The sequence below is a fragment of the Phyllostomus discolor genome, chromosome 12 (genome assembly GCF_004126475.2).
Source record: "Phyllostomus discolor isolate MPI-MPIP mPhyDis1 chromosome 12, mPhyDis1.pri.v3, whole genome shotgun sequence".
NCBI classification, from domain to species: domain Eukaryota; kingdom Metazoa; phylum Chordata; class Mammalia; order Chiroptera; family Phyllostomidae; genus Phyllostomus; species Phyllostomus discolor.
The window spans coordinates 15,495,286-15,557,328 of NC_040914.2; the positions used below are offsets into that span (position 1 = coordinate 15,495,286).

Here is a 62,043-nt window from a genome sequence, read left to right on the forward strand (position 1 = left end):
GACATCACTATTCTCATCTTACACACCTGGGTTGATCCCAGCTGGACCACTTGCCATCTGTACAATCTTGGGCAAGTGGCTTAACCTTTCTGAGTCTTGGATGCCCTGCCTGTAAAATGGGGATGATGCCAGGGCCAGCCCCGTAGGGGTCAGCCCAGCACCTTGAGCTCAGGGAGGCCTCTCTGCAAAGCTGCTATTATTACAACCTCCAGAAACTTGCCTATGCAGTGAAAACTGGCTTGGCTGCTCAAACTGGTGCTTGAAAAAAAAAAAAAAAAGACAAAAATCATTTTGAAGGCTGTCCATGGATCCCAGACCTCAGGGTCAACTTAATGCTAGCCCCCCATTTTACAGATGTGGAGGATGAGGCTCAGGGGTCCCAGGCAAGACAGTGGCAGAAACTCAGAATCTCTGGAGAGCCATCAGGATCTCTGGATATGTCCCCCTGCCAAATTTATCCCCTATTCTCTGCTCAAGGGTGCACATGGGGTGAGGGTGGGGGGCTTTTGTCTTATTCCCTCCCCCTCCTGAAGACTCAGTAACCAACGGTGTCTGTGCCTGGAATATTAATGTCCCAGGAGCTTTTGTTTCAGGGTTGGGGGTGGTGAGGCGGGACTTTCTGGTCAGAGAGGAGTTGAGCTTTTGGGACTAGGGCACTGGCCCTTTAAACTGTGTTGACAGCCTGGAGTCGTCATGGGGATGGTGCCTGGAAAAGGGACGGGAGGGAGTGAGAAAGAGTGGCTGAGCAGGTGACATGTAGAGACCCAGAATCCAGCCCCAACTGCCTCCTCTCCCAGGATCCAGGAGTCCAGGCTCCTAGCACCCTCTTCCTTCAGGACCCAAAAGTCTGGTTCTCAGCATCTTTCTCCCTCAAATCCAGAAGTCCTCAGGCCCAGCCTCTCCCCCCTCAAACTCAGAAGTCTAAGCCTTCAGCCCCCTCCTCCTTCAGAACCCAGGAGCCAGGGGTCCAGAGTACACAGCTGGCGGATGTTTCCACGGAAACTAAGTGGGGTGGGGGAGCACTTCCTGGGTCCTGAGTCAGCGAATACCCACGGGAGTCTCAAGGTCACGGTGCCAGGAAGGTCACAGCCACCCCCTCTGTATCCTCTCCCCAGGAGGCTCTGTGGCATCATGCCTCTATCCCCTGCTTCCTCCCCTAGGGAGGTGGTACATCCCTACGTCCTGACTGAACCCCCCCTCAGCCCCCCATCAATGGCGGAGTCCGAACATCCTTGCACAAAGCATCAATTCTTCCTCAGCTCAGCCTTCTGAAGGCGCCTGTATTCGCAGGACCTAGGCATCAGGGTCCCACCCCCTCCTCCTCAGAAACCTGGAGCGGGACCCCCAGCCCCTTCCTCTCTCAAGACTCAGGAGTCTAAACCCCCCACCCCTCCCTCCCTCAAGACCTAGGAATATGGAACCCAGGAGTCCAGGCCCACAGGCCCCTCCTTTTTCAGAACCAGAAGTACAAGACCCCAGCCCCTTCTTCCCTCTGACACACATATCCAGGACCCCTAGCCTCTCCTCCCCTTGACACATATGCCCAGGACCCCCAGTCTCTCCTCCCTTTGACACACATATCCAGGACCCCCAGCCTCTCCTCCCTTTGACACATATGCCCAGGACCCCCAGCCTCTCCTCCCTTGGACACATGTCCAGGACCCCTAGTTTCCTCCTTCCTCAAACCCAGGAGTCTAAGGCCCCAGCCCCTCCTCCCTCAGACCCAGGAGCTCAGGACTCCAGGCCCCTCATCTCTTGGAAACTTTTGACTCCAGGTGTGCAGTCCTTAACTCCCAGCAGCCCAGCACTGCCTTCCCCTAGCCCTGTCCCCCTCCTATTGGAGACCAAGCATCAGGTGGAGGCAGAGGGGTGAGTCAGCAGCCACACACACAAAGTGTCCCCTGTGGCCCCCACATTCCTGGGATATTCAGAACTCCCTGGATTCCGGGCTTTAGGCCCGGGCAGGGGGTGGGAGAGTCCTCTGGAGATTCCCTCGGGGTGGGGGGTCAGGGGAGGAACTCCTGCTCCGGGAAGGGGGCAAGCCTGCACTGAGTGCCCACTGTCCTCTCCTCCACCCCCAGTGCCCTCTATTCACCCACTTCCCAGAAGGGCCCTGCTCTGCTGCTGCCCTCTTGCCCTACTGGGTGCCAGTGGAGGAGCCTTGGTGCCTGGTTCTCAGAGGACCTAGCGGCCTGGGGTCTGCAGAGGCAGGAACCAGTGGGTGCTTGGGTCCTGGTGCCACAGGCCAGTGAGCGCTGGCAAGTCTGACTGTCTCCAAGTCCCCCCCGCCCCACCCAGAGAGAGAAAGCTGTCTTTGTGTTCCCCAAGACGGGGACAGGCCAGGCTCGTACGACATTAACCCACCCAGGCCCCAGCCCCGCTACATCTAAGGTCTTGGAATCCATCGCAGAATCTGACCCCAGCTATAGGAACTCAGACAAACTGGCTCATGGGTGGGTGGGGGTCAGTGACAGAAACCTCCCAAGACTTGTACTCGGGGCTGACTCGCATTGGAAGGGAGGCCCCTCTGTTCTCAGAGTGGCTGGTCAGAAGAACTTCAGCAGGGAAAAGTGAGTCACTTGAGAGGAAAACATTATTTGGGATCAACAAGCTCCCCCTTCACAAAGCCCCTCAACTCGAACCGCCTCTCTCTCTCTCTCTCCTTTGTGTTTGGATATGTTTCCTCAGCGCCTTTCTGGTCCAGGCTCTGGCCTGTGCCTGTCTGTCTGCCCGTGTGCATCTCTGGGCAAGCAACCCATCTCTTTCTCTCTCTCTCACTTCCTCTCGCCTGCCCACCTGGACCCTTCTTTCTTTTGGCATAAATCTCATCATCTTCTGCTATTCGTGGCAGCTGAGTGAGCCAAGAAAGAGAGAACACATTTTTGAAAGGACACAAATGGACGCCATCTCCCGTCCCCGCTCCTGCTGGCTGGGCAAGGTGAGGGAGGTAGGAGGGTAGCTGAGAGTGAAACGCAGGGACCATGCACACTCCTTGAAATCCAGTGGCCAAGGCCATTCCGAAACAGCCAATGAAAAGGAGAGCAGACAGGGCCCTCTGAGATCATGCACGCCAGCTCCCTGACCTCATGCTTTGCAGAAGGGGAAAGCGAGGCTCAGAGAGTGATGGAGGCTGATACAAAATTACACCTGAGAGGACTGGTTCCCTGGCTCCTAGACCAGAGTGCTTCCCTTGACTCCAGCTGTCCCCCAACTTTAAAGCCCCACGATTTAGAGAAAGTTACAGACGGGATTAGAGTACCAGGAAGGGGACAAACCGGTAAAGCTACCTCCCAGAAGTGCTGGATAAAAGATTCTGGAACTGAGTAGGTGGTCATCTTAGCCTATCCTCTCATTCTGAGACTCCAAAATCCCACCATTCTAGGCTGTCAAGATTCTAGATGTCAAAGATGTCAAAACTCAGGATCTCCCAGAGGCCAAGGTTTCAGAATTTGAAAGCTGTCAAGAGGCTAGAATGCTAATGCTATCAAGGCTCTGGAATTTTAAAGGCAGCAAGATTCTCAAGATTCTGGGATTCTAGAGTCCTAAAGATATCAACATTCAGAAATACCCTCAGGTTCTTTGTTTACTGGATTCGCTGGAGCTAGGATTCTGAGGCTGGATTTTAGGGTCTAAAAAACGAAGAAAGGAAAATAAAATTCAATGGAAATGTAGCTAAGGTACCAAAGCACTCGTCTGGGAAATTGTGGCTTGTCTGTCGCAAAGAAAGGAGGTAATGATGCAGATTCTGAAGCAGTGGCAGAGGAATACGGAAGAAAGCAAGGCAGAGAGGGTGAAAGGTCAGCTTTGCCCCTCACCTTGTCAGGGGTTCAAGCTGGAGTTCCTTCCCTTTCAGATCACTGAGTTCAACATCCATACTTTATAGAGAATGAAACTGAGCCCTGGAGAGAGGAGGGTGTTTGCCATCAGCTGCTGTGGCAAATGGCAAAGAGTGAGGATTTACACCCAGGCCCCCAGCCCTGTGCCCTCTGGTTACACTCCTCTCCCAAAGCTCCACAGAACCTCCAGGCCTCCCCACTCCTGCCCAGCCACCTCCCAATCCTCCATTCCTCCCAAGAGTGGCTTTCCCCACCAGGGAGGAGGTGGCCTGTGGCAGGTTGGAGGCACACAGTGTGAAAGTGTGAGTGACATTTCCTGACCTTGTCCCCACTCTCAGGTTCACCCTGTCTTGGAAGTCTCCAGCTTTTCTGAGTGTGTTAAAGGTATGTGGATGGCACCCTGGCATCCTGGAGGGGGCTTCTCTGTAAGTCATGGCCTGGGTGTGTGAATGGGTGGGGATGGGCGGCACAGGGGAGGCATCTGCTGAATCCACGTGTGTGCCCACATGCCAAGGTTCCCCACACAGTTCTAATCCCCCTGCCCCCCAACACACATTTCTCCAAGGCCCTTTAGGATGCCTGCCTGACTCAATTCCTCCTGGGGACACATAGTGATAGAGAGATGGATGGGTGTAGGATGGAGATGGGGATCCCAGGATGGAGGTTGTAAGGGTAGAGAGGGGAGGCACAGAGACAGGGGACAGGGAGACAGTGGGACAGATAGAAGGGGGTTGGGGGGGGAATGGGAGAGATAGGTGACAGAAGGAGCTGGAGAAAGAGAAATGACAGAAAGATAGGGGCAGAGCAATAAGAGGATGGGACAGATGAGGGACGGAGAAGAAGGAACCGAAAAACAAGGGTGACAACGAGACAGGGGCAGAGAGGGAGAGCAGAAATGCAGAGGGACAGAGAAGAGGGAATAAAGGGGATGATGGGGGACAGAGTGACCCATTAGGAAGGAACAGACACGGAGGGACAGAGGTGGGGGACAAAGACAGGATAGAGAGGTGGGGGAGAGGGACAGACAGAGGGAGGGACAGGACTTCGAGACTGAGGGACAGAGGACAAGGGTAGGGGGACAAGGAGAGAGACGGAGGGACTCAGAGACAGGCGGACAGAGGGACGCAGAGAGCGGACAGAAGGACAGCGGGACCGGCCCGGAGAAGGCGGGCTGGGAGGAGAAGGGGGGTCTCCGGCCCTTTGTCCCCGCTGGGATCGGGGCCTGTACGGGGTGGGGGAGCTGCGGCACCGCGGCCCGGGGCGCGCGCCCCCTCCCCCGCTCGCGGCTCCCCGCTCCCGGCCCGCGCTGCGCTTTGTCCCGGGGAGGGGGCCCGGCCCGGCCCCGCGCGCATTGTTCGGCCTCTGCGGCCCCGCCGCGGCCGGGCTGTCACCGCGGCGCGCCCCCCGCCCCGGCCCGGCCCCCGACCCTACCTGGCCCTGCCGCGGCCGCCCACAGCAGCAGCAGCGGCCACTGGAAGCGCCGGGCCCGGCCCATGGTGCCGCCGCCGCCGCCACCGCCTGCTCCCGGCCCGGCACCTGCACCTCCCGCGCCGCCCGCCCCGCCCCCGCCCCGCCCCCGCCCCGCCCCCTACCCGCCCGGAGGCGGGGCTCCAGGGCCGGGGCGGGGCCAGGGCGGGGCCGAGCCGGAGCGGAGGAGCCGAGGGGCAGATGACGAGACCAGGACCGGCCACAAGACCCTGGGGGAGAGAGGACACCGGCGGGGAGGCGGTGGGGCGTGCAGGGGAGTGTGTGAGCGGGACGCGGCTGGGGAAAGTGTGCGGTGCTGGGTGAGGGCAGGGGTGGTGGGTGTCGAGCCAAGAAGTCAGAGTGTGTAGGTGTGTGCGAGGGTAAGAGCATGGTGTGAAAGTGTTAGTGCGTGAGGGTGCGCGCGCGTGTGAAGGGGGAGGGTGTGAGGGTGTTGTTGGAGGGCTGTGCGAAGGGACGGGTGTCGTGTGGGGGTCAGGGCTGAGGGGCGGTAACTGTGGGAGGGTTAGGGTGTGTGAGCGGGTGTGTAGAGGGGAGACTTGTGTGAGGAGAGGGTGTGAGCACTGAGGGACGGAGCGTGTTTCCTGGGAGAGGTGAGTGTGAGAAGTGTTGTGTGGACAGGTGAGTGAAGGTGAAGGTGCCCCACGAAGGGCTGGGAGCGGAGCCACCTTGACAGGGAAGTCAGCCTCGTGTCAGGGCAGGTCCAGGACCTCCCTGGGCTGCGCGGGGCGCGGCTTGGGTCAGACCCCACCCTCCCTCCTGTCCTGACCCGAAAACCCGCGCTTCCGCATCACTACCGGGAGGGGCCCCCTCAAAGTGAACCAGCTGGAAGGAAGCCTGAGTCTCACCGAGGGAGAGGCTCCTGTGGATACTCCCAGGCCCTAGCGTCCAGCCACCCCACCCGCTTCCCTACTCTTCCTGCCCCAGCCTCTCTTTGTGTCCGTCTTTCTCCGTGCCCCTCCCACTTCTCTCCCCTCTTCGGTGCTGACTCACCGCTGCAGACTCGGGTCCCTTCTCCCTCCTGGGGAGTGTGTCTCCCTCAGCCCACTTCGCTGGGACCTTGTAGACCTGGTGCAGGATTATCGACCGTAGGACCCAAGACGAGTGAGAACTCACACAAGGAGGGGGACCTCAACCTCTTCCACGTCCTTTGACAATTAGGTAAACTGAGACATGCCAACTATGAAAATCTTTGATTGTCATCTCCATCACTACCAAAATATTCTATATCCAGGCCTACCAAGGGACTTCAACACCAGACACCCTTTCTGTCCTCAGCGCCCAGCTCCCAGCTTCCTCTCTGGTCTTTGGACCAAATTTCCCATCAACTTCTGTATTCCCAGGACCGCAACTCTGAGTGACTCCCTTCCTTTTTCATTCTCTGTTTACACTTCTGGAAAGTGGGAAAAGAGGTGGTCAGGTTAGACCATCTGTAATCCGTCCAGCACTGTATGCTAGGACAAGTGGGAGGGAGGTGTCTAACCTGCATTTGGTTAGGGGGCAGCTAATAGCTGTCTTTGTCCCCAAGAACCCACAGGTCTCCTAACCCATGGCTCTAACTAATGTCTCTTGCTCCAGCCACAGGGCACCCTGAGGGCTGTTGTTTTGGTTCCCATCTCTCTTCTTTGGGTCCCACCACTTCTTCCACCTCAGGACATCATGGGAGTGGTGGTCCTGTCCCCATCTTACTCCAGGATACTTTATCCATTGGGGTTTTCACACAGGTGACAGCAAATCCAACCCCACTGGCTTAAAGGAAAGAGAATTGTATAAAAACAGCCTTGGACATGGCCAGCTTAAGCACAGTCTGTCCATCTTTGTCCTTAAGATACATGTCTTTCCTCATGTTGCAGGATGGCTGGTGAATACCCCCGGGGCCACACTTTGTCTTCACATTTGGGAAGAGGCCGAGGTAGACTGAGATAGACTGAGAGAGCCTGAGGTGGGAAGAGAGAAAGGAAGAGAGGAGCCCCCTCAGGAGAGAGGGGAAGTATTTTTCCCCAGGTGGCCCTAGAAAAACCTTTCATTGTGCCTCATTGGTCCAGATGATGCCACCTGCCTGTCAGGGAACCAATATCAATGGCCAGGAGATGAGATTATGCTGATTGAGTCAGACATCAGCCAAAGACTCCCCCTACCCCAGGCCAGAGGTGAAATCAGCTTTCTCAAACAGAAATGACCTCAGGGAGATGGCTGCTGTGCCTGCTGTGTGGGGGGGTTGGGGGGGAAGGGAGTGAGCTGCACATTATGAGTTGACTGTTCCTGAGTTTTTGAAGCCTGGGATGGTGTCAGCTTTGTTAGTTGTTTATTCAGTGTCATTCTGTGAGAGAATAGAGATACGTATTTGGCCCTGGCCATGTGGCTTTGTTGAGCCAAAAGGTTGCTGATTTGATTCCCAGTCAGGGCCCATACCTACCTAGGCTGCAGGTTTGGTCCCTAGGTAAGGCACATACAGGAGGCAATCAATCCATGTTTCTCTTTCACATTCATGTTCCTCTCTGTCTCTCCCTCTAAAAGGCCATGGAAACATGTCCTTGGGTGGGGATTTTATACATACATACATACATACATACATACTTGGCCTTTGCCCTGGTTCCTGGCACAGAGCTCCCGAAATCCTTATAATTTCTTGGGTGACAAGAGTGTCTTTTGTTTTAACAAGGTGACTCTGGGCTTCTGGATGAGAGCTGGTCACCTGAAAGACCAAGTCTTGATTAGAAGCTTGGAATTTCCAGCTTTGTCCCCCATTCTCTTGAGAAGGAAACGGAGCTGAAGGATAGAGTTGGCCACCTATCATGCCTCTGTGAAAATCCCACAGGTATGCTGTCCTGAGAGCTCCTGGGTCAGTGAACACACACAGGTACCAGAGAGAGTGACGTGCCCAGAAAAGGTATGGAAGCCCCACACCCCTCCCTGCATGCTCTGCGCTCTGCGTCTCTCCATCCGGGTGCTCGTCTCTATCCTTCCTCATATCCCTTTATAATAAACCAGTACATGTAACTGTTTTCTGACTTCTGTGAGCCATTCTAGCAAGTTAATCCACCCTGAAGAGGACGTCACAGGAACTTCTAATTTACAGCCTATTGGTCAGGAGTACAGGGGACAACCTGGTCTTGCCATTGCCATCTGAAGTGGGGAGTGGTCTTGTGGGACTGGGCCCTTAACCTGTGGGGTCTCGTGTCATCACCAGGTTGATAGTGTCAGAATTGGGTTCAATCGTGGAACGTCCAGCTGGTGTCGTAGGGAATGTCTTAGTATGGAGAACCACTCCCCGCTCCCCCACAGGAGAAAGACACAGAAGGGAAGAACTGGGTTTTATCCTATGCAGGAGGAACACTGGGTGTTTTTCCCCCTAATACACATTCTCCCCCCTATGTTCCTTCTTTAAAAAAATCCTAATTTGGGTCATGCACCCACCTTTCTTTAATAGCCAGGTGATGTGAGGGAAGCCCTAGGAGTGGGGTCTGAATATAGTTTGCAGATGCTGTGGTTCCTTTTCTCCTTCTGGTGGTGGCCATAGATATGGGTATACATAGCAAGTCAGGCAAATAAAATGTGAGGGCAAGTTGAGCTGTAAATTTTGGGATAATATTTCTTTGTTTTAAAAAAAAGTGGCCCAAGTACAGATAGTCCTTTGTTGTTGTCTGCAAATGTGGGTGTGATGTTTGGAACCACAGCAGCCACACTGAGGCCAGGAGATGGGCAATCCTGAGTGGATCCTTTAGGAGAGAGTGGAAACGTTGAACTAATCAACCCAGGAACTGCCCTAACTCATGATCTCTTGTTCTCTGAGATCATGTTTCCTTTTTGTTTCGATCATTTTGAGTTGCGTGTCCTATTACATACAGCACTGGCCACCGTCTTGCCTGTGACTCACACAGAATTGATGGAGGCAGCCCTGCTTGCAGAAGAAAACATTCTAAGACAGAGTTTCCTTTTGCAGTTGCTCCCCCATCCTTGTGATAGCTCTCTTTCACAGAGGTTGTTTTCCCAGCTCTTGGAGAGCGAGCTGCCTATCGTGAGAACTGCAGGAGCTGTGTGTGCCTGTTTATGACCCGAACAACGGTACATAGTGGCTTTGATGTGAACTTCCCTGACCATTGTAGCAGAGGGGGTCATAGACAGGGCCCTGACCCAAACCAGATCCCACCAGAGTCTGTCTGCTGAAAGTTTAGAACCAGCATCCAGTGGTTCTTGGTACTTGACATTTCAAGGGCATCTTTGGCTACTATGTGTGAAGCAAAAGAAGGTAGTATGTGGAAAGATGGAAAAATAAAGTGAAATGTCCTGGCTGGTATAGCTTAGTGGACTGAGCTTGGGCCTGTGAACCAAAGAGTTGCCAGTTCAATTCCCAGTCAAGGCACATGCCTGGGTTGCAGGCCAGGTCTCCCCGTAGGGGGCACATGAGAGGCAACCACACATTGATGTTTCTCTTCCTTTCTTTCTTTTTCCCTTCCCATCTCTCTAAAAATAAATAAATAAAATGTTTTTTAGAAAATGAAAGCCCAAGAGGAAAGCTACACTTTTGAGAAAGAGAGACAGACAGATTTTGCAAAAGGGAGGCAACCTTAATTTCACAAGAAGATTTTCAGCTACATTTCCTGTTCCCAGTGAGGCCCAGAGACCTAGCTCTTGCCTGGATTCCAAACTTCTAATAACGTTGTCATTTTTGCTTAAGTCAGCTTAAATAGATTTTACTTCTTGCAGCCGAGATCCATGAACAAAATCTTGGGAGCCATTAACAATGAAGTCCTGATTACAAGCTGTGGTTTAGAACATTATGAGAAATTTATCCCTAGCCTCAACATCTGCTGTAGGGCATCACAGGAGATGTAATCCGAGCCTTCAATCTCTGCCGTTGGGTCTCATGGGAAATGCAGTCCTTGCCTCAATTCCTGCTAAAAGGCATCACGGGAAATGTGGTGCTAGCCTCCAATCTCTGGTAGGGCACCATGGTGGATGCAATTCTAGCCTCCAATTTCTGTCCTAGGGAATCACGGTGAAGGTGATACTATTCTCAATTTTCATTATGGAGCATCTCAGAGAATGTCATCTTGGCCTCATCTCTGCTGCAGGGCATCATGGGAGATAGATCCTAGCCCAGTGTTTGTTGTAAGAGACCACAGAAGATGTAGTCTTTCAACCCTTTGTTCCTTCCTTCTTTTCTTCACCCCCTGCCATGTCCCAGGCACTATTCTGGGTACAGGGAAGGCAGCAGCGAGCAAATGAAAGGCCTCGCTCTTTATGGGGTTATAATGTGAAGACAAACAAGTTAGCAAACAAACAAACAAACACATGACTGTTCCAGGTAACCATCACAGCATTACAAAATAACCCCAAACCCAGAGGTGGAGAACCACCACCTTTTTAGTTGGTGATTCTGTGGATCAGGAATTCCAGCAAGGTGTAGCAGGGTCAGTGTGTATCAGCTCCACAATGGACTGGGGCCAAAGTGGGCTGTCTGGAACAGCTGGAGGGGGCAGGGTAGCTTACAGGGGCCAGATATCTGAAACCTTGATTCTGGCTGTTAATGGGTTTGTGGGTCAAATTGTGTCCCCCTCAAAATATATGTTGAAGTCCTAACCCTCAGGATCTATGAATGTGAACTTATTCTAAAATAGCTAGGATGAGGTCATACTGGATTAGGCCGGGACCTCAAATCCATGACTGGTGACCTTCCAAGGAGAGAGAGATTTGGGGACCCACAGCCACACTCACAGAGAAGAAGGCCACGTGAGGACAGAGGCAGGGAGTGGAGCGATGTAGCTGTAAACCAAGGAAAGCCAAGGGTTGTCAGAAGCTAGGAAGAGACTTCTTCCTACAGACTTTTGGAGGATTCTTCCCCAGAGACTTCAGAAGGAGCATGGCTCAGCCAGCACCTCAGTTTTGGACTTCTAGCATCCAGAACTCCGAGAGAGTGCATCTGCGTCGTTTGAAGCCACCCAGTTTGCCAGTTTGTAGTAATTTATTCTAGCAGCCCTAGGAAATGAAAGCAGCTGGGTTTCCTGTTTCCCCTGCACATGGACATCTGCTGGGGTTACGATGTCCAAGGCAGCGCCTTCGCCCACTTGTCTGGTGCCTGGGCTGAGATGCTGGAACATGTGCAGCGCTCTCTCCATATGGCATCTGTGCAGGAGCAGCTTGGGTGTCCTCATAGCATGGCAGTCTCAGTGCAGGAGGACTTTGACGTGGCAGCTGGCTTCCCCAGAACCAGACAGTTCCTGACAGCCTGGGCCCAGAACGTGGCGTGGCGTAACTCCCACCACATTCTTTTATTGGTCAAAGCAGTCACAGAGCCACTCACGTTCTGGAGGTAGAGATACAGACCCCGTCACTTCCAGACACTGCAATGACAGGCAGTGATGTGTGTGTGGAGGAGCTCCTCAAAAGAAACCCTGCTCCTCACCTCACCCCAAATACCGTGGAGATTATCTTTTTCTTCGTTTGCCATCAGGCCCCCTGTAGTTTTGTCCCTGTGGGTTTGCTTCAGTGAACCCTGGAAAACGTGACCTCTTCACTATTGTGCTCCAAGAGAGCCACTGAAATGGTAGTGCTGTGTTTCTGTCGGTCAGTCTGAGGGTATCCTAGGAATTAGAGCCCAACCTTTAGCTCCTGGCCCCAGAGCATCAGGGGAAATGTAGTCCTGTCTTTGCTTCTCACTGCAGTGCATCAAGGGAGTTCGGGCAGGCAGGTCATCTCCCTACTTCTCCTGTCTCAGAGTCTGCAGGAAATGCGGGCATGTCTCCACAGAACAACAAAGTGGCCTTGACCTTTGGAGTGTGGGAGAAGATGCTGGAAGGCTAGTACTTAGGTGAGTCAGCTGGAAGGCATTGCATTTGGAGCTCAGAAATAGATGTGGGGGTGACTTAGGGTGGAAGCCCACACAGGACAGCTCCCAGTGGGGGCCTCAAATACCTGGGTCCTACCATGTGACCCCCCAATTCCTGGAGCCTGAAGTCAGGTACCCCCCCATGCATCCTTTGAAAGACAGACATTATGGACAAGGGCAGATCTGGCCCTGCTCATTGATATAAAAATGAACTTTATATAAGTATAAAATATTAAATAACACAAATATTAATTAATAATAACAACAATAGCGGCGGCAATATTAGTAATAATAAGAACTCTTCTGCTGGCCCGCAGCCTTCGTCCAGCTTTCCCCCTCTGGTTCTCTGGTTCTCTGTGAGACAGGTGGTTTCACGGCTGGGGAAACTGAGGCCTGGAGGAAACAGCACACTGGCCTGAAGTCACACAGCACATCCGCAGGACCAGGAGCAGAGAGAAGGGAGAAGGGGCCCCCTGGATCCAGCCAGGGCAGGCGGAGTGTGGGGTCAGGTCCAGAGAAGAGTGCCTCCCCACAGTCTCACGGTCATCAGGAGGGTGACGGTGAGGCTGAAGTGGGCAGGGCCAGGCCGGGGGGCGCCCCCCACACGGGGCTGCCTATCCTCATTTGGGTGATTGCAGCCATTTCCAGTACAGCACGTGACGTTGAGATGGGTCAGTCTGTAGGCTTCAGCCACATGGAGGCTCTGGCACCATGAGGGCGTTGCACAACCTCTCACTGTGTAGTGCGGGTTCCCCAGCTCTGAGGAGAGAGAAGATGGTGTGAGCTCCCAGCTCTTGGGCCTGAGCTTCTCACTGGGCAACAAGCCACCTTGTGGTGGGAAAAGCAGAAGTTCTAAGTGTGGTGCAGGGGATCTGGGAGGTCAAAATTATTCTCATGATAATGCCAAAACATCATTTGGCGTTTTTGCTCTCCTGAGTGTACAGTGGGGTTTTCCAGACTGCCGGGACATGTGGTCTTGCCACAGATTGCGTGCAGAAGCAGATAGGAAGATCCAGCTGTTTTCTATTAAGCCAGACAGTGAGGAGACTTATTTGCAGAACTATAGAACAATGCCAAACTTCTCATTAATTTTTTTCATTTTGGAAAATATAGTGTGTTTTTTTTAAATAAAAATATGTTCATGTGTGATGAGTTTTTAATTGTTATTTTATTTCTTTATTTTTGGGGGTGCACCATTCCTGGAAGTACTGCAATACCAGGTTGATGCATGGAGTGGGTGAAGCAAACACCTATTCCATCTCCTAATTCCAAAAATCCATTTAATATACTGTCCTTGGATAGAGAACATATCAGATATTAAACTGATAAGAACAGATACTACACTTGATCTTAGCCAAAAGGCCAAGAAGTGATAATTATTATTTTAGAATATATTAATAAATACATCTTATAAAAATGTCTGTTTTACTTTCTAATGCAGTAATAGCTATAGATATAGCTGACATACACAATTATTTTTAAGAGTGTGAAGGAATCTTGACATCAAAAAGTCTGAGAACTACTGGAACAGAGGCCTTTCCAGGATGTGCCAGGATGGAAGCCCGGGATGTCCACAGCAAGTCCCACCCCCAAAGAATTCCACGTTTCTGTGGCCGAAAGATCCATTTCCTAAAGGACAAGTCCTAATTCCTTACTAGAATTTACACCCAGCTGAAGGATAGGAACACCCACCTCAATGATGTCCAGCTAAGCTGGAAGCTGACCCCTTGTAGACACCCACCCCTTCCAACCTGCCAAATGGTCTCACCATCAGAGCCTGTGGCTTTCAGACATTGATTCATGGGGCCTCGGCAGGCGGTGAGGGAGGTCTCTTCGGAGGAGCATCCATGCGTGCTGTTCCCCTCACAGCTGTAACACTGGAGGCCATTCGATGGCAAGTTCTGAAGCTCCAGGACTTGGGAGAAGACAAGAGACCAATGAAATTAGCACAGGGTGGGGGTGTTGGGAAGGGTGTCCTTCCTTGCATTGACTCCCCGCTCTCAGCCCGAGACGTCACGAGGCCCCCTTGTGGTCGACATTGGAATGGCACTCTCTTGAGGGGTTCTCTGGGGCCTGCGGGAGAAATCCCAACTCTCAGGCCCCACTGAGTCCCTGTCGGCCCAGGCACCGGGTAAGCAGCTGGGTTAAGATGAAATAGTCCCTGCCCTCACAGAACTTACAGTTTAGAGCGACATTGTCCCATATGGTAGCCACTAGCCACATGTGGTTGTATCTACATTGAAATTAATTAATAATAAATAAAATTCAAAATTCCGTCCACACGTCAAGTGCTCCATAGCCACTTGTGGTAGTGGCGACCATATCGCACAGTAAAGAGGCAGAACGCTTCCATCACTGTGGAAAGTTCGGTGGGACAGTGTGTCATCGAGACAGTGTAATGCGATGGATCTGGATTATGCTGAAGGGGAGGGGCAGGGAAAGTTTCAATGAGGATGAGTCTTTAAGGCTGGGACCTAATGAACGAGAAATAGCCGGTCAGGTGAACTCTTCCTGGAGACGTGTTTGTAAGGGAGGGAACTGCCCGTGCAACGGCCATGAGGCAGTGCGGCGTTTGGCAATTGCAGAAACGAAATAAGACCGCGAGGCAGGTAGGTGACGAATTGCACAGGGCATGTAGTATGGCTTCTGGATTTTATTCTAAGAGCAAGGGGAAATCCTTGAAGTGCTTGAGGAAGGACGGTGGCCTGATCTCATTTACATCTTTAAAAATCTCTCTTCCTGCTGTGTGGAACATTGGCCCTGGGGCCTCGCGGAGGACCAGAGAGGAGGTTATCGCAACCATGTAAGTGAGAGGTCAAGGTGGCTCAGAGCTGGGTGCTGAGCAGTGGAAGGACTCAGGAGAATGATGTAAGCATCAAATGTGGGTCTTGGTGCAGGTTTGCTAGACTCATTGAATTCTCACAAAATCCTTCTTGGAGGAAGGGCTTGCTATGTCCATCTTTCAGAAGAGGAAATGGAGACCTAGATAAGAAGGGTTTACCTTCGAGAGCAGCAATGTCCCTGAGAGCACCTCCCCTCCTGGACCCCAGACCTCACGCTGGGGGCCCCTGCCCCTTACCTGGGCCCTGGTTGCATTTGGTGGTGTTGCAGCACCGCAAGAAATGGAAGGTGTGGTTGTTGTGGAAGCCGGTGGGGCCTGGGCAGCCGGGAAGGTTGCCACAGCCTCGGGAGTGGCGTTCATCCCTTGGACTCTCTGTGGGGGGCAGAGGAGAGAGGTCAGGTTGTTGATGGAGGGCTGGGACTGGATTTGCCCATCGTGGCAGCCATCTGTCATTCTCTGCTTCACTGTTTGTTGCAGGACCTCATTTTCTTTGGGGCAGTCATATATCTAGCCAAAAGTCACGTGCCTAAGTTCCGGCCAATGTGATATAAATAGCAAGGGTTTTATTATTATTTTTTTTAAGATTTGATTTCTTTATTTTTAGAGAGAGGAAGGGAGGGGAAAGAGAGGGACAGAAACATCTATGTGTGGCTGCCTTTCAAGCACCCCCTACTGGGAACCTGATCTGCAACCTAGGCATGTGCCCTGACTGGGAATCGAACAGGTGACCCTTTGGTTTGAAGGCCGGCACTCAGTCCACTGAGCCACACCAGCCAGGGCATTAAGAAGAAAGGCTTAAGGGAATTCTAGAAGAACTATTACAAAAGGAGAGGTGTCCCCATTTTATCCCTTCTTTTCACCTTCCTTCTTCCTGGAACTTGGACATGAGGTCTGGAACTCTGACAGCTATTTTGGACTATGAGGCCATCTTGAGAATGGAAGCAATATGTAAGAAATGAGAATGCAATCCTGGCCGGTGTGGCTCCGTTGGTTGGAGCGCAAACAAGTAGACCAAATGGTTGTGTGTTTGATCCCTGGTCTGGGCTTGTCTGAGAAAGCAACCAACCAATGTTTCCCTCTAGCATCAATGTGTGAGGATAAAAAAAAGTTTAATAAAATAAAAAAACAAACCAAAATAATGAGTCTCTTAAAAAAGAAAAAGAAATGAGAAAGCCTCTAGGTTCCTGGTGACCGTGGAACTGTCTTTGTGGCCCTGAACTTCCTATCACTGGACTTTCTGTACGTGAAAGAACCACCTTTCCACCTGGCTTAAGTCTCTGTTGTGGGGGATTTAAGTGCGGCCTGAGGGCGGGGTGAAGCAGGGAGGAGTTGCTGGCAGGTTAGAGCTCACCTTCCATGCTCCGGTGGGTCACCACGTCCAGGCACTGTTCTCCAGGGTAGCGGCACTGGAGGCTCTTGTCCCAGCCTCTCTCACAGCTCAGGTCTGAAGAGGCGCAGGAGACACATTCGAGGTACCGGCTTCGGGGAAAGGTGGGAGACCGGCCTGGTGGGGAGGGGCAGGGCGGTGAGTCCACAGGGAAACTCCTGGAGACCCAGCTCCCTCGAAGACTCGCCTCAACATCAATCGCTCCTATTTCACTCTTCAGACAATCACTAAGCCCTGGTCATTCTGAATCTTTCTAGAATGCTTTCCCCTCCTTTCTGGTCCCATGACCAGGCCTAGCTCAGACCTCCTTCAATACCAGCTTCCTCCCTGGCCTCCTGGTTTGCATTCTTGCCACTTCTACCCTTGCCCTAGCGCCTCCCCACATGGCTCTAGATTCCAGGTGGCAAACACAAGGCCTGCGGGCCGAATCTGGCCCTCCACCTTGTTTTGTCTGGCCTGGCACCTTGCTTCTACCCAGCAGCAGCGCCGAGCTCTCGATTAACTGTTAAGGAGCAGTTACATTTATACAGTCCTAAAGTTACATTCAACCCTTTGAAGACAACCAAGAGGCTGACGTGGCCTCTGGTGGAAATGAGTTTGACACCCCTGCCCTAGAAGGATATTTCTAATACTCAACTCTGAACTTGTCTCTCCTCTGCTCAAAACCCTTCCATGGCTCCCCAGTGCTCTCAGCATAAAATCCATGATTGTCAGCGTGACATTCAAAGCCCATCAAAGACTGGGTCCTGGCTACCTCTCTTGCCTCGTCTCCATCCACTAGCTCCTCGATCTCGATTCCACACAACTTCCCACGGTTCCCAAATACACATGCCGGTGCATCCAGCCTTTGCATCTGCTGTTGCCTTGCTCCCTATTTTCTCCATCTCCTACTCATTCTCCAGGCATCATCTTCTTCAACTTTACCTCGCCCAAGAAGCCCTCCTTGACCTTTTAGGCTGCATCGGGTGCCTCTCTGGGTTCTCCAATTCCAGCCCAGCTCGCTCTGGGTCATCCCTGTCTGGTGACAGGCTTGTTTCCCTCAGTGGACTCTGAGTCCCAGGAAAGCACAGCTAAGGCTATCTGGTCACTACTGTGCCCCAACACCACCCAGCAGAAGGCCCGAGCCAGAGAGAATATTGAATAACTATTCATTGAATGAATGAATGAATGATTACTTAAGACCCTTCTATGGTTCCCCGTGGTAGCTGGTCTCCAAGAGAGCCCTCAGTGATCCAGGCTGCCTGATAGTCCTGCCCTCATGTAGTCCCTTCCCATGAAGAGTAGGGCTGCCGGTGTAACCAAAAGGATGCTGAGGCAGTGACGGCGTGCAATTTCTGCGCTGGATTATAAGAGACATTGTGACTTTTCCCCAGCTCTTTCTTGGATCCCTTGCTCTGGGGGGAAGCCGCTGCCGTGTCATGAGGGCACTCAGGCAGCCCCACAGCACAGTCCTTGTGGCGGGAACTGAGGCCTTCTGCAGAGTGGAGTGAGCGGGTCACCCATGCGGGCGAAGCCCCCTGGGGACCCTCCAGGTGACTGCAGCTCAGCTGCCTCTGGACTGCAAACCACATGAAAGGTGCAGAGCCCTCTCACTAAGCCACTCCGGATTCTTGACCTTCAGAAACTTTTGCGAAAGAATGCACACTTATTTTTGTTTTAAGTTTTGGGGTAATGCAGCAATAGATGATTAATTCCCGACCCAAGTGTCTCAGGGATCAAAGCTGCACTTGATGGAACTGTAATAACTTGGCTTCTCACATGGACCTTTCCGGTCAGGCCGAGTGAAGGAGTTCCCTTTCCTTGGATTCTCCGGTCATTCCTCTGCCCAGGTCTTGGCTCACACCGTCCCCGAGCTTGGCATGCCCGCCCCTTCCTGACCCCAGATATCCAAAATGAGTCTGAGCCAAGTCTTAGAGAAACGAGAGGGCATCTCAGCCAAGGCTGGAAACTGGGGGAGCCAGCAGCTGTAATTAGGCAAATCAATTACATCAAAGGCCTAATCCCATCTACCCTCCCCCCACCCGCCAGAGAATAACTAAAAGGCCAACAAGAATCCAAGTCTTCTCACATGAAATTCCATGAAAATGAAAACACAAACTGCCATCACTGCCAAAGTAGCTGTCTCATACCACCCATAGGTCTCCTTTGGGGACTCTGCTTATGTTGCTTTTCTAACTGTGGGTGATCCTCAGGGTTCTGTCTGAGGCCCTTTACATTTCTCTCGGTGCACACTCTCTCCCATGGGGAGGTTACCTACTGGCGTGGCTTCATCTCTGCCTACCTGCTGAGGACTCATAAGTCTCTCTCCAGGCAGGACTACTCTCTGAGCTCCACACTGCACACCCAACGGCCTCCTGGAGGCCCCGGGCCATCCCTCAAACACCCGAATCTACATGCCGCACCTGGAACTCCCCATCTCCTCCCCAGACCTGCTCTTCTTCTGAATTCCACATGTCTGAGGTGGCCCCATCCTGTCCTCCAGGGCAGACACCTGGCAGACTCCTTACTCCTAGATATCAATCTGAACCTTCTACCGCCCTGTCCTCTAGTTCTTTAATCCTTGGGCTCTGCTATTTCTGATCGCTATGAAGCACATCTATTGAGTTCTTCATTTCTGTCACTGTCCTATACATCCTGTTTGATTTTTTTAAAAAACGGATTCCAGATCTCTGCTAAAACTCCTCCTTTCCTCCGTTTTCTCAAATATGTTCATCACAGGTATTATAAAGTTCCCTAATAACTCCAATATCTGAATCCTTATGAGCCTGTTTCTGTTGTTGGATTTTTCTTGTTTTCCGGTCAATCGGGTGTTTTCTTTGCTCCAGGCTACTTTGTAAGTTTTGATTAGATGCCAGACATTACAGATGAAAATTTGTAGACTCTGAACGATGTAGCCTCTTCCAAAGAGGGGTAGACTTTCTTCCTGCTGGAGATTGGAAGTTCGCATTGTTAGGGCTGGTGTATTTTAGTTTTGCCCCACCTCCGAGGGTGTGGCCTCAGAGAAAAGCCTGAGAGGGTTACTAAGGCCTCTCCCGCCAGCTTGGTAACTTGGGTCTCCCCAGCATCTTGCACCTGCTGGAATCCTTGCTCAGTTCTGCAGCTTCCAAGGTACTATTTGCTGCTGAGCTTCTTGGAGTCTCACCGTACGCACGTTCAGCTTGCCAATGACTGAAGGAAGTCATTTGCAGACGTGGGGACTCCCTTTTCTGTGGTTCCACGCACTCCAGGATTTGGCCTCTCATTTTCTAGACACTCTGGGAGCCCCAGGCGCCACCTCTGTCTTCTCGGTCTAGCGACGATCTCTTTCTACGTGGGTTCAATTTCTCCTCCACAGCGGCAAATTGGAAAGTGCACTCAAGGAAAACCCCAGCTTGTCTGTGGAACTTGGCTTCTGTGCGTGCACTGTTTCTCTTCATCAGCTGCTCTCCAGTGACTTTAAATAACTGTTTATAACTCATCCAGCTTTCTTAGCTGTCACTGGTGGGGGTTTTGCCTTATAGAATGGACTCCATCGTGACCAGGACTACAAACCACCGCCACATCTGATCTACCACTAAACCTTGCTCATCTGCTGGTAAACGGCCCCCCAAATTCATCCACTCCTCTACATCCACAGGGCTGACCATCTGACTCGACCGCCTTCATCTTTACCTGGACAACTCATCCACCTTCAAGTCGGTCCCCTCCCCTTTCCTGCCTTCCCTCCACCATGGCCCACTTCACCTCACCCCCTCATCACCTCACCCCCTCATCACCACATCCCTCCAATCTCCCTTTCACTCTGAGGTCAGAATAATATATTAAAAATATGAATCTGATTGGAACCCTCTGCTTAAAACCCCTTCATGACCTCCCACCACGCCCCTGATGAAGTCCGTGTTCCTCACGACAGCCTAGGAGGCCCCGTGTAACACGACCCTGACAATTTCACCGGCTGTCTAGCCCCATTTGCCCCTTTCTCCCACCACCTCTGGGCCTCTGTATCTGTAGCTCCCTTTCCCTGGGAAACCCTTTCACTGTCTTTTTAACCGTCTGACTCCTCCTGGTCCCTCAAGATCCACCTTAGCGGTTGCTTGCTGCAGGAAAGCTTCCCCGGCCAGAGTCGAGCATCTCCTCAAGGGCCCACAGCCCGGCTCTCACTCATCCCAGCCCCGATCGCTCTGGCCCCGTTCCCCCCCGCCCAAGTCCTGACAACTCTGGACTGGGCTTCTCCATGGCAGCACTGACCCCTCTGGTCTCCGTTTCCTCCACTGTGGTTCTGACGCCTCTTCCTGGGCTTCTCCCATCCCGGCTCTGACCGCTCTGGCGGTCTCTGTGTCCCCATGTGCCTGTCACACCCTCCCCCTTCCACTAGGCCTCGAGCTCCACAGGGGCAGGGCCCAGGGCTGTCCTGGTCACGTCTGTGCCCCCTATTACTAACGTACAGGATGTGGGGTTTAGCCAACTATTCCAGTCACCACAAGCAGGGTAAGATGGCATTAGAAATGTGCCTGAGAGAGACACGTCAGGTCTTAAATTACTGACTTGGCAGCTGCTGCCCCAAGCTCTCTGGTGGACCCCCAGCCACTCCCAACTCTAGAATCCTCATGTCTCCAGGACCCATCAGCTTGTAACACCAGGCCCAGCAGGGACCCTGCCGAGGTCTCTTCCAATTGACCGATGCCTTCTGCCCTGACCTGTATCATTAAATATTTTGAATATTATCCCTTGTGAGAAGCATTACTTAGACCCAATTATTAGTGCTTTCCTTAAGCACATCTAACCGAGAGAGGAAGCCAGTGTCCTCTCTCATGACTTCCTTGAAAGTGAACATCTGATTCAGTTCCCACTGACAGATAAAGTTTGAGGTCAGGATGAATGAAGAACGAGAGCGAACACAGGCTTCTGCTTCCTGACGGCATTGTGACGGGACCGGCCTTTGGCAATTTCCTTCCTCATTAGGGCCAGAAAGAGGAATCTCTGCTCGCCTCCAGCGGGGATGATGCCTTCCCCACCCTCTCTCTCCTGCGGGAACTGGAGGAATTGGAATCTTTTTCTTAAACTAACTAAAGCCACAAAACTCAGCACAAGGGCTTATGGAAGGGTTTCTTCACATTCTTTCTTTCTCACTGCCGAAGGCAAGGACCATCCTCTGTTAGGGAACTTCCTGAGCCCCCTGCAGTCTGGGATCCCCTCCTTTCTTTTTGACTTTCCTTATGAGTCTCTGGTATCTCTGGTCTTTGCATCCTGGTCCCTTAGCACCTACTGCCTGAACCATCTCCCGCCCCACAGAAAAAGTCACACATCATCAGTGAGATACCGCATCTAGCTCTTGAGTGGGTGGATGTGTGCGTAGCCTCTTCAGGGCAGGTGTTGCATCTTACACGTAACAACCATAAAGACAAACACGTATGGGATGGGATAGGGTTAAGGGATGGGGGTGAGTTTGTGGATGGCACTGGGAACCATTTGAGATGAGTCAGTTTAGGGGTGGGGTTAGAGACGTGTTTGGAATAAGGATGAGTTTGAGTCGGAGGGTGCTGGGGGTGACGTGAATCTGGGGATGGGATAGGAGGCATGGTTGAGTCAGAGTTGGACATGTGTTTGGGACAAGGAAGGGTTTGAGCTGGGGGTGGTCCTGGGGAACGGCGTGGTGCTGGGGTGGCATGGCGCCGAGGATAGGACAGGGAGGACGCCGGGGTTGAGTGCAGAAAGTGGAGGGTTGCGCAGGGCAGGGGCTGTCGTACTCACCGGAGTTGGGCCGGTTGCACAAATCGGACCCACATACGGCCTCTGTCAGGGTGATGACCTGCATGCCTGTGCGATAGCTCATGGTCCTGTTGGTCTTCTCTGGGTGCGCACAGCCCGTCTCCACCACCTCCAGCTCTTCACTGACTGTGAGGAACGTGTCTCTGTCACCCCAGAGGCACCCCCGGGCCCAGCCAGCCTCTACCACTGCTGGCCTTGTGGTAGCCTGCTCCTGAGGCTGAGTCCCGGCCTCTGCTCTTGCTGGGGTCCAACTCTGTCTTTTCTAGCGTTAACCCGCCCTCCCACAAACCCCACACAGGGAGCCCACTTTCTCTCAGTGACAGCACCATCCCTGGGACCTTCTGGATCCATCTACCTCTGTCCCCCCAGCTTAGTGACCTTAGCAGGGAGATACCTCTAATGGAAATTTTTAAAGGAAAATGCTTTAAGCTTACTCAAAAGTGTGAGACAATGATATAATAAAGACTGTGTATTCATTGCCTAACTTTATAAAGTATTTGCATTTTCCCTATATTTGTTTCAGACATTTTAAAAATAAGTGAACCTTAAAAGATGCAGTGAAAGCCCTCCGCCCCAGCACACTCCCCTCCGCCCCATCTGAAGCCAATGGCGGGTACAACAGGTGCTGTTGTTTGACACATTTTACACTTTATATTTAAAGGTATCACACTCTGCAACATGCTCTTTCCTCTCACCCTCACGTTTCTGAGATGTATCCATATTAATGCCCACAGGTCTACTTTCTTCATTTAAACTGCTGCGTGGTATTTCATTATGTGATCACGCCATAATTTTCTCCTCTGCTGCTGAGTGACTTGAGGGTGTTTCCCATTTTCCATTTCACAAACATTGCTGCTAAGAACATTGTTCTAATGCGTGTGTCCCTGGGCACGCGAGGCCAGGGTTCCTCAGTGTTTCTATGTTCCTAGGAGTTGAAATGCTGGCGGTAGGGGGTACTCTAATCTTCATCTATACTAGATATTACCAAATTGCTCTGTGGGGTGGATGCACCATTTGACTCCCAAAAGCAGGGTCTGCAGCTCCACATCCTCACCAACCCCAGTGTCGTCAGGTTTTTATGTGCTTGTCAGCCTGGCAGGGGTGAAATAGGGCATCTTGTCTTTTTGCTTGCATTTCCCTGATAGCTGGTGAAACAAGGTTTCTTGGTCCCTCGCGTTCCCTGTGGCGCTGGAGAGGGGGAGCTTACCTTCCCATATGCGCAGGACCGTGGTCCTGCAGAGAGCCTGGCCGGGGGCACACTCTTCCACCTGGCAATGCCCGTTTCTCTCACACTGCATGCACCGCAGGCCCCGGGTGGCTAGGGAGAGACGGAGGAGACAGTCAGAGAGTTTTATTATATAGCTCTGCGCCAGGATCCCCCCTCTCGTCCGTCCGCTGATGTCCCAATACCAGGACCACCAGGTCTCCCAGCCCTGTGCACTCAGGTTTGTGCTCCATGTTCTGCCAGCCCCCTGGGCTCCAACGCTGGGTTCAGGCCAGCGGCAGTTCTAGTCTACCTCTAGCTCAGTGTCTCGTCCCCGCATCTCTTTCCTAATGTTCTATCCCCGCCCATCAGCCCTTCGGAAATTTGAACCCCGACTACTTAGTAACTCGCACTGTGACCTCCCGAGCGCGTTCCTCTCCCCTCCCACCAGCTCCGCCCCAGGTTCTCTCCCCGCCCACCAGCTCCGCCCCAGGTTCTCTCCCCGCCCACCAGCTCCGCCCCCAGGTTCTCTCCCCGCCCACCAGCTCCGCCTGGAGGTATATCTCCGCAAGCTTGCCTGGCCGCAAGGCCTATTCCAGAGGTGTCAGACACACCGGGATCCACATCATCCGAATGGGCCGAATGTAATTTCAACTCCTTAACAGTTAAGAAGGAGTAGTTACATTTATACAGTCCTAAAATTATTTCGGCCCTTTGAAGGCAACCTCGAGGCTGATGTGGCCCCCGGTGGGAATGCGTATGACACCCCTGGCCTATTCCCTTACCACTAGGCTTCCCCGCGCGTCCCTGCCTCCCCTGGATTTGGAGTCCTCCACCGTCATTACTCATTCTTGGTCTCCTGCGGTCGGCAGGGCTTTCCGGGTTATTCATTGACGAAATAGCCCTCAACCCCAAACAACGTCCCCTCCCATCCCGCCTTGGCTGAGTTCCTTCTCTATTTTCTCTAGTTTTATCAACCTTTTCCCCTTGAATTTTCCGGGGGAAAGGAGGTGAGAGGGTCCTGGAGGGACAGCTCTGGGTCCCCAGCCCCGGGCTCCGTGACGCTCCGCCTGGTTCTCTATGGATCTGGCGTAAAACGCACGGTCCTCCCTACGGCTGGGGTTGGGGGCTGGCGGCGGGGGCGGTTCGACAGACAGGAGGGAGCAGTGGACGCCCCTGCAGGGATCAGAATCCCACGCATTCAAGAACTGGCTGTGTGACCTCGGACCAGTCACTTAACCTCTCTGTGCCTCAGTTTCCTTCTGTGTGAAGCGGGGTTAACATCAAGTTCTGCCCGCCCAGTTGGAAATGTGCAAGAAAGGAATTTAGAAGAGGACCTGGAATAAACAGCTCTCAGTAAACGGTGGAAATGGTTAAATGCCTCCTCCGCTCAGCTAGGACTTCCTGAGTACCTACTGTGTGCTAGGTACTGTGCCGTGTAGGGGCTGCAGACCGCAGGAGGATTGTTATTTGAGTGGGGGGGGGGCTGGGGACTGAACTCCCCTCCTCCTCCAACTGACCAGACTGAGTCCCCCTCTTCTCCCGTCCGCACCGTGGGGCCCCGTTCCCAGAGCAGGTGTTCGAACCCAGGTGCCTCTACCTGGAATGCAGGTTTGAACCACAAGCAGCAGCAGCGGCAGCAGCAGCTGGGCGCCCATATCCGGCAGCGACTCCTCCGTCCTTCAGCGGCTCCTGTCCGCAGCTTCCCTACCAGAGAGTCTGGCCCCGGGAAGGAGACAGTTTTGTGGTCCCGGGGGCTCCTCCCAGGCGTTTTGCGAAAGAGCGAGTCAGCCCTAGATGAGTGGGCGCCCCACCTCCTCCCCCACGTCACCCGCCCCCAGCCCGCGGGCCAAACTTCCTCTACCAGGGCGTGGCCAGCCGGGAGTAGGGGGCCGGCTCCGCTCTGACTCACGCGGCCGTGGTCACAGCTGTCCCCGGACTGCGGGGTGCAAATTCCAGTTCGCCCTCTTCCTGCTGTGGGATCTTGAGCCGGGAGCCTCACTTCTCCGGATAAAAATTTGTCCCTATAGAAACTGATGGCTGATTATTAGATGATATAGGATTTTTGTTAGTTTTGTTAGGAGGACAATGGTATTGTGGTTTTGTGGGGAAATGTCTCTATCATTTAGAAATGAATGCTGAAATATTTGGGCTTGAAATAATAGAATGTCTCTAATTTACTTTAAAACACTTCAGCCAAAAAAGTAGATAGTGCTGCTATGACAATGATTTTGCGGTTATGTGGGAAAATTGTTCTTAATTTTTATAGCTCACTGAAATATTTAGAGGTTAATATCATTGATGTCTGTACTTAATATACACTTTAGGAAAAAAGAAAGGCAAAATAGCAAAATATTTGTATCAATTAAACAGAGGTAACTTATCTGCCATTCTGTCTCCTTTTCTGTGTGTTTGTAAAGATTTATAATAAATTGTTTTTCATTTAATGATTTTAGAGAAAGGGAGAGGGAAACATTGATTTGTTGTTTCACTGTTTTTTTTAAGATTATTTATTTATTTATTTTTAGAGAGAAGGGAAGGGAGGAAGAAAGAGAGGGGGAGAAACATTAGTGTGTGGTTGCCTGCAGCGCACCCCCTACTGGGGACCTGGCCCACAACCCAGGCATGTTCCCTGACTGGGAAATGAACTAACTGGTGACCCTTTGGTTTGCAGGCTCACACTCATCCACTGAGCCACACCAGCCAGTGTTGTTGTTTCACTTTTTAATACATTCATTTGTTGAATCTTTTATGTGCCCTGACTGGGGATTGAACTCACAAACTTGGTGTATTGGGATGATGCTCTAACCAACTGACCTATGTGGCCAGGGCAATAAATTTTTTTTTTAAAGTAGCCCTGGCTGGTGTGGGTCAGTGGATTGAGTGCCAGCCTGTGAACCAAAGTGTCGCAGGTTCTGTTCCCAGTCATGGCACATGCCTAAGTTGCGGACCAGGTCCCCAGTGTGGGCCATGTGAGAGGAAACCACACATTGATTTCTCTCTCCCTTCCCCTCTCTCTAAAAATGAATAAATAAAATCTTTAAAAAATTATTTTAAAGTAAAATAAAATGCAAAGGCAAGGTAGTCCTCATCTCAGGATGCTTCTGACCAATCAGAGCAATTTAATGCAGGTGAGATTTCTGGACAATTGCTGGCCCACGTGGAGGCCTCAACAAATTCCTTCAATATTTACTAGGTGCCAGGAACTGGTCCAGGACTGGGTCACAGCAGGAAACCAAGCAAAGTCCCTTCCCTTGTGACCGGGGGGAGTAGATATGTGTTATCTAATCTATGGCTGCCAGGTAGAAGGAGGTGCAAGGTACAGGTAAGGTGCGGTCAGCTTAAGTGGGGGTGATCCAGGAGGGCTTCCCTGAGCAGGTGGCATTTGAGCAGAAACTGAATGTGTGAGGGAAATAGTTGGCAAATGGTCTGGGGAGAGTTCCAGGGAAAGGAAACAGCCAGTGCAAAGGCCCTGAGGTGGGAGTGTGCCTGATGATCGAGGAACAGCAGAGAGGCCAGTGTGGCTGGAACAGAACTGGAAAGGGAAACAGTAATAGGTAGTGAGTAAGTAGTTGCTACCTCTACCACTACAGTAATGATGAAACTATTGTTATTCTTAGTCATTCAGCTAAGCCTTAAGCTAATAATATAAAGATAAGGTAGAAGAGTCCTGAAGAAATCCTCTCTCCTAAGAGACAGCATATCCTACTAATTAAGAGAGTGAGGTGGGGGATGGCACCAGACTGTGAGGGTTCAAATTCTAGGTACTCACTTTGCTGTGTGGCCTTGGACAGGTTACTTAACTTTCCTGTGCATCAAACTCCTCATCTGGAAAGGAGAGAAAACAAGTGCCTCCCTCTGAGGGCCAGTGTGCTGGGGGACAGAAGAGGATGGATGCACCAAGGTGTTGGCCAGAGCGCCTGGCACATAGTAGGTACTCTCAGAGAAACTGTAACTGTTATCAGTATTGTGGTCACACCCAACTGTAGACTCTGGCCCTAGTTTCCTCTCTGTGGGGTGGGAAGAGAGGTGGAGACACGTCATGAGTCTGAGGTCATCAGCTGTCATGCTGATCACTCCCTCCCTGGGCCACCGTGAACTAACAGATAGATTCCTTTCCGAGCCTCAGTTTACTCACGTGGGAAAGGGGCCCCCGCCTGGGGTCTGCGTGAAGGCTGAAGGAGATACTAACATGTGGGGGGTGAGAGAAAATAGAAAGTTGGGGTGTTGCTCTAGATGGGCTTGAGAGCTGGCTCCCCACTTGTTCTGGGGTGATGATGGGCAGGTGGCTTCAGTCCACTGTTCCTTGCTTTCCTAGCTGTGACAGGGGTCTGGGGAGGGTGGGGGGCATCTCTCAGTGAAAGGAAAGTTCAGATTTGGGGTTCACGTGAAGGAGCTGTGTGGTCTGGAATCACCACTTCCTGGCAGGGTGACCTCACCACACTCGATTACAATTTCCTCTTTCATTTGAAGAATGAGGAAATTATCTTAGACCCCACCCATCCCCTCCTTAGAGTGCCCTGGTCCCCCCAAGCCCTTGTCTCTCTTCTGTGTCTCTCTGTCTCTTACTATCTCTCTGTTTCCTTCTCTCTGTGACTTGTTCTCTCTGTTTGTCAGGTGACACACACCTGATGAGGTCCAGTGACTGTATTAGCAGAGAGGGCAGGCAGGGGGCAGGGCTGTGCACAATCCCAGAAAAGCGGCAGGAATGCCCTTCCTGCTGGTGATTCACCTGGGCCTCTCCTGCTCCCACCTGCCTGCTGGGTCCTGGGAGAGGCCCGCAGGTTTCGGGGACTTCCCAGGCTGAGGAGAGGAGAGCCCCCTGCAGAGACAGAGAGGGAGAGACAGAGAAGGAGGGAGGGACAGTGAGAGAGGGAGAGAGGGCGCTGGGGGGAGAGGGGACGGGAAAGCGAAGGAGAGGCCACAGACGAACTGACACAGGGGAGGTAATCAGAGAGGGAGAGAGATAGAGATGACAAAACAGCACATGAGACACAAGGACAGAGACAGTGAGAAATAGAGGGACAGAGAGAGAGAGACAGACGGACAGAGACAGAGAGACAGAGATTGACAGAAGGAGTTAGAGAGAATGACAACACTCGCCTTTAAAGGGAGAAAAGTAGAGATGCAGAGAGACAGACGCTGTGCATGCGAGTGCCCACCTGGGGCCCGCTCGGCCTCTGGCCACCGCCCTGAGGAAGTGACCGCCTCTGGCCGGGGCCGACGCCTTGGCCATTTCCTCCCCAACCCCAGGCCTAGTTGGCAACACTGGTGTCTATCTCTTCTCAGGGCCTCGGCTTAATCCCTCTGCACAAGCCGGGCTGACAGAAGAGGGACCACCCTGGGGAGTGACAGAGCTGGGAAACCCCTAGAGTCCGTACCCCTCTCCCCCCCTGTTTTCCAGACAGAGAAACTGAGGCTCTCCCCTGCCGTTTTTGTTGCGCACTTGTGGGGGGCTGGGCACTGTTCTGAGTGCCTTCTCTGTATGCCTTGGTGAATCCTCACAGTGTCCTGTTTTATAGCCGAGGACACAGAGGTTTGGGGAGGTATGTTCAGCTGAATGTGGCCCTGAAGATATCCACGTGCTAAGCCCTGGAACCTGTGACTGTTACCTGATGTGAGAAAAAGGGTCTTTGGCATGTGATTAAGTCAAGGGTTTGTTTGTTTGTTTTAAAGGTTTTATTTATTTATTTTTAGACAGAGAGGAAAGAAGAGAAACAGAGGGAGAGAAATATCAATGTGTGGTTGCCTTTCGTGTACCCCCTACCAGAGACCTTGTCTGCAATCCAGGCATATGCCCTGACTGGGAATCGAACCAGCAACCCTTTGGTTCACAGGCCAATGCTCAATCCACTGAGCCACACCAGCCAGGGCTAAGTGAAGGGTTTTAAGATGGGGAATTATCCTGATGATCCGGGTGGGCCCTAAATGCATCACAAGTGTCGGTACAGGGGAGGCTGGGGGTAGTTCACTATAGAGAGAAGCAGAGGAAAGCAGGGCCAGAGAGAGAAGATGCTTTGCTGCTGGTCCTGAAGATGGAGGAAGAGGCCAAAAACAAAGGAATGCAAGGGGTACAGCTCTCCCTACCCGGAAAGGGAGGAGACCACTGCACCCCTAGAGCCTCTCAAGGGAGTGCTGCCCTACTGATTCCTTGCTTTTGGCCCCTGAAGACTCATTGGAGGTTTCTGATCTCCAGTGCTAGAACAGAACAAATTTCTGTTGTTTTAAAGCCACTAAGTGTGTGGTCATTTATGACAATGACAATAAGAAGCTAACATAACCAGTTAAGCCACTTGCCTAGGATGACCTGGAAGGATGAAGTCAGGATGACTTGGACCCAAGCAAACACCCAGGCTGAGGGCCGCTGTTCTGGGGGGGAAGGTGGGTGGGGGCAAGCCCCAGGAGCTAGAAGCCCCCAGCCTCTTTCCCAGTCCTCTTGGCCACGCCTCTGTCTGGCTCTGTGGGGTTAGGGTGACTTGGGGAGAAGAGGGGATCCGGAGGAGAAAAAACTGCAGAATTTGTGCAAAGAGTGGTTTCCTTGCCTCTAGCACTTTGCAGCTCAAGCTCCACCAGAGCAGAAATAACCATTGCCATTCACAGGCTGCTGCTAGAGCTCCTGTTAGGGGGTTGAACTGTGCTCCTGCCTCCTGAAGGAAGGAAGGAAGGAAGGAAGGAAGGAAGGAAGGAAGGAAGGAAGGGAGAAAGGGGGGGAGAGAGAGAGAAAGATGCTCAAGTCCTGGCTTTCAGCACTCAGAATGTGACCTTATTTGGAAATAGGGTTGTTGCCTACGTGATTAGTGAAGATGAGCTCATAGTGCAGTAGGGTGGACCCTAATCCACAGGACTGGTGTGGTTTATAAGACAGCCATGCGAAGACAGAGATGTGGAAGACGACCACGTGGTGATGAAAGGGCAGATGGGAGTTAAGCAGCTGCCAGAGGAGGAACTAGGATCGAGGAACGCCAGAGACGGCCAGCATACCACTGGAGCCTGGCAGGCAGCGAGGAAGGGTGCTGGTACCTGGCTTCAGAGAAGCACAGTCCTGTGGCCCACCCCTTGATCTTGGGTTTCCAGCTTCCAGTTTGCAAAACAATGCATTTCTGTCCTTTTAAGCCACCCAGCTTGTGACACTTTGTTGCAGCAGCCCCAGGAAATTCACACAGCTGCTATGAATCAATACGAAAATTAGCCAAGGACAGAAAAAGGAAGGGCCCGTGACTCCTCTAAAAATGGCACTAAAATACGATGTGCATCAGTTGGTTTTTGCTCTGTTACACTACCCCAACATTTAGCGACTGAAAAACAGCAGATGTTATGACTCCAGATTCTGTGCGGTGGCTGGGCCCAGCTGGTGGTCTGGGATGGCCTTCGGTGGCCTCAGTCAAAAGTCCTCAGCTGGGCTGGCTGGGATGCCCAGAGCCTCTCCCTGAATGCTCTCGCATCCTGCAGGAGGCAAGTCCATTCACACAGTGGCTAAAGGGTTCCCCGCAGCAAGGAATTTATAGCTTTTTAAAAATCCTCACCTGAGGATATATTCAATGATTTTAGAGAGAGAAAGGGAGAGAGTGAAACAAGACAGAGAGAAAGAGAATGGGAAACTGGTTGGTTGCCTCCTGTATGCACCCGACCATGGGTCCACCCCGCAGCCTAGGCATGTGCCCTGACCTGGGATCAAAACTGCAACATTTGGGGGCATGGGATGACCTCCAACCAACTGCCTGTGCCCCCCACTCCCCACCCAGAGCCCCAGCAGCAAGAAATTTACAACAGAGGCTACAAATTTCTTTGAGTCCAAGGCTCAGAATGCATGTGACATCTCTTCTATCACATTCCATTGGTCAGATCAAGTTCCAAGACGGGCTCAGGGTTGAGGAGAGAGAAACAGGCCCCATCTGCCCATGCCCCTTTCACCTACAGATGGGTACTGGGAGTTGGCCAGTTTGTATGTAAACAGACACGCCCCTTCACTGCAGGTATGAGTGTCAACTGGTACGACCCCTGGAGGGTCATTTTGCAATTGCTCTCAAAACCACAAACCTTCTGACTTACCCCTCTGGGGAATGTGGTGTATGCATGAAACGGGATCGGGCACAAAGTGCTTTTGTTCCCTCTTCTTTTTCTTTTTTCAAAGAATATTCTAATAATTTTATTCTTAGAGAGAGGAGACGGTAGGGAGAAAGAGAGGGCGAGATCATCCATGTGTGAGAGAAACGCCAACTGGCTGCCTCACGCGCGCCCCATCCAGGGACCAGGCCCACAGTCCAGGCCTGTGCCCCGACCAGGAACTGAACCAGCGACTTTTGGCTTTGAGGGACGATGCTGAACCCAATGAGCCGTGCAGGCCCGGCCCGGGTACAAAGTCTTCACTGCAACATAGTTTGTAACAAGTGATGGGGAAACACCTAACTGTACGAGCAGTACCTCTGTCCAACAGAAAAAGGCAAGAGGAAATTATGTAATTCAGGTTATGCCGGCACAGCGTAACTGCCGGCACAGCCCTGAGGAGTGCGCCCTGCGGGCCGTGGATGAAACTGGGTGGGAAGGTCCAAGTTTGCTTGTACTCGCATTAAAAAACGCCTCCGATGTCCCCTCGCCTCCAGGTTCCAAATCGAGGGCCAGGAAAGGTCCCTCGTCTTCTTCCCTGCCCTTCACGCTCCTTATCCCGCAGGCCTCGTGTTTGCCAAGATTGTGGTCTGTTTACCCAGCCTGGGTTATCAGCGAACTTTCAGGAGACTGGATTCTTTTAGTCACGAAGCACTAGGAGCCGCTCCTACCCCCCAACTCCAGACTCCAGATTGGGGGACCTGCTCCTACTTCTTCCCACCTATCCTGGACCAAAGGGCTCTGGATTCACCCAGAAGGAGGCGGCCTTTAGCCCCAGACTTCTCCCTGCCACAGCACCCCACCAGGAAAAGCCACCCCCAGGGTCCTGTCTTCTCCCCCTAGGGCTGGCACCTTCCCAAGCAAGCTCCTTGGCTGTACACACTGAGCAGGGTCCCCGCCCTGGAGTCTGGGAAGCCTGGCAGGCCTGTGGAGTCCCCTCGGACTGGTCCTCTCCCTGGCTGGGGACTCCTCCTCGGAGCCCAGGAGAGGCCCACCCCAGCTTGAAGGGCCCACTGCTAGATTAGGAGGGTGGTGCAGAGCACCCACCATCCTCAGGGCTCCTCATGCATTGACTCACCCAGTCGTCACAGCCCTCACACGTAGCTCCTCCTAACCGTCCGGGTTGACAAACGAGGGGATGAGGCTCAGGGGAGTGAAACGTCTGTCCAAGGCCACCCAGCTTGAAGCGGCAGAACCGGAATTTGAACCCAGGCCACCTGGCTCCGAGGTACTCCCCCGAGCATCACTAGTACGATTCCCCGCAGCACCAAGGGAGCCCCCACTTGTCCCGCCCTAACCGAGGCTCTGGGCTGTGCTGAGTTAGCGGGTGAACACAACGAGACCCCAGAGCTGTAGGTCCAAGTGGGAAGACCCAAAGATCTTGAAGAGGTGACCCTGACAGAGGCCGAGCATTAGGGCTGGAGAGCCGCTGGTGGTGGAGATCGACCTTACTCCCCCGGAGCATTTGCCCGAGCCCAGGCTGCCGAGTAGAGGCAGGGAGGGGCAGGAGAGCCTCAGCTCGTGTGGCCAGGGAAGAGCAGGCTGTCCTCCCCCTGCCCGTGGTGAGGGCTAGCAGTCGAGTCAAAGAGGCTTGGGTTTGACTTCTGGCTGTGCCACCATCCTTGCTCGGTGGCCTCGGACGAGGCTCAGTTCCCTTCTCTGTGAAACGAGGAAATCCAGGGCTGATTTCAGTGGTCCCCATTGTTACACCGGTGAGCTGCTTCCGGTTTCAGTGGGTGAAAACTTGCTACCCAAGACCCCGAGTGCCCCCCACGGGGCACACCATGTTCTAGACACCCCATGTTCCGGCCACTGAAAGAGACCCTCCCAGTGAGTGGGGGCCTCCAGGATGCTTCTCTAGCAATCCCGCAGAGCTGTTACTGCCGCACGGCCTGGCCGATACTGACTGACAGGCAAATATTTCCAGTGTCCCTTCTGGGGCTAACGATAACAGCGTTTAAGACCATTGTAAGGAGTCAGTGAGTTACTGTCTCTCTGGAATGATCAGGCAACCTGTTGATCACAGTAATAATTACAACAGCCACTTGTTCCTCTTCCTTCTTTGGCTTCACCAAGTAGCCCGGGACTTCACCCACCTGCCTCGTAGGACTCAGTTTCCCCATCTCCACGCTCCCTAAGCCCCCTCCCTCGCCAGACGTCCCAGTAGGCCAGGGCGGTGGGTGGGGCTGATATCTCCCCAGCCTGTTTGCTCTCCCTCCTCACGGGCTGCCACCCTAGCCAAGGACCTTGAATAAAAGGCCAGGGCGCCCGTATCCTGCTTCCTCCTCTCCGGCCTGGATCATGCTCCGGCTCCTCCCTACTCTGGTGCTCCTTGGAGCGCTGGCCACCTCAGCGCTGGCCACCTCGGCAGGTAGGCGCATTGCACTGGGTCCCTCGGAGTGATCGCCAGCCCACCATCCCATGGGTGGTGACACTTGGGCTTTTCAGACTGAGCCCCAGCTCCTTCCACCTCTGCTTTTTGTCTCCTAGAGGCAGCTGAAGGGCGTGTTTGAGAGCATGGTTCTGGAACCAGGCTGCCTGGGTTCAAATCCTGGCTCTGATACTTCTTAGCTGTGTGACCTTGGGCAAGCCACTTAACCTCTCTGTGCTCCTGTTTCCCTTCTATGACATGAGGGTGACAATGACCCTGCCTCAGAGGCTTGTTCATTGAATCAATATGTTTGAGGAGTTTTTAAGGGCCTAGGACAGTGTCAGGCCGTATTAGGCCTGTCTGCAGGGGGGTTTTTATTGATACTAAGGAGTAATTTTTATTATTCCTTTGCCGCACCTGCCTTTCTGCCCTTTTTGTTCTAAATGTGCCACTGTTGGTCCAAGCTGGGAATTAAACAGCCTGGAACCCAGCTGGGATCTCACTGTGTGACCTTGGGTGGCCGCTCTGTCCATCTGGCTTCAGTTTTTTCTTCTCTAAGAGGAAGGGCAGCAGTCTTCGGACTGTGCTTCCAAGAGGGCCGTAAGGCTCCTTGCAAGAGCTTCAGGGCCTCCCTGGAGGTCAAGAAGAAGGCTGGCTGGACCGAGGGGCTCCCCCGCAAGCCCAGCCTAAGAAGGGGAATTCCACCCAAGCCTGTTCCCTTCTGGGTTTGCGAGGGAGCTGTTGTTTGGGGACAGAGCTCCCCGGTGAGAACTGGTGGGTAGGGTGGAGACGGCCCGCAGCCCCAGCTTGGCGATGCTCATTCCCACCTCCAAACCTTCGCCCACACAGCTGCACCCGCCCAGAAGGCTTTCGCACACCTACAGGGGAACGCTCCTTGATCTTCTCCCAGCAACCCCGGCCACCCGCCACCCCGCACCAGCCACAGGGCCTTTTCTCCAGTCATGTGTGTGTGTGTGTGTGTGTGTGTGTGTGTTCTTCCTCCCCTCTCTCCTTCTCAGAGCTCAGGGCCTCATCACTCCTCTCTCCCTACAGGGACCTCCAAGACGTGTCCATCCTGCTCTGTTCTGGGACAATGCAGAGAGATCACTTGTCCTTCCACCCAGGACTCCTGCTTGTTCAGCCAGATGCAGCTGGGTGTGGACCGCACAGGGCTGGGCAGAGAGGCTGGGTGAAGTGGGTGGGCAGGGGTCGGAGGGGAGAGGCCACCCTGGGGCGGGAGGGGCCGAACTTTGCCTCATCGCCCAGCTCCACGCTGCTGGGGTGGGGGGCAGGGGTGGTCCCAGGCCGACCTCTGGGGATTGCTACAGAGAGGGCAGGGGTCTGGGAAGGCTTGGGGGGCCTCTCATTGCCCCTCCTCCACCTCTGTCCCCAGAGAATGGGATGCTCATCAAGAACGGGTCATGCGTGGCCCCTGAAAAATGCCAAGGACGCAACTACGCCCTGACCTACACCCCCCACTTCAGTCTCTGGGTCAGCACAAGCTGTTGTGACAACAACTGCAGCCAGGTTGCACAGCCAGGTTTGTCACACGACCGGGTGGGGTGTCACAGGAACCCACCCTCGGTTTTAAGCTCTGCCCAGCTAGTGGGAGCAAGGAAAACCTCAGTTTTCTCATCTGGAAAATGGGTGTGAAGTAAGTTTTGCAAGGGGTGCGTCCACCACAAAGCTGGAATGTAGTAGGCACTTCATCAAGGATTAGGTCACTTGGGGGCTCGAGAGAAGCCTCCAATTCCTATTTCTCCTGAGGAGAGGGGCTCCCCCGAAGGCGAGTTAAGCAGAACAAGCAAGGTAACGGCGGGGGGAGGGGGGCACAGCCCAGATGGGGCGAGGCCCGAGAGGGGCCCAGGGCGCACAACTGAAGGGGGAGCTCACCCTCACGGGCTGACTGCACACTGGCACAACCCTGACAGTGAGCAGCTCCTTACTGGCCTCACTGCAGACCGGGCCCTGAGTGGCGATAAAGATTACTTTTTGTGGGTTGGAAACTTCTCCAAAGAAAGAATTTGCATTTGGCTGAGGTCGAAAGGGGGAGACCTGAGAGAGTGCCACACTCGGGGGCTCCTAGCCATCCTTTCAAACTATTGGGGTGTCCTTCCTCCTAAAAAACTGCGCACTTCAACTGGAAAAAAAATCCCCAGCCGAGTCCAGCTTGACAGGCAGGCATGCTATTTAGAATATAAAATGTCAGTTATGATTAAAACTGCATTGACCAAAACTCCTACGCGTGAAGCAGGATCAAAGGGACTACCTCAAAATCCAGTAATTTCCTCTTGGTAGAGGAGCAATAGCCATGCCATGCAATAGAAATATGTTAGCTATATGTGTAATGAAAGCTTTTCAAGTAGCCGCATTAAAAAGTTACAAAGAAACAGGTGAAATTAATTTTAATAGTACATTTTACTTAATGTAACATACCTAAAATATTATTTCAACACTTGTACAATTGATATAATCTTTTGAACGAGAGATTTTTACATTCTTTCTTCAAACTAAGCCTCTACAATGAGGGTGTATCTTATGCCCACAGCACATCGCGAGAGGAACTAGCCACGTTTCAAGTGCTCCATAGTCATGCGTGGGCATTGGCCATGTATTAGCCAGCACAGTTCCTTGTTATGGGGTTTTTTAAGTCTGTTTTTCTGTATTTGCCAATATTTCTATATAAACACACATTAAAATGCTTCGTGGCTTAGTTCTGACTCAGGAAAAATATGCTCAAACAGCTTCCTCTGAAATGTTTCAGATCTCTAAGAAAGCTCTGAAAATTAATCAGATGGTGGAGAAGCCAGAAGACACAATCCCACTCTTTTGCAGAGTGCCACAATATCTTAAAACCTAAAATAACAGGATCACTTTTTAACCCCTTTTCGAGTTTGAGGTCTTTAAGGGAAGGCTTTGGTCTATTCAGTCAGTGCTGTGTCTCTAGAAAAGGGCCTGGTACACAGTAGGCGCTCAAGAAATGTTCGTAGGATCCAGCAGGAAGGTTCGGTTAGGACAAGTGAAGAGGGTGGGGCCAACCCCACCCACAGCTCTGTTTGCTGTTCCTGGAAATGAGTCTTCAGGGGCCAGTATGAGGCGGCTGAGACCAGGCTGGCCCCACTTTGGAGGAAAATGTTCTGGGTTGTGGAGGGTGGAGGCAGCAAGAACAGAGGGCTGGTGGGGGCAGGAGGGCTGAGAGGGGGTGCTCCTCAGCCCCCAACCCACCCCGACTGTTCCCGCTCCCACCAGAGCAAAGGCCGGACACCCAGCCCAACGGGGTGAAGTGTCCCTACTGCTCCGGGAAGGACCTGGACTTGTGCGACACCCTCTCGGTCATGAACTGCACTGGGTCCCAGAAAGTCTGTGTCACCCTCGCAGGGACATGGGACGGAGGTAAGGGCTCCCTTCAGGTGCTCGTTTGCATGGCGAGCCTCCCTCCCACCTGCACAAATAAGTGTTGAGGCTCCTTTGCATGGGCGTTCTGGTTATTTATGGCTATTTAACAAATCACTTGCAAATGCAGGGGCCTAAAACAAGAACAACCACTTGATTAAGTCACGGTTTCTGTGGGTTGGGGGTTCATGAAGGGCTCAGCTGGACAGCTCTAGGTCTCTCGTGGTTGCCGTCAGAAGGCGGCTGGGGCTGGAACTGCAGGGCTGAGGGTGGCCAGGGGCTCGCTGAGCATCTCTGTCCCACGTGTGGACTCGGGGCCTGTCCGTGTGTCCTCTCCACATGGGCGAGCTTGGGCTTCCTTCTGTCATGGCTGCCACCACCTTCACATGGGGGCCGAAGGCTCCGAGAACACGTATTCCAGCAAACAAAGTGGCAGCTGCATGGTCTTCGACAGCCTAGCCTTGGAAGTCACGCCATGTCCCTGCTACCAGGCTTTACTGGTTGTATCAGTCACAAAGGTCCATCTGGTTTCAAAGGAGGAGGCGTAGACCCTCACCTCTTGATATTTCAAAGAGTTAGCAGATATGTTTTAAAACCCCCACTGTGTGTTTGCAAAAGTTTGGAGCAGAGGCTTTTTGAACAAAGGGCTTAGAACAGAACCACAGTGACCAGAGGATACGCTAACTGTGACGCCAGCAAAGCGGCAGAGGGAAGTGGCCTGGGCTTCTGCTCCTGACGGCACGGTGGACTAGGTCCTTCGAAGGGTCTTCTCGCTACAAACAGTGGCATCCTGGGAGGATGGGGAGGGGGAGCGGGAGGGGTAGGAATGGGGCTGGAATGAGTGTTTCGTCACTGCCATTGTTTAGAAATGCCGGTATATGGTGACAATGACAAGCAGACGGATGTTCAGGCTGCTTTATTATTGTTTTTGAACACTGCAGGGACAACGCACTTCCTCGTAGCCTGCTCCCAGGGCAGATCGCTCCCATCACCCGCCTCCCTGGGTGTGCCGCTCCTTACAGACGACCTGAATGCGGCACAAAAATCCTCCTCCCTGCTTTTGGGAGCTTACACGAAGTTAGGGACGTTTCCAAGGGTCTCCGAACCAAAGAAAAGCATTAACAGAAATCGGAACAAGAGCAGTGAGCACCCACGGGAAGGCACAGCAGCCCTGAGAGGAAATGCTGGTGACAGCCTGCTGTGGGTGCCGAGATCTTAGGATGGCAGCGTAGCTGGGGCTCTGAGCCTTAGTCTCCCACATGGGCCAGGGCCCTTGGGAAGAGGCTGAAGTGACCCCACACTGGCAGCACCTCCTGGCTCTCGGTATAAGCCAAAAAAAGTCCTCTCCAGCGAGAAGCCACCAGGTCTTCCGCAGATCAACACCGACCAGACACCAGCTCCTGAAATGCATGAGGAAGCCAGCCACCATGGGCGACAGCAGGAACGAGGAGCAGCAGGCGCAGACCCACGTGGAAGCCAGCTGCTGTGGTTATCAGCTCCAGAACAGAACTGTAGGTCACATATTTGAAGGAACAGAGTTAGGATCACGAAAATGAGCAGGTGACAAGAGGCTGTAAGAAATGACCAGGCATATTTGAAAACGAGTCATCTAGAACTAACAAGACAGACAGAGAAAGACAGATACCAAGGTGTGACACTCAGGCTTTGAGCCCCCCCTGAAGTTTCCCCCTGTTTCTGCAGCGGGTCCACAAATCCTGAGGGGCTGTGCTACGCCAGAGGTATGCGACCTGCAAGTGAACACCACCCTGGGCCCAGAAGCATCTGGATTTTATCTCACAAGCCCACCTGAATGCAACAACGAGGCTCCTCCTCCCACCACACGAGGTGCTTTGAACCTTGACTTTCTGAGACCCTACCCTCTCTGCCCTCCCCAGATCCCACTCGTCCTTCCCAATCCTGCATGTCCCCAGGGTATCCCCACCACCACTACAATGGGAGTGTAATAACTCCTATGCACACACACACACCACCTGACACACCCAGAAGCAGAAAATCCCATTGGTACGTATCCACACATCCACAAACATTCACGTTTATATCCTGGCACTCAAAACACTCCTACAGAGGAGCATGCATTTCTAACCACGAACATCCTGTTGTGTTAAGTGACGTTAGAGATATAAACTTGGTTTAAATAAGAAATCTTCCCTTTCTTCCCTTTCTTGCCTGTGCAAAAGACGGATTTGCCCAGTCTCCTCTGGGCTTAAAACAGAACACTGGCAATAATTTTTATCCTGCAGAAAAGAGAGTTGCTGATTGAGACAGTGCTTACCAGGGCAGCAGCTTTCTGAGTGAGACATCGGAGCAGAATTACAGATGTTTCAGGGGCGATAGAGGAAATTTCCAAACCTGGGTAGCGCAGTATTTCTCCCACTCCAGGGACACGGGAGACGCTTTGGTAGAAATCTTGTGGTGAGGGCAGTTCTTCGAGGCAGAAGATCTTCTGAATGCATCTGCAGGCAAAGAGGGAAGCTTCTTGCCTTCACTTCCTCAGATTACCAGCTGCTAGGAGTTTTCGTTTCAAAACTAAACAGTGAATGGAATTGTCCTAAGGAAGGACGGGTAGATTGGGGAGCTCAAAATTTTACAATATGGAAAGGAAAAAGTGCAAAACAGGATTCCTAACAACTGGAGCAAGGGCTGTGGAGTTTTTACACATGCGGTTAGACACGTCACATATGTGTGCAGGGAAACCTCGGCTGTCAGATCCATGTGTGTAGACCAGGGGAGAGACAAGTACAGACATGCAAAAGCACAACACACCCACAAACATACTGCAACACACCAGCCTCCACAAATGTTCACATCTGTATGCTGACATACAGTGGATCCAGGCACCCCAAGCCTTGCTGGAAACACAGACACACTCAGACACACCCAGGCACACCCAGACACACACACAGGCTGTCCTCCAGCAGCCTGTCTCTCTCTCCCTGCAGGTCCCCATGCAACTCTGACCCACGCCAAGGCTAAGGTCACCACTTGCTTCACCTGCTCCAACAGCTCCCACTGTGAGACTTTCTCCTGCCCAGCAGATAAGAACTACTGCCTTCAGACAGAGGGCTTCCTGGGTGAGTGTCCCTGGGGACAGGATTGGTGTGAGGAGACAGAAGCAGGGCCTGAGGCACAGCAAGGCCCCTCCTTGCACCTCCCCCCCAACCCAGGCCTGCTGCCTTTACTGCCATCACAGTAGCCTTTTCCTGGCCATGGGGGACAGAGCCTGGTGGCAGGGGAGGATGTGAGTTTAAAATCTGGTGCCACCTTTGTTTACTATTTATTGCTAAATAATAAGTTAACTTGTTACACAGGCTTGACAAACAGAAACAAACTCAGAGACACAGAGAACAAATTGGTGGTGGACAGATAGGATGCAGGGTGGGAGGCTGGGTGCAAAAGGTGAAGGGATTAAGGAGCACGAATTGCCAGTTATTAAACCAGTCATGGGGATGCAAGTACAGCACAGGGAACACAGACCATAATATCGTAATAAATGTGTACGGTGTCAGAGGGACCTGCACTGACCGGTGTGATCACTCCGTAAGGTATCTGAATGTCTAATCACTAGGTCATACCCCTGACACTAATATAATACTGTATGCCAACTGTAATTGAAAAATAATTTTGAAAAACATTGTGACTTCCCCACAAAAGGACAAACACCGCGTGATTCCACTCCTGTGAGGATGTGAAGTGGTCAGAATCATGGGGAGAGAAAGCAGCCTGATGGGGGGAGGTGGGCGGGGCATTGCTGTCTAATGGGTAGAGAGTTTTAGTTTTGCAAAATGAAAACTTTCTAGAGATCTTCACCTGTAAGTGGAACCTAATCACCAAAACACACAAGCAAGCAAAATATAACCAGAGACATTGAAATGAAGAACAAACTGACAGTAACCAGAGGGGAGGGGATAAAGGTGGGAAAAGGTGGAAGGGTTTTCAGAAATAAGGATAAAGGACACATGGACGCAACCAAGAGGGGTTGGGGGCAGGGGTGGGAGGTGGGGATGGCCGGGGTGAGGGAGAGCAGTGGGGGGAAATGGGGACAACTGTACTTGAACCACAATTAAAAAAATGAAGGTAAAAAAATTTCTAGAGATCTGTTTCCCAACCATGTTAATATACTTAACACTGCTGAACTTTACACTTAAAAATAGTTAAGATGGTAAATTTTTAGAAAAGCTTTTATTTATTTATTTTTAGAGAGAAGGGAAGTGGGGAGAAAGGGAGAAACATCAAGGTGTGGTTGCCTCTCATGCCCCCGCTACCGGGGACCTGGCCTGGCCCACAACCCAGGCGTGTACCCTGACTGGGAATTGCACCCGGGACCCTTTGGTGCATAGGCCAGCACTCAATCCCCTGAGTTACACAAGGCAGGGTAGATGGTAATTTTATAACGCGTTTTTTTTTTATCACAATTTGAAAAAAAACTTCATAGCTTAAAACAATGATTTTTATTTCCCACCATTCTGCAGCTTGACTGGGCTCAGCTGGGCAATTCTTTTGCTCTAGGGAGTGAAGGTTGAGGTCACATAAGTGGCTGCATTCAGCCGGGAACACGACTGGGGCTGGGACGTTCAATTCAGCCTCTTAGTTTCTGGGCCCTCTCTCCATCGGGTCTCTCATTAGGCTCTAGCCTAGCTGAGTGTCCTTACAGTGTGGTGGCTGGCTCCCCGAAAGACGGAAGTGGAAACCGGCAGCTTCTTAAGAGTTAAGCCCAGAACCAGCACAGTGTCATTTCTGCCACAGTCTATAGATCAGAGCCAGTCACAAGGCCAGCTCAGGCATAAGGGGTGAGGAAATAGATTCTGCCTCATGATACAGGAGTGGGCAGGTCGTGTTGACAAAAAAGTGTGTGGGGTGGGAGACACAGTGTGGCCATCGCGATGTCTACTGCAACTTTCTGGGCAGGGAGTCCCCAAACTCCCCTGTCCATCTGCCTCTTGAAGGGAAAAATAGCACATTTCTGTAAATGGCAAGAGGAATTGAGCTAAAAACAAGACTTTCTTGGGTATAGATTCTAAGATGCACAGAAATAGTATGAGTAGGAATAGTAAGGATCGTGGACCAGGCTGGGCATTTCTGGGTCCCTAGAGAAGTTTCTGGCGGAGGACCTGAGGTGCCCAGAGACAGGCCGGGGAGATGTGGCAGGTACAGAGCTACCTGTCCATTGGAATCCTGAGGGGAGAAGGCAGGGGAAGGAAGGCTTCTTGAACTATGTGTCCTGGTGAACAATGCCAGGCTTTGTGTGCATCATGCATGGTCTCGGGCCCAGTGAGTGCCAGCAGCGACACCCAGAGGGCTTTGGGGGTGCAGTGAAGTGGTGGCTGGTGATTGCTCTTCCTCACAAGTCTGCCCCCAAACCTCTCCAGCCCTAGCGGAAGGCAACCACATGGCTTGGAGAAATGGCTCCTGTGTGGCCTCCAAGGACTGCAAGTCTGACAGCCTCATCTCTGCCCTGACCTACAGCAACAGCTTTGGCTTCTGGATCAACACCACCTGTTGCCACGGCGACTGCCAGAAGCCCACTCTTCTCGGTATGCTGCCACCAGAAAGCAGTCACATGGGTGGCTAAGGAGGTGGTGGGGTGACTGGGGGAGAGAGTTTACCTGTGGTTGGAGAAGGCCTCACTTGACCCCCATTCCCCAGTCAGGCTGCCCTAAGGCACCCGGACCCCCAGCCCAGTGGGAAAGCCCATTCTGGTCAGTCCCCTGTGGTAGAGCCCATGAGCATGCAGAGGGCCCTCAGGGGCCCTGGGAGTCCTCCCGGCTGACCAGCACCCTGCTTCACACAGCAGCTCTGCCGGTCTCCCGCACCCTCAGCAAGTTCCTGTGTCCTACGTGTGCTGACAGCTACCTGGGGCTCTGCAACTCCTCCTTGTACATGCAGTGTCCCCTCGGGGAGACCGAGTGCATCCAGCTGGACGTGGCATCTGAACAAGGTAATGTGTGTGGACGTGTGTGCGTGTGTGGGCGTGAGTGAGCCTGAGCGCCCTGCCTTTGGGTAAGGCATGCCTGAGTGTGGGGTACCCCCTATCATTTGCTCTGTGTGACCCAAGATAAGTGCCTGCATCTCACTGAGCCTCACTTTTATCTTCTGGTGAGTGGGAGTGTTGGAAGCACACCTCACAGGGGTTTGTGAGGATGAAGTGAGCTCGTGAGAGACACGATAGAGCCGAGGGCATAGAGCTGGAGTCTGGGGTCAGGCTGCCTGGGGTCACATCCCAAATCTATACCACGGATGAGCTGGGTGGCTGTGGGCAAGTGACTTTGCCTCTCTGTATTGGATTTCCCATCTGAGAATATTCTAATTCAGGGCAAAATGAGACAAAGGCAGGATAATTACAGTCCCTGACTCATAAGACTGTTGTGAGAAGGAAGATAATCCACACAACTTCCAGATGAGTGCTCTCCGAAAGAAATATGTGAGCCACGTGTATAATTTAATTTTTTCTAGTAGCCACATTAAAAAAAGTACAAAGTAACAGATGAAATTAATTTAATAATATATTTTATTTTTAAGCCAATATATCCAACAGCCATCATGTCAACATGGGACTGATGTAAGAAATTATAGCAAGCTAACTCTTACATTTAGTCTTTCCTGCTAAGCCCTTGAAACCTGGTACGGATTTGACACTCACAGCACCTCCCAGTTCAAACCAGCCCCATCTCCGGTGCTCAGCCGGCGCATGTGGCTAGGGGCTGCTGTACTGAACAGTGTTATTCTGGAACACAGCACGAGTGGGCATACGGCATGGCAGTGCATCTCAGATGATACTGAGGGGGAGACAGGAAGACAGCTTGACTCAGAGATGTTGAAACGCGTGTGTGGGTAGGAGGGAGGATGTGCCTCTCGGAACTAATGGAATTCAACGGTAGTGGTCACAACTGAACTGGGCAGGGAAGGCTCACGTGCAGTAGACAGGCCAGCGACCAGCAACGCTCAGGCACTGGGTGTGTGAGCCCTGTGTCATGTGTGTGCCTGGGTGTGTGTTTCCTGGACAGGGTGGCTCAGTGTGTTTGTATTGATTGTGAGGGGGCTTCTGGGGGCATCAGGGGAACTGTATGTGATTGACACATGTGGGTGGCAGGGCCTGAGGGTGGGTGTGGGGCGTCTCACAGATAGGGCTCTTTGAGGAAGTGTATTCCAATTCAGGGCAAAATGAGAAAGAGGCAGGCCGTGCTGTGAGGCTTACTTTCTTTCTAACTTTTGTATTATGGAGAAGTTCAGAGATAAATAAAAGAGGGAACACTTTATTTTAATTGTTTGAAGATTTTCTTCAGTTTTAGAGAGACGGGAAGGGAGGGAGAAAGAGAGGGAAACATCAATGTGTGGCTGCCTCTCAGGTGCCCCCTACTGGGGACCTGACCCACAATCCAGGCATTTGTCCTGACTGGGAATCAAACCAGCAACGCTTTGGGCTACCAGGCCAGTGCTCAATCCATTGGGCTACACCAGCCAAGGGCCATGCTTCCATTTTGATGTGGCAGTTTTCTTTTCCAAAACCTCAGCAAGGCTCTGACCCTGTACAACCGGCACGCTGAGGGGCTGGAGGGAATTTCAGGGGAATTTGTTAGTTAGAGAAACCCGAAGTCTGGGGTCGGGGAGGCGGGGCTGGTGCCGGTGGGGACCCCAGCAAGAGCGCTCCAGCACTGGGGCAGGTGACACGGCCTGTGTGCATCCTCATGTCACGGTTCCCACCCAGACTCAGCAGGCCTCGGGAACATAAGAGTGCGTGGCTGCGGATCCCGTGACCTGTGCGGCACCCAGACTGGGACAGAGGGGCTCTGGGCTCTCTTCGGCCACCGGCTGACCGGCCATTTCAAGTGCAACTCCACCCTGCGCATCGTTATCAACTCGGGAGCAGCACCAGGCCTCCACTTCGCCCTGCCTGTGCTGGTGGCCGCGCTGCTCACCGTGGCACTCTCGTGAGCAGTCCCGCCTGGCCCCGCTGGCCTCCTGGGAGCTCCCCCACCCCCTGGTTCTGCTCATGGCTACATGGCACCCTGGCTCCCCTCTGCTGGGACATTTCCAGGGGCCTGAAAGGTTCTGGCAAGAGAGTCAAGAAGGGGTGAGCCTCCACCCTCAGACTAGGGCTCCCCCACGTGGGACTGTCCTCGCACCAGGGCCCCCAAGGCTATACCCCCTCCCTAACACTAGAGCTTCCCCGAGGCCACACCTCCTCCCTCAGACTGGGCTGTTTCTCCTCCCCAGACGAGAGATGCCTCCATAATTACACATTCTCCTCCACACCCGGGCCCTCCAAGCCTAGACCTCCTTCTGTCAAGCAGGGTGTCCCCAACGCCAGGCTGCGGCCGTGGACTAGGGCTGTGTCTTTTCTCCTGAACATTGGGAAACAACTCCTCCTCCTCCTGTCTCCCTCTTCAGGGTTTAGCCAAGCCCTGGGCAGCCAAGGTAGGGCTTGAGGACCAAACTCGCCCCCCCCCCCCCAGGCTTCTCAGCCATCCCTCCCCCACCCCACCGCCCCCCTTCTGTGTCGGCTCAGTGTCCACTGTCACCAAGTTTGAAAGAATCGCATCACACAAGCTGAGTGGTTTGGGTTTCTTTTCGTGGGGGTTGCAGCCTCAAACAGGGCCCTGAGGTGGTCTGCTCTCTCCTCTGGGGACCTGGGGGGACCTGTAGGTGACAATGTCTGGGAGCCAGGGTGGGCACAAGAGCTAATGTTCAGTCTGGCGTGAGTGTCACCTTAGAGTCTGCATGGACCTGGAGGACCGAGCCAAGAGGTGAAAGTGGGGAGCTCACAGGAGGCAGAAGGCTGGGAACCACTCAGCTGCAAGCGACAGACAGTCCGACTAAGAGAACTGAAACAATTCACTCAGCACGCATTTGACAGATGTTTATGGATCACGCTAATCAATCGAGCACAGTTCTAGACACCAGGGGTACGTTGTAAAAAACGCTCTGCTCTCAGGAAGTTACGTTACCGTGCGGGAGAGAGATAATAAACATCACATTTACTAGATGGTGGTAAGTGCTGTGAAAAACCAGTGCGGGGGAGGGGAACGGGGAGTGTGTGTGGGGGGCGGCGCACTTTATATGGGGTGGGTTAAGAGAGGTGTCACCTCAGGAAGGTGACATCTGAGTGAGACTGGCAGGGGGTGAGGGACAGGGCCATGCTGATGGCCAGGACCAGGCTGGGGGCGTTCCAGGGGCGGAGGGATCTGCAAGTGAAGGCCTCAGGAAGGAGCCGCAAAGACCAGCTGATACCGTAGAGCAAACGCACAACCAGACAGAGTGAGTGGAGGTAGGGGCTGCAGGGGGCATTGACTGAGCAGGTCAGAGGAGTCGTCCACAACCCACCTGCTGCCCTGCCCTCCTCAGCACACCCGTGTTCGCAGGATGACGGCCGTCGTTCCGCCATTGGGACCTCACACAACCAAACCCAAAGCTGGAGGAGGTGGTGGCCTCCAGTTCTCGTCTTCCCAGAAACCTGTCTCCTAGCCGACTTCCCTCAGTCCCGCTGGCCGGAACTGAGTCGGCCAAGGCGATGGGTTGTCTTGATTGACTTTGTCTAAGCAAGATTCAGTGCCTGGGGCTGAGAGAGGCCCCGCCTCTCAGCAGGCACACAGCTGCCTCGGGGACAAAACAAAACGGGGTTCTATTAGCAAAGACAGGGGATCAGTAGGGATCAGTTAGGACAAGAAAAAAACACCTTCGGTGTTTCAACAGAAGGAATTTCAGACAGGGAATGGCTCTCACGGTGTTGGCAGGGCTGGGAGAGAAAAGAGGGAAGGAGGGGAGTTGGAAGAAAGAAAGGGGGGACTTACAGTTATTGTGGCTGTTAACAAATCACCTCAACACCTTGTGGCATGAAACGGTCCAGGAGCAGGAACTTTGTTGCTTCCACAGAGTTGACGGGAGGGCTGATACGGGCACAGAAATCGGAACAGCCCACGTGGGGAGTCCCTTGCGAGCAAATAGCGGCCTTTACTATTGTTATCGGAGAGGAGTGCCCACTGGGTCGTGCAGTCAGGGTGTGTGTTCTGCTCCCAAAGCCCCTTCTGCTACCCAACCAGGCCTGGAGGACGTCTGCCCTCAGGTTTGGGTGCAGAGAAGCCTGGGGTGGCGATGGAGGGGGCAGAAAACGGAAGGAGCTGTTTCTGGGAGACTGGAGGCCCTGGGGATGTGGCCAGGATATGACCCATCTGCATCCAGCAGGCAGGTGGTCAGGAAACGCTCCCACTGCAGCGGAAACCAGACTTATGACTGCGGTGACGGGAGTCTGCAGGGGAGAAGGGGACTGTGGGGGGGGGGGGGGCGGAGGAGAAGCTAACCTGGGCAGGGAATTTAATTTTATTGTACATTTCTAATTTTCTGGTGAGCACGGGTTTCAAGTTAAAAACATCACTTATCTAAAACATACAAAAGCAAGTCGAGAATAAGCAGAGCCTCGCACCGCTGAGCTGAAAGGCAGGAACCCTGATCAGGACAGTTGAAATCCCCAGCACCCAACATGGCCTCTCCTCTCCCCGGGCCTGGGTAACCTCTGCCCTCAACAGGAGAGCTGCAGCTTTGCTACATGAGCGTGGGCTTTGAGTTTTTAAAGTCAAGTTGTTTCCTTTTTATTGTCACCCTTCTTCCTCTCTTCTCCCCCACAGACTCTCCCCAGGGACCCCTGCCCCAGGAATGGCACGTCCCATCATTTCCCAAACTTAAATAACCCCACGTGGACGTTCGTTACAAATACATGCAGATATATACATATAGCTGTGCCGGGGTCAATACAGGTCAATGCGGACATGGGTCTGCATCGTATACCCAGCTGTCATATGTAATAGGACAAAAGCCACTTTCTCAGGCCCTCTTTCCCAGAGTGAGCTGGGCCCCATAAACCAGGGGTGTCAAACTCATTTTCTCTGAGGGCCAACATCAGCTTCGCAGTTGCCTTCATAGGGCCGAATGTAATTTCAACTCCTTAACAGTTAAGGAGTAGTTACATTTATACACTCCTAAAGTTATGAGGCTGATGTGGCCCCTGGTGAACATGAGTTTGACACCCTTGCCATGAAGCATGACTGACCCTGATTGTTTTATGAGCCTTTATCCCCAGGACTAGAAAATTACTGGAAGCGCCCTGAAGGTGCAGAGGGGCACTTGGGAAACAGGACAGGCCAGACCACAACCCCAGACCCAAAGATAACGACAAATCAAATTGCGTCCAGACATCCTGTTGTAAAACCACCTCATTACCCAATAAAAGCGAAAGCCCAACCTCTCAGGGCACATCTCCACATCTGAGCCCTTTCCCTCCCTTGGGGAAGTACAATAAAACCTTTACTCTCTGCTTTTTCTTTTCTCTGTGAGTTCTTTCACAGCCCAAGTCACCGACCACCCTGACAATATGTATACAATACAGACACGTTTATATCATATCTATGTCATACAGACATGGCTGTGTTATGTGTCTGTCATATAGGTATACTGGATCTTTTTTGTCTTCTAAAAATAAAGCATTAGCACTGGCTGGCGTAGCTCAGTGGATTGAGCGCAGGCTGCGAACCAAAGGGTCGCCAGTTCAATTCCCAGTCAGAGCACGTGCCTGGGTTGTGGACCAGGTTCCCAGTAGGGAGCGTGTGAGAGGCAACCACACATTGATGCTTCTCTCCCTCTCTTTCTCCTTCCCTTCCCCTCTCTTTAAAAATAAATAAATAAAATCTTTTTTAAAAGTAGACATAAGGAATTAGGCACAGCTCTCTGCATCTTGCTTTCCTCACCAGCACCTCATGGAAACCCTCCGGGCCCTTTGATTCACCACTTTTGAAGGCTGCGTGCGAGGCTGAGGTGCCTGTGGCATGTGGCGTGGATACATCAACGTTTATTCCCTCATGACCCTGCTGAGGGGATTCCCGTCGTTTGCTTCCTCCCCCTCCCACTGCAAGCAAGTCAGCAGTAAGCTCCCCGATGACAGCGATGTTTGTTCCTTGTTAGGTGCTGCATGTCTTCAAATGTTTCCAATACGCTTCAGGAGCTTGTTGGATGGTGCCCTGTCACGCCTTTAAAGAAAATTCTAAACTGTATAATGAAATGGGATCACAAGTGATGCTTTTAAATTAGAAGTGAGAAATGGTGAGTCAGGGTTCAAAGAGCATCTCCCCCCACCCCCATGTCATCTCTACCCAGGTGAGGGTCCCTGGATGTCCCCTCTCCCCTGAAGACTCCAGGGAGACGTCAGTGCAATTGCTTCCATCCTTCATAGGTTCTCAGCAGGGAGGGTGCTGGGTTGAAGGAAGAGTGCACTTAATTCATTGAGAAGTGATGCCAGATTGGCCTCCAGAGTTCTGCGTCCTGAGCCCGACCTTCTGCGTGGGGGGCACCTGTTTCTCTCTGCAGGCCCAGCCTGACTTCCCAGCCTCCCCCACTGCCTTCTCCCTTCAGGAAACAGCCCTGTCCTGTGGGTCTGGCCCTTTGCGGGCAACAGCTTGGCATTCTGACCAGTGCTGTGCTGAGCCACACGGGAGCCTGAGGCAAAAGGCCCTGTATACAGGTGGTTACCTATTTTTGTAATGCCTGCTTTCTCCAAAATCCTAGAGTAGCTGAAAAAAATATTGAGAAGTTATCTAAGGTATTAAAATGATTTGAGTTAAAATATTTTATTTATATCGAAACAATTTATTATAATTTTACTTTGGCATACGTTAACTAAAAATTATTTAACATCATCATTTGGTCAAGAGAAACTGGGGCATGAAGATCCTCCTGACTGAAATTATTATCGGTAAGTCTGTTTCCGTCAAAGCCAGGCACCAGCACGTCTTGTCACAGTCCTGGTCTTCATTTAAAATTTTGATATTACGTTCATTGAACTATCAGAGATTTTTGCATTAATTTTTATTTTTAAAAAGTGTTACATTAATGCCCTGGCTGGTATAGCTCAGTGGATTGAGCGTGGGCCTGTGAACCAAAAGGTTGCTGGTTCGATTCCCAGCCAGGGCACATGCCCAGGGTGTGGGCCAGATCCCCAGTAGGGGATGTGTGAGACACAGCCACACATTGGTGTTTCTCCCCCTCACTCCTTTCCTTCCCCTCTCTGTAAAACTAAAAATAAATAAAATTTTAAAAAGTGTTACATTAAAATTTCATTTATATTGATAGTTGAGTGTTTTGGCCCCTTTAAGTTTGCACCCAAGGCAGCGTCTTGCCTGTTGACCCCAGTCCTGGCCCTCGTCCTGATCAAACCTCATCACTGAGTGTGGAAGGGTCGCCTCCCAGCTCCTGGCCCACTCTCACAGCACTTCTCCAACAGCCTTGGTTCCCTCCCAGGTAACGGCTCAATAAATCCTCCCAGAACGTGCTCCCTCCTCACTCTGCTCCAGCCGCCCCAGCCACCATGATGCTCCCCAGACACACCAGGCTCAGCTCTGCCCCAGGACCTTTGCACTTCCATGCCATCTGCCTGGAATGCTCTTCCCCCCGATGTCCAGTGGCTGGTTTCCTTACTTCATTCAGACCTGTGCTCAAATAGAAAGTCACTTTTTCCTATGGATCTTCTCAGAACATTCTGTCAAAAACAATACACTCCCTCTTCCAAGTCATCTGACCTAAAATAATGATTTATTATTTCTCGAAAACCTATGGGTTGGTTGGGCTCCACTGGGTGGTTCTTCTACCCCCCAAGTAGCATTGGCTCGGGTCACTGTGTGGCCGCATCCAGCTTGAGCGCTGCTGGAGCTGCAATGTTCTAGATGACTCAGGCTCATCTCCACATGGCCTCTGCCTCTCCACAGGGACTCTCCGCAGGGCAGCGGGACCTCTATGTGGTAGCGTGAGGCTCTGAGGAGAAAGCAGAAGCTGCCCCCTCTCAAGGCCTGGGCTTGGAATTTCCAGAATGTCACTTCTGCTACATTCTGCTGGTCAAAGCAAGCCACAAGGCCAGCTCCAATTCAAGGGAAATGGACAGAGATTTCCCCTCTTGACAGGAAGTGTCCTGTGCCTACAGAGATGGGAGAAATTGTCAGTGGCCATAGCTGTAGGCAATCTACACACCCCACCCCCATCCCTTACCCTTGTTGTCAGGGCGGCAGGTGATGCGGGCTGGGAAAGGATTCACAAAGAGAAGAAAGTGCAGAGAGTAAAGTTTTTTATTTTTGTTTTCCCAAGGGAGGGAAAGGGCTTGGTGTGAAGATGTGCAGCTGGACTAGCACCAGCACCAGCACCGGCCCTGAGGGGTTAGTGCTTTGAGTTTTTATCAGGTGATGGGGCGGCTGTAGGCAGGATGATTCAGCTTGGCTGTAGTGTGTTTTGATGTTATCTTTGGGTTCAGGGTAGGTGGTCATTGGGGTTCCTAGAGCCTCTGTACCCTCAGGGCACTCCCAGTAACTTTTTAGTCCTCAGGGTAAAGGCTCATAAAACAATTTGGGTCAGTCATGCTTGGTGGGGTCCAGCCAGCTCTGGGAGACTGGGCCTAAGAAAGTGGCTTTTGTCCTATCGCTTGTTTTCTTGTTTTTCTTTTTTCTTATTGCTATTTGACACTATCTTATTTTTGTTTACTATCTTTATCTTTCAAAAATATAAGCTCTATGAGGACAAGGGCCATCTGTGTCTTACTCGCTGCTGTGTCTGTGCCCAGCACACAGAAGGGAGCCAACACTCCAAGTTCAAGGAATCAGTGAGTGGATCCTGGGGACTGACTTCAGGATTCCCCAGCATTATGGTAAATGGAGAGGAGGTGAAGGCCAAAATGTGGAGATATTCCTCGGGACAGGTTTTAGGATTTTTACTAGACATGGAAAGAAAGGACAGGGAGGAAGGGAGGATTAGGAGTGGGCAGGAGGAACAGGAGGAAGAAAGGAGGCAGGGGACGGGACCGTCTTGGTCCCAGCTATATCTCCAGCCTCAGCCAGCACGGGGCCCAGCACATGCAAGCGGTCAGAAAGTGTGTCAAAGGCGTGGAGATTCTCCAAAAGCCTTTGCTGACTCCACTCCCTGCGCTGGGTCAGGCATCTCCTCTGGGCAACTCCACCCCTGCCTCACCCACTGTGGGTTGTCACTGCCAGGGGACAAGTGAGGACTCAGGGCCACTTCCAGTCACTTCCACAAACATCAACCATCAGGCCCTTGGCTCACCGTCTGCCCATTACAGCAGCTTCCTTCCTGGAGGGGAGGCCTGTCTCCATCCCCAAGGGGCTCCCAGCCTGGCAGGTGAACGCAGAGTGGACGCTTGGGAAACACCTTCCTTGATTCTAAGGTGCACTTTCCTGCATCCTGGCCGTTCTGAAATCAGGAAGGGTCACCGTCAGCCCAGCAGTGGTTGTGACCAGCTGCCTGGATGCGATAGCAGAGCAGCTCTTGGAGGCGATCGGCACATTCAGGGTGGTATGGCCGTAGACTGGAGCAGCTTTTAAAAACAAAACAGTCACCCATTCACTCAGTAACAGCATGGTGGTCGTTCCCGATGGCAGGGGAACAGCGTGGGAAAGCATGGAGGCTGCGAGGACACCGCGGTCACACTCCACGTGGCCTCAGGAACAGCTTAGCCAACGCATTTCCCTTGTATTTTCCTAGTTAGAGACACACACGTGTGTGGTACATGATAAATCAGTATTCTCTTTCTTTTTTTTTTTTTTAAATAATTAACTAATTAATTCATTATTTTAGAGAGAGGGGAAGGGAGGGAGAAAGAGAGGGAGAAAAACATCAATATGAGAGAAAAACATCGATTGGTTGCCTCTTGTCACAAGTCCTAACCGGGGATGAACCTGCAGCTCCTGATGGGAAATTGAAATGGTGACCCTTCAGTGTGCAGGATGACACCCAGACAACTGAGCCAGAGCGGTCAGGGCAAAGCTGTGTTTTCAATGAGTGTGAAATAAAAATTTTAAGTGATAAGGACACAGTGTGTCATGGTGCTATTGGTAGCATGCTTTCCCTGGTTAGTGGGACCTACACCGATGCATCCATCTGACAACGGGGGGCCCCTCTGGTTTGATTACACAGGGAACTCGTGGGAGAAATGGATGAATAAACGTGCTCATCTCAGTTGTCTTTGCCTTCCTCTCTATTCCAGCCTCAGCTCCTGGGTTTTATGTCAGGGTGACACACGGAAGAGCAGCATTTTGTCCCCATTAAATGAGTCATTCCACCCATCCGATGGGCTCACGCAGTGCCTGGCGCACGGTGAATGCAAGGTAAGTGAACCCTCTGCCTCTGTCAGTGATCACATCAGCCGCCCCGCCAGCCCGTGAGGTCTGTAAGAGCAGGGACAAGTAGGACTCACATCTCAGGACCAGTACAGGGACTTGCCTCAGGTCAGGTCTAAACACATGTTTCTGGAACTACCAAATAATTGAGTAAATTACTGGGCAGGCGAGAACTCTCTCAGCTCAGGGTCTTCGCACAGGCTGGATCTCTAGCCTGGGAGGCAACTCCCTAGCAGGCTAGGAGGCTCACTGCTTCTCGTCCTTCAGATCTCAGCTCAGGTGCCCTCTCCTCCAAGAAGCCCTCCCTGATCCCCAGGGTGGGTCAGGTGCCTCTTTTGCACTCTCACAGTCCTCTGGGATCCCCCATTCCCATTCTTCTTGCTCTGGGTCCTCACTGCCTGGAGACCTCTCAGTCCAGGCAGGGCAGAGCCCCAGGCTGTTCTGGTCATTGCGGCATGCCCAGCACCCAGCCCAGGACACAGCCTGTGAAGGCGCTGAATGATAAATGAAGAGGGAGGGGGAGGCTTGGCAGATGGGCATGGGTGCAGCCCCTTCCTGGCTGGCTCTCCAGGAGCTGGAGGAAGTGGTCCGGGACCTGGAGCAGAATGAATGGGGGTCATGAATGAATGCGGTGGTTTCCAGAGGCGTGTCATCGAGTCTCTCCTGCTCTGCAAGTCTGTCTCTGCCCGAGTGCGTGTGGTTTGTGAGGGGTGTGTGTGTGTGTGTGTGTGTGTGTCAGACTTGCTTTCCTGTAATGAGTCCGTATTTGAGGGTCTTCCGTCCTGGGCCAGGTGTTCGTGTCTGTGAATTTGGGGGAGAAGTCTTGGTCTGAGTGTTCGGTATCTGGGAATGTCTGAGAATATTTTGAAATCTGGCCTCTGTGCATTTGTGTCCATCTGCGAGAACGTGAAGGAGTCTGGGCCGCTGGCCTGCACTCCCGTCTTCTCGGTTTGTGAATTCTGGGCTCCGTGCTCGGCCGACTGCGGTGCCGCAATGCCTGGCGTGGCCTTGAGCTGGTCTCTTCTCTTTCTGGGTCTCCACCTTCTCCTCTGTTCTTGTCAGAGGCTTCTTTGCTGCACCTAACTTTGGATTCAGGGAATCCTTTGACTAGCGGGTACCTCTGGCTGTATCCCAGGGTGTGGGGGTAGGAGGGATCCCCGAGTGCCTGGCTTGGGTGAAGAGGAGGCCAGGAGGGGGGACCATGTGGAGACGGCTCCAAAGTACTGCAGGGTCTGGGGGAGGCTTGGCAGTAGAGAGAGCAGCTGCATTGGGGGGGGGGGGAGCCAGTGTCCCCCAGCAGCCTGAGGCTCCTGAGTCTGGGGCTCTAGACCTTCAGCTCCTTTCCTGTGCATGTCACGGTCCCCAACCCCTGATCCCCGTCTCAAGCTGTATAGCTTTTCACTCTTTCTGTAGTTGGCGTCTGTGATGCCGTCTTTCTCTGTTTTTTTTTTTTTTTCTGACTCGGACTCTCAACCATTGTGTCTCCCTGCCCGACTCCCCTGTGTTTTTTTTCCTTAGGGAATCTCTTTCCCCACCTCACCTCCCCCTTTCTCAGAGGGCCTTTGCCTCCCCCTTTTCTCACTCACATCTCTCGCTACTTCTATCTCCCTCTTTGTTACACTGATGCCATTTAAATGGTTGTGAGGAAGCAGAGGGGAGAGCAGAAGAGAGAAAGCTGTTATGAAGAGCCAGACCCTGAGCTGGGTGTTGAAGGACAGGCAGGGGTGGGGGGGCCAGTAGGAGAGGGAGGGAGGAGGCCAGAGTCAGGGAGTCTGGACACCAGATGCTGAACTGAAGGGTGGATGCTGGGTTGGGTGTGGAAGCCGAGTGCTGGCCAGGGCCAGGCAGCACTGCTGGCAGTGACCTCGGTGTAGTTTCAGAGCTGGCCTTTCCCCAGCACTTCCTGTCGTCCTGGCAGCACTGGCGATGCTAAATCACCACCCTCCCCGCAGGTGGGTAGGTGAGGAGATGGTGCGGAGAAGGGAAAACGAATGACTTGTTTGGCAAACAGAGTGCCTAGTTGGAGGAGGAGAGTTAGGTGCGTGGTGAGGAGGGCCAGGCCTTCCTTCAGACACTGGGTCTGTGTCTGGGGCGTGATGGAGACTGCGGATGGGATTTGAACAAGTCTCGTTCAGAGATAGAAAGATCTCCCTCTAGGTCCTTTGTGGGGGACGGAGGGCCCAATGTGACTGACTGGCAGCCCCATGAGCAGCTGGGGGTGGGACCCCCGCCAGTGCAACCCCACCCCCTGACATCACTGTCACATTATTGCACAAGGGCTGGTTGACCAATAAGCTGCCACTTGCCACCACGGGTCCTAGCAACGGGTCTGGCCCTGGGCTAACAGGGCAGGAGACCCCCCCAGCGGGGAGAGTGTGAGGGGAGAGGGAGAGCCTACAGGGCAGGTGAGCATCCCGAAGGCAGGGTCTCCAACTGGGGCCTGTGGGTGGGGGTGCGGCTTCCACTCCCAACCCAGCTCCCTCGGCTCTACCTCCCCCCAAGGGCCGTGAACCTGTCTGCCCCTTGCTGCCAGGACCTGTCTGAGGCTCCCAGCCTCCGTTCCCTAAGATGTGGGAGGGGGGCAGGGTGGGGGTGGATGTGGACACAGCATGGGGGAAATGGCCTGACCAGGGATGGGGGGAAGACCTGGGGGGACAATGTCATAAGGACAAGTTTCTGTGGGGTTGAGGGTGGAGGTGGGCACAAGGGCAGCCAAGGAGACAAGGAGGGGCAAAGACATGTGCCTGAAGGTAGAGCAGCTCTTCAGAGGACGAGGGAGCCAGGGACCTGGGTGTGAGTCCTGGTGGTGGCTCTGAGCAGAGACATCACTTGTGTGGTCTGAGCCCCAGTCCCTCTCCATCGACGGGGACAGTGACCCTGGACGTGGTTGTCTCTCCCAAGGTTGTCTGAAGAGTCTTAGTCAGTGAGGAGTGTGTTTTAGAGGCGATGGACCAGAAGAGAGTGTGACTGGGAAGAGGGAGGGCCAGGGAAGCTCCCAGGTGAGGAGGATGGGGTCTGAGGAGAGGCCCCACTTGGCTCCAGGGCGTGGGAGGGGACTGGGCCTGGCGAGGCCGCCCGGCAGGGCTGGGTGTCCAATGAGGAGGCTCCCCGGTGTCTGGGCCCTTCCCCATCCGGGCTTCTTCCACCAGCCCAGCCCACAACTGTCCTCAAAGTTAGCCTAAGGACAGACAACACAGGGGCTCGACAGCCAGCATCACAGTGGCCCTGGGAGGCAGGCGGGGTTCCTTCCCACGTGCAGATCAGGCAGCCGAAGCTCGGGAGGGAGGGACCCGAAAAGTCGCACAGCTAGAAGTGTTAACGATGACAGCAATAACGATGATGACGCTGACAAATGACACAGACCACCTGCTCTGTGCCAGCCCCCATTTGAAATGCTTCCTGTGTACTAATGCACTGAATTCTCAACAGCCCAAGAAGGTGGTTTTCTATGATTGTGGTTATCCTCATCTTACAGATGAGAAACATGAGGCGGAGGGGAGGTAGCTTGCCCCAAATCCTCAGCAACTCTGCAGCAGAGCCAGGAGTCGATCCCAGGATGTGGGTGTCCTTTGCCTTCACGTCACGCTGCTCGTGTGCAGTGATCGTGGTGGCGGAAGCACAGCCACCGTTCTCGACTGCACCCAGGGGCTGGGTGTCAGCCCTCCCCTCGGCAGGCCTGGCCACATCATTTGTGGGCCCAGCACCAAAGACAAATACAGGGCCCTGGTTCAAATATGATGAAGAATTTCAATCAGGCAGTTATCTGCCTGCAGATAAGCGTTAAGCCGGGAGTTGGGCCTTATGTGGCTGCCCAGGTCACAGCTGCCCGAAAAACGGCCCTGTTCCTAGATTACCCCAGGGACTCCTCAGTGCCACTGCACGCAGGTCAGTCATCATGCCCGCTACCCAGAGCAGCAAATAGGCTCAGAGAGGGGCCTACTTTTGCCCCAGGTCACACAGCAAGTTAGTGGCAGAGATGGGATGTAGACCTGGGCCTGACAGACTCCAAAGCCCCCTAATTCATGTCCACAATGTTCACCCCCAGGGATGTTTGAGAAGGGGAGGGCTGTGGGGTGCCAGAGCGGGGACTGCCTTCCTGTCCCTGGTGTCTCCTGCCCCACGCCAGGCCCAGGAGACATGAAAGGCTCCCTTCTCTGCCCCCAGACACCAGGACCCCTGGTCCTGTCGCTCCCAGGCCCCGGCACCCCTGAGCCATGGCCACTTCGAAGTGTCCCGGGGAGGAGGAGACCACCATCCTCATGGCTAAAGAAGAGCTGGAGGCCCTGCGCACCGCCTTCGAGTCCGGTGACATCCCCCAGGCCGCCTCCCGCCTCCGGGAGCTGCTGGCCTCCTCCGAGAGCACCCGCCTGGAGGTGGGTGTCACCGGCGAGTCAGGCGCTGGCAAGTCGTCGCTCATCAACGCCCTCCGTGGCCTGGGGGCCGAGGACCCCGGTGCGGCTCTCACCGGCGTGGTGGAGACCACGATGCACCCCTCGTCCTACCCACACCCACAGTTTCCCGACGTGACCCTGTGGGACCTGCCTGGGGCCGGCTCTCCGGCCTGCTCCGCCGACAAGTACCTGAAGCAGGTGGACTTCGGCCACTACGACTTCTTCCTGCTGGTCTCCGCCCGCCGCTGCGGGGCCGTGGAGACGCGCCTGGCCTCCGAGATCCTGCGCCAGGGCAAGAAGTTCTACTTCGTGCGCACCAAGGTGGACGAGGACCTGGCGGCCACGCGCACGCAGCGGCCCTCCTGCTTCAACGAGGCCGCGGTGCTGCAGGAGATCCGCGACCACTGCGCCGAGCAGCTGCGCGCGGCTGGTGTGGCCGAGCCCCGCATCTTCCTCGTGTCCAACCTCAGGCCGGTGCTCTACGACTTCCCGCTGCTCCTGTCCACCTGGGAGCACGACCTGCCCGCGCACCGGCGCCACGCCGGCCTGCTGTCGCTGCCCGACATCTCGCTGGAGGCCGTGCAGAAGAAGAAGGACATGCTCCAGGAGCAAGTGCTCAAGACGGCCCTGGTGTCGGGCATCATCCAGGCCCTGCCGGTGCCGGGGCTGGCGGCCGCCTACGACGACGCCCTGCTCATCCGCTCGCTGCGCGGCTACCACCGCAGCTTCGGCCTGGACGACGACTCGCTGGCCAGGCTGGCGGAGCAGGTGGGCAAACAGGCCGGCGACCTACGCTCCGTCATCCGCTCCCCGCTGGCCAGCGAGGTGTCTCCTGAGGCTGTCCTGCGGCTCTACTCGCAGTCGTCCAACGGCGCCATGCGGGTGGCCCGGGCCTTCGAGAAGGGCATCCCCGTGTTCGGTACGCTGGTGGCCGGCGGCATCAGCTTCGGCACCGTCTACACCATGCTCCAGGGCTGCCTCAATGAGATGGCAGAGGACGCCCAGCGGGTCCGCATCAAGGCCCTGGAGGAGGATGAGTCCCAGCCCGAGGTCAGCTTGGAAGCGGCTGGTGACAACCGCGTGGAAAACCATGGATCTGGGGAGGGAGGTGGCGAGGAAGCCCCAATCTCCATCCGCCGGAAGCTCGGCCTCCTGCTCAAGTACATCCTCGAAAACTGGAAGAAGCGCGACTTGGAAGAGAAGTAAAAGTGCAGCCCCCACCCTCCCCACCTCATCCACAAACCAAGCCTTAATAAAGCCAAACAAACGAAAGGCCCAAGTCGGAGCTGTTGCTGAGGGGCAGGGTGCACAGGGGTCTGGGGGAGGCGGGCGGCCCCAGGTGGAAGAGGGGTACACTGAGCAGGGATGGGAATTGACCCTGGAAAGAGGGAAGTTCTGGGAATGGGTGGTGGGCTGGGGTCTCCTTGGCGATCTCACTCTCCCTGGTCCCTAAGCGGCCAAGCGGGATTGTGGGGCCACTGGGCAGCCGGGCCTGGATCCAGGACAGGAGCCAACTGTCAGCCTGCGGTGGGTGGCCGAGTGGGGACCAGGGCCTGCACAGGTACTTATTTCAGTTGCAAAGGCATATCCCTTCCAGAGAACCCCAGGGTCCCAAAGGCCCCCTTTGGAGGGGGGAGGGGCAGCCAATCAGTGCCCAGGATTGGCACAATGGTGCCTAGCAACTGGGTTAAGCAGAGGTGGGCACACGGGCATCCTGGGCCAGCACTGCTGCCTGTGAGTGATGGCGGGCTGGGTGGTTGGCAGAGTGGAGCCACGTGGACCCTGGGGGCCTTAGTGCGGAGGTGGTGAGAGGGTGGATGGGCGGTTTCTCTGAGCATCGAGGGGGAGAGGAGGCAAGAGGGCACAACTCCACCACCTAGAAAGGATGGTTTCAGAAAGATGGTGGGTGTGTCTGAGCGTGACTGTGTGTGGCAATACGTGTGTCTGACTGGGAGGAATCCTGGTGAGTCTTCCTGATTTTGAGTAGTTTGCTGAGACTGGATATACCTGTCTGTCTGCATGGTTTGTGCCAGACAGAGAGAGAACACGAGCGAGAGAGAAAGGGTGCACACGTGCGCCCCCTAGTGAGTACTGGGAATGTGGTGAAAGGCCATGGGTCTCAAAGTGATGGTAACTGTGTTGGGATCTGAAAGTTTCACAGGGCTGAGTGCCAGAGAATGTGCAACACACTGGGTGTGCACATCTGTGTCTGGATCAGGTGACCCAGTGAAACCAAATTCCTTGGCTGATTCAAAGATCACACATGTTTAAAAAAGTCCAAGAACTGGGCTGGGGGCCCTGGACAGGACGGGTTGCCCCAGGACTTCTGTGGGCTTGGGCAAGGGTCAGGCAAGGGTTGGATTTAGGTGCACAGAAGGGGGAGTTTCCAGCAAGTCCCAGAAGGCCCTGGAGGCTGTGTACAAGGCCAGTGGCAAAATGGGGACTGTGGGGTCGGGAGGTGGCCTCCCCCCAGGTGCTCACAAATACTCCCTGTGGGTTTTCCAGGATCTGGTGATGGTTCTTGCCTCATTTGGGGGCCTCAAATTACCTGGAACCCTAGGAAACAGTTCCTGACTCAGAGGGTTCACTTCGACTTGCACAATTAAAGGGGGTACCAATTCTCTCAGCTGAAGAGCTCTCCCCTTTGCAGAAGGGATTCCTCTCTTCCCAGAGGCCTCCCCATTCATTGGCTTTGCCAGACAACTGGGGTTTACGTGGGCCCTTCTGCACCAACAGTGGTGCAGGGGATTGTGGGAGGGAAATCCCAGACCCCAGATGCAGAAGACAGCGGGTCCTTTCCAAATCCATTCTTGAAGGGGTGGATTCTCGAAGGGGTAGCCCACATCTCTGTACCTGTGAGCCCTCAGACATTGCCCTGAACACAGGACTCACTGGCCCCGAGGTGCAGGGATGGAAAGGTGGGCTCGAGGAGTGAGGGCCATCACCACCCTGGGCCTGAGGTCAGGAGAGACAGAATGGGTTAGAATGGGTTACTTTTGTCTCTAACAGTCACCATGTCCTGCCCTTCTGCCTCCATCTCTCCATTCCCCCATCTCAACTCCCTTAGCCCTAGGTCCAGCTTGGGCCCTGCCTCTCCCCACAGTTGCTGCCCTAGCCCCTCCGTTCCTCCTCTCCCAGCCTGTAGTCTCATTTCCCATAAGGCCACAGAAGGACTCCAATGTCCACTGCAGCTCACCCCCTCCCCTGCTCAAGCCCTGTCCATGGCTACCCACAGATAAAGATCAAGCCCAGCCTGATGGTCCAAGGCCCTCCCAAGCTGGCCCCTGCCTGAACCTCATCAGCCGTAAGCTCCAGGTCTTCCTGAAACAGCAGAGCTGGGGGGCCTCTGAGGAGTCATCTCTCCATCCCACAGGTGAGGAAGCCGACACCCCACCCCTCATGGGTGGAGGAGATAAAGGCTACACAGGGCAAATGACTTGCTCAGTGTCACCGGCAAGTCCCTGGCATGGCGGGGACTAGATGCGGTCATGCAATTCCACATGCGAGCGCTGGCAGCTCCCGCCTGCCCTGGGCAAGGACTCCGAGGCCCGGAGCAGGATGGGGCTTGCCCAGGTGTGCACTGCAGGTGCAGAGAGGACGGGTACTCAGAAGCCAGGCAGTGAGGTGGGCAATGTTTCCACAAATGCACTGGGTCCCTTGGGTCTCTTTTTCTGGTGTTGGAACTATAGCACCCAAAGAGGTCCTGGCACATAGTGGGTGCTGAGTTGTGTGAGGATCAGGGGGGTTTGTATGGCAAAATGACCAGAGGGAAACAGGAGAAAACAAAACAAAACAAACCAACCAAAAAGCACCAGAGGGAGCCAGTGCTTGTCCTGGTTCTGGTAGAGGCTGTCAGTCACTTGGCAAGGGACTTTTACCCCCCTGAGCCTGTGTCCTACTCTGTCAAATGGGGACTTAATGAAACGCTGCACCTGGTTAGACCAGCGGCTGGCCCAGGGTGAACACTATGTAAACTAACTACTATTAACAATGATGAGGGTTCCAGTTCTTCATCACTGACCTGTATTGTTGATTGCAGTGCCTGCCTGGTGTGGGATCATGTTCCCAAAAGTTATCTAAGAATTGGAATTCTAGCCCTGGCTGGGTAGCTCCATTGGTTAGAGTGCCATCCCAATATACCATGGTTGCAGGTTCGATCCCCGGTCGGGGCACACACAAGAAGCAACTAATGAATGCATAAGTCAGTGGAACAACAAATCAGTCCCTCTCTCTCACCTTTCCCCTCTCTCTGTAAAATTCAATAAATAAAATTTTTTAA

At 53.2% G+C, this 62,043-nt stretch overlaps 4 protein-coding genes and 1 non-coding gene across 5 annotated transcripts in view; 2 read left to right on the forward strand and 3 right to left on the reverse strand.

Moving 5' to 3' along the window:
* CADM4 (cell adhesion molecule 4) overlaps positions 1 to 5,383 on the reverse strand; it is a 14,217-nt gene extending 8,834 nt beyond the window's left edge. Inside the window, exon 1 of the mRNA XM_028529670.2 lies at positions 5,268 to 5,383. Coding sequence (XP_028385471.1) covers positions 5,268 to 5,331 — 64 coding nt within the window. The 5' untranslated portion in view covers positions 5,332 to 5,383. The remainder of the gene's footprint in view (positions 1 to 5,267) is intronic.
* A 6,971-nt stretch (positions 5,384 to 12,354) lies between these two features.
* Positions 12,355 to 25,142, reverse strand: PLAUR (plasminogen activator, urokinase receptor). Its single transcript, XM_028529671.2, has 7 exons — positions 24,932 to 25,142; positions 23,335 to 23,445; positions 22,110 to 22,253; positions 16,344 to 16,496; positions 15,230 to 15,364; positions 13,919 to 14,065; positions 12,355 to 12,909 (listed from the first exon to the last, which is right to left on the reverse strand). Exons 1-7 carry the CDS (start codon positions 24,987 to 24,989, stop codon positions 12,656 to 12,658), a joined length of 1,002 nt encoding a protein of 333 aa, XP_028385472.2. The 5' UTR covers positions 24,990 to 25,142; the 3' UTR covers positions 12,355 to 12,655.
* Positions 13,334 to 13,524, reverse strand: LOC114511747. The gene has a single exon (XR_003685721.1). It is a non-coding gene; the product is annotated as a U2 spliceosomal RNA (small nuclear RNA).
* An 8,593-nt stretch (positions 25,143 to 33,735) lies between the features above and the next one.
* On the forward strand, positions 33,736 to 46,227 carry LOC118497663. Its single transcript, XM_036012792.1, has 9 exons — positions 33,736 to 33,805; positions 34,859 to 34,960; positions 35,199 to 35,345; positions 37,055 to 37,198; positions 38,900 to 39,043; positions 40,159 to 40,290; positions 42,586 to 42,750; positions 43,008 to 43,154; positions 44,922 to 46,227. Exons 1-9 carry the CDS (start codon positions 33,736 to 33,738, stop codon positions 45,146 to 45,148), a joined length of 1,278 nt encoding a protein of 425 aa, XP_035868685.1. The 3' UTR covers positions 45,149 to 46,227.
* A 10,786-nt stretch (positions 46,228 to 57,013) lies between these two features.
* Positions 57,014 to 60,559, forward strand: IRGC (immunity related GTPase cinema). Its single transcript, XM_036013020.1, has one exon. The coding sequence runs from the start codon at positions 57,588 to 57,590 to the stop codon at positions 58,968 to 58,970; it is 1,383 nt and encodes a 460-aa protein (XP_035868913.1). The 5' UTR covers positions 57,014 to 57,587; the 3' UTR covers positions 58,971 to 60,559.
* Positions 60,560 to 62,043: the final 1,484 nt, after the last annotated feature.

Bases quoted from the DNA above. Each gene is read 5' to 3' on its own strand.
- PLAUR (XM_028529671.2), bottom strand. From the start codon at position 24,989: ATGGGCGCCCAGCTGCTGCTGCCGCTGCTGCTGCTTGTGGTTCAAACC. The intron at 16,497-22,109 runs GTGAGTACGACA...CCTCCCCACCAG, and splicing joins GTGCAACCGGCCCAACTCCG to GCCGGTCTCCCACCTTTCCC. The intron at 14,066-15,229 runs GTAAGGGGCAGG...TCTTCTCCCAAG, and splicing joins CAAATGCAACCAGGGCCCAG to TCCTGGAGCTTCAGAACTTG.
- LOC118497663 (XM_036012792.1), top strand. From the start codon at position 33,736: ATGCTCCGGCTCCTCCCTACTCTGGTGCTCCTTGGAGCGCTGGCCACC. The intron at 35,346-37,054 runs GTTTGTCACACG...CGCTCCCACCAG, and splicing joins CAGCCAGGTTGCACAGCCAG to AGCAAAGGCCGGACACCCAG. The intron at 39,044-40,158 runs GTGCTTTGAACC...CTCTCCCTGCAG, and splicing joins TCCTCCTCCCACCACACGAG to GTCCCCATGCAACTCTGACC.
- IRGC (XM_036013020.1), top strand. From the start codon at position 57,588: ATGGCCACTTCGAAGTGTCCCGGGGAGGAGGAGACCACCATCCTCATG.